Below are 72,089 nucleotides of genomic sequence, written 5' to 3'. Positions count from 1 at the left end.
CAAAGAGTGTGGTGATACTGGTATGGTATACAGGTGAGATGTAAGGATACATTGTCATTGAACGTGACCAACTCCAGAGCATTCTGCTGTCGAGAATATTTCTAATGGGATATAGGTATAAATATCCCTTAGACCTGAGATCGCCTCAGTGACTTGCAAGCAACTCATTGTACTTTAGTACTGGACTAACTGAATTTTTAATTTAGTAACGGAAGGCTTCTGGACACAGTCAAGTACTTGCAAAGTCAGAGTGTGATCAAGATGGGATTGACCACCCCAAGAGTTGGAGAACAATGAGTTGCTGTATTTCAATTTAGCAAAATCTTGACCAGAGTAATCCATCAGATGGATTTGATATTTTGAAATATAATATGGACAACCTAATCAGAGTTGACAGTTAAACTCTGAGGTGCCCTATGAGCATTTTGGTCAAGGAGATGAATTATATGAAAACTATATTCGTATGGGTTCTAAGGATGTTGTTCTACACATTCGACCTATCCGATCGTCGGGTACCATTGCTAGATGGTCACTTCGATTGGTACAAAAATTTATTTTTATACTACCGACTTAGATTCAGACCTATGAGATCATGCACATTAGAATTCACGATCCGATCGGATGATTGATCAACGATTAAGAATTGTTCTAGGTTTAAACAATCAATACGATTGACATTTAACCTAATGCAAGTGTTGCAGGAGGATCGATTAGCAATTTGATTACTAATTGATTTAATTTGATTAAGCCAATGGGCTGAGATTAAGTCTAATTAAATATAATTTAATTAGATTTGGTTTGGACTTGATTGGATCAAGTCCAATTAGTTTATTGGATAAGCCAAGTGCAAGGAAAAACTAATCCTAGTTCAATTAGAACTTGGGCCAACCTAATTTTTAATTTGATTAAAAAATTAAATTAGATTTAAATCTAATTAAATTAGATTTTTAATTGGATTAAGATCTATTTTAATTGGGTTGATTTGATTTTGGTTTGATTTGGTTTGAGAAATCAAATTTGAACAAGTCATAGATTGAACCTTAGTAAGACTAAGATTCTACCTTGCGCCACCTTAGCCCCCCCATGCCCACTCTCTCTTATTTTGTGTGATAAAACCTTCTCTCCCAAGCCTTCATGCATGCTCAAAGCTTTTCACTCTTTCTCTCTTACATGTAATGTGGTTGTGGACAAGTCAAAGTAGAAATTAGTTTGGATTTCAAATTTTATGAGATAGAATTTTAGGAAACCAAAACTCTTTCCTTATGGCACTGATTTTACTCAGATTTTTTTTAAGATTTTTGTGGGTTTTATGGCACATATTGTGCATCCTTTGCTGGTGGTCAATGGCAGAAAAAGAAGGAGAGGGCGCCCAAGAGTTGGGCACCCCTTGTCTTGTCCTGTTTGGATTTTCTTTGACTAGGTATTTGACCTAGACAAGAATTCTTCATATCTCTTTATTTAAGATGAATTTCTTATTAAAATTTTTATAGATTATAGAGCATTGAGAGACCTTTGGGGTGTATGAAAATTAGGGAGAAAGAGTGTTGGGGCATGGAGACAGAATAGACACAAAGCTAAGTGTCTGGGTTAGAGCAAAGAGAAGAAGAAGAGGGTCTTCTTCTAGGGTTGCTGAGTTCACCTCTTTCCTTCCTCTATCTATGAGTTTTCTGAGAGTGTCTCATATCTAAAACTCTTTCTCCTACTTTTTATTTTTGGAAGAGTCCAAATCAAGAAGAAGGAGGCATCTGATCGACCATCGAGAAGGATCAGCACAGTACTAGCATACTGTGCTGATTTTTTGGATCAAGATTTTTGATCGTGATTCGTGGGCTTGTATGGATGACTCCTAGAGGTCGGACGCATGTATGGCTCACAACATCATCATCAAGCCTGGATCAGCAAAGTTAGAATGTCAAACTTGCAAGCTAATAGATCTAATCTATTATATTTTACATATATTAGATGTAGTATAGAAACATATTGATATGATCAATGTGTAGTTCTTGCTCTTTATATTTTAATTTTTGATTTAATATCATGTAATAATTATGTAATAGGATCTTAGATCTAGAGATTCTCTAATTTTATAAGATAAATTTTGATTTATTTTAGTCTTTCGCTACCTGATCTTGCAAAAGTTTCAAGATCTAACCCTGAAACCCTAGATCTGATTCCTTCAGCGGCACCTCTGACTCGATTGGAGAATAGAGAGCTCATCCATATTCAGAAGCGCTCGTAAGTACTACATCTTCATTGAAGATATTTAAAATTTAGTCATTTTAGAGACTAATATTTATCGTTCAAAATCAAATCAATTTTACAGTACATTTACAGAGCCTGATGTATCTCTTATGGTTATCAAGATTATCCGACGATTGATATCGAGGTCAGTAAATGAGTTCTCTAATTGACCATCAGGGGCTCGTGATGTAGCCTGAGAGATTTTCTGATAAGTCAAAGATGTTTAATTTTTAAATTCATGATAGGTTTGCATTTTATTTATTAATACATGGTTGTTTCTACTTTCAGATGTACTATCGATTTGAGACTCCTTAGGATGAAGAGGTTGGCCATCAGACCTTCAAGGAGGTGGCCATGCGGAGGTTTTGGGATGGATTGTACAGTCTTCGGTAGTCTGCCATAAAGCACTCTTGTTTCAAATCACCATCGGACTGAAAATCTTACACAGATCATTGGATGTGGTCGGACATATGGGAGGCCCTCTACGATCATGGAGTACTAAAGAGTACTTTGATAGGCAGCAGAGGTCATGGTGGAATCAATCTACTCAGCAGCATCTGATCTAGCATACTAACGGTCTCGTTGGCACACATGTTGTCGCTGATAGATTGATAAAAATTTTATACTTAAATTAATTTTATATTAAATTGATCATATACATATTTTAATTAATTTAATTTAATTATTTATTTATTATAGACACAATAGCTGGATTGTGCATCAGGACAGCTGCAAATATGGAAGACCACACACAGTCTAAATGGACTAGTAATTACTTAGATCTTAGATCTCTACCGATCGTAGTAACAAACTTAAAATATTATTTATTAAATTTTTATATATACTAATATATATACACTAATAAATTTTTAAACTGTATAGGCAGATTACGCGAAGTATCTCGTATCGCGGTATGATGAGGATCTATCCTCTCAGTCTCTCTTTAATCTCGAGGGATGGCTAAGGGCCATCGAAGGGATGAGTAGGAGCCGGATCATAGGATTTAATCATAGCTTCAACTCTCCAGCAGCTTGATATTCCTCCTCTCAGGCCTTGACGATCCCGACGTGGGGTGATGCACATGTGAAGGAGGTCGTGTGGAAGCTTTGGAGCCAACAATCTCAAAGCTTCTGAGACACCATCTATGATACTATCATTGAGATTCTCTGGGATCCACATTTATGTGATCAGTTGGACTCATTGTCATAACCATCACAGCAGATAAGTTTAGCTATAATTTTTTTATTTATTTTAAATTTTTATATTTAAAAATTTTACATGTTTAGGCTTGAGTCTGAAAAAAAATTTAGGAGATAAAAATTTAATCTAATCATTCAATTGATAGATTGGAGGTATCTATAGCTCCGTATCATCGAGTGAAATATGTAGGAATAATCTATTCGAGAATCAAAATAGTATATCAAAATATACATCTTCATATCTATATATATACTTTTATATCAAAACTTATTAATAATATTTTATTTTTCATCATTATAGGATGTTGGGATATCTGGCTCTCATCCACTAGCTGCTAGAGAGGATGTACGGGAGCAGGAGCAGAAGGAGGATGAGGAGGATGATGAGGAGAATTTTACATAATTTTTTTGGATATATATATATAATTTTGATACTTGTAAAGTAGTATAAATTTATAAAATTATATAATTTATATTTTTAATATAATATAATTAATTTAATATTTATGATTATGATAAATAATTAGTACTTTATTTATAATAGATTTTAAAAAAATATTATTGCTTATACTATGATTAAAATATATTTTAAAATATTTAATTATAAATTATTTTAAAAAAATAAAAAATTATTAGCGATGGCATTAGCGCTGCAAATGCCATCGCTAATAGTTTTTTAAAATTTATAGTACAAAAAAATTAAAAAACTTTAGCAACGACATTAGCGATGATATTACCGTCGCTAATAATTTTTTAAAATTTAATTAATAAAAAATTTAAATTATTAACGATGCCTTTGTTGTTGCTAATACCGTTGCGATTTATGCTTATTAACGATGAAATATTTACCATCGCTAATAATGATAATTAGTGATGATATTATTTTCAATAAAATTTTAGCAACGGGAGTCCATCCTTAATAGTATTAGCGATGGGAGTCTGTCGCTAATAGTATTAGCGATGGCAACTCTGATATTAGTGATGGTAATTAGGTGTCGCTAATAATCTATTTTCTTATAGTGACCATCCATATTTCTAATCTCATCCATCCATTCTCTTATGACCCCAGTCAAATATTAGGTAAAAGATAAAATATAGTCCCTTGATTAGCCTGTTATAAAGAATTATGTGTCATTGGGAAACTCTGGGTAAGTATTTTGAGAGAAATTAAAAGATGATCTTGCTTCACAAGTTGTTTTATCTCCAAAATAGGTACTTGTATAAGGTGCACTATTATTTATGATTGTATTTTTGGGTAAAAAGAAGCTGTATGCATTTTTTCTTTTAAAAGAAAGAGAGAGAGAGACATCTCTCTCTCACACATACACACACATAGAGGAGGAGGAGGCTGTGTTTAGTTAAATGCGACATGTAACTTGCAATAGAACACCATGAGAACAAACTTTAAGTTTGACACTTATTTGATTTCACATGTAACTTTCAAAAGACAAAGAAGCATTGCACATGGCATTAGAAATTCACTAAACTCTAGTAGGAGAAATCAAACATTAGTATTGTTGCGGCTTTGTTTCGATGGGTAGTCAGTAGTCAGTTTGAAGTTGACTAGCAGTTGCGCCCGTTAGTTGGCGATGGGATTGCCGAAAAATGATGTGTCGACGTTAGAGAAAGTGTGCACAGTCAAGGTTAAGATGAAGGATGATGATAGAGTTTAGAGTGAGATGGTGCTGGACTCTGCTCAATGCCAAAAACAGAAGATCTACAAAGCAAATTCTGTCGGAGATGGCTCCAGTGAAGATCCTTCAATGTTCAAGTCAGTAAAATAGCTAAAAAAAAAGAGTGATAGAGTCTCTGAATTTTAAGATAGTGCATCTATCATACCTGGAGGGGTCTCCACTTACCTCTATTTATAGAGGGAGCAAAATGATATGATCATGTCGATCATGTTCTATCATACAATGTTACATGATGCCGTGTGGGTATTTTTAAATACCAACGGTAAGCGTGCCTTCTATTCGGTGTGCTCGTGGCGGCAGATGCTATCGGATGTGAGGCATAATAAATGGTCTTACAGGTGTATTTAATGAGATCGTAGTATCCCATCACGGCGTACAGCTAGTCAATTAGAGTATGGTATCTGAGAGACATGACTTTGATGTGACCTGTCAGAGTTGTATGATGGTCACATTTGGTACTCAGTTAGTTGGTAGAGGTTCATATTGTCGGAGTCGGCAGGATGAGATTGCTGAGGTGTCTTATCTTCATTTGGCATAGTCGGCTGCTAACCGACCATTAAGTCAGTTACAGGTCGAGCGCCGCTGGGGGGAGCTTTGTATATCCGAGCAGGATTGATTGTTAGTTAGTCGGTGCAGTTTTCTTAGTCGGCTCAGAGACGAGAAGGCAGGATAGTTTGCTAAATGATGAGGATCTACCCCAATACTTCCCCCCAACTCTCGAGTCCGACTTAGCAGCTAGTCAAACGAAAGGAGTTCATCTTCGGACTGTCACAAGTTGCTTTAGCCAACTACCACTCGATCGAGGCTTTGTGGGGTGGATCGTCGTCTTGTCTTTTCGTGTGACAGTGCCATCCCATCGCAGATCACACGTCAATAAATATCGTGAAGCTCAAGATGATCTTCCATATAAATAACAGGAGATTGGCTGGCAGGGCAATAATAAGCATACGTGCTCGAATCATCCGCATGTCAGCCATCTGTTGGTCCGATCTGTGATCATGTGGATTGAGCTTACTCGATAAGATTCAAATGGTGGTGCACTAAACGAATGTTGGAAGGATCGATCGAGATCACCGCCATGTGTCATGATCTTCGGGTTAGGCATGGTATTCAGTGTCGATTCTGATCATTGAGAGAATCTATATATAGGGGTTGATCAAGTTTGCTCGAGTCAACCATGACTTAGAGAAACAGGTTCAGACTGCTTGTGCATGGGCCGAGGTTTCCGACGAGCTCCTCCAAGCTGTCGAGGAGCGAAAAAGAAAGAGTAGAGAGAAGATTTCTTTGCTAGAGGCCAAGTTGGCAAGTCTGGCGACCCAGTAGAGAAATAAAAAGGAGTTTGAGAAGCTAAAAGCCGACTATCAGAAGGAGATGGAGTCGACTGAGAGTGCCCTCACCAAGGTGAAGGAACGGGTGCGAAAGGTGGAGAAGGCTGCCAAGGAGGTCGAGAATGCCGCTAAAGAAGCCAAAAATACCGTCGAAAAAGTCAAGAATACTACCGTCGAACTTCAAGAAAAATTGACAGCGGCAGAAACTCGGATCCAGGAAGCTGCTTCTCAAGCACTGATCAAATTTCGTGAGTCAAAAGAGTAGGAAGCTGCTTGCCGATGCCGGTGCGAATGTGTTTCAGCTCAGATTTATGGAGTGCAAGAAGCAGATTCACCGCCTCATGCCCAAGATGGACCTGAGCTCCATTCAGCCCAATAAGGAATCGGATGAGTCGGCAGACGAGGATGCAGAGGCCGAAGAGGACCATCCCCAACCGACCACTTGAATATCTCATGTACTCTTCTTCGTATCTATAATGAACTTCTCCAAAATAAAATAAAATCTTCTTTTCCCTTTTTTTTGGCAATCTTTCCATAAAATTGACGAAATAGTGAAGTCGGTAATAATGCAATGCACTCAATTAGAAATAACAGATCGACTAAATCACAATCAAACTGATAGATTCGATAGGATCTTCTAAATCTTATAATCGATAATAAAATAAAATAGTTTGTAGGAAGCGATGAATCGAATAGGTTGTAGTCGAATTAATTGAACTTGAAAAAATTTTTTAAATCATGTAATCGACTCTCCCAGGTGGACTCGACTAGAGCAAAGCCGTAATCATAAATCATTCATCATAGATTGTCCCGTTAAATAAGAACTTATAAGCGGTTTTTGTTTAGGACCAGTAGATCCTTTTCTGGTTGGTGTTGAGCTGACTTAATATAATTTATTTTCATCGGATCGTATGACAAACTGCAACTCTTATGCTTGTGGCCCTCGAGCTGTTGCGAGTATGGTGGTAGTTATCGGACCATGTGGCTCCAGTAATTGGGTTTTAGCCGATTAACGCAATGATTTCGCCTAAATCTTGCATTCAACCTGGCATTGCAGCTTTTGATGGATGTGCTTATGGTTGAGGGACCCACCCATTGTTAGGAACGGGTCCACTCCCAGCTTCGTTAGTAGGGTATGAGCCGACTAATACTTCGTTGGATACATGTCGATGAGGAAGTAGTTGTATTGTAGTTTGCCGAGAATTTGAATGTAAGGCACATAATTTGCAAGAAGAAAGATCTTTTTGTTTAATGCAGGCATTCTTATTAATAATACATTCATAGATTTTTGATGTACCAGGTTTGAGGAATCTCGATGCCATCTAAGTTTTTAATTTTGTATGCCCTTGGTCATAGGATTGTCGAGACTCTGTACGGACCTTTCCAATTTGGAGATAATTTTTCTTGCTCAATGGGCTTAAAAATTTTTGCTCTTCTTAGGACTAAGTCTCCTACTCGAAAGATTTTTGGCTTGACTCGGGAGTTGTAATATCGCGCTACCCTTTGTTAGTAGGAGGTCATTCTTAGTCGAGCTTGTTCCTGAGTTTCTTTGAACAAATCCAAGTCTGCTTGTCTCTTATCCAAATTGGTTGATTCATTGTAGTATTCCACTCGAGTTAAAGGTAGGTTGATTTCAACTAAAATCATGGTTTCGATTCCAAATGCCAACTTGAATAGAGTTTCTTTGATCAAAATTTGAGGTGTTGTTTGGTAAGACCATAGGATATTGTGAAGCTCGTCAGTCCAGCTTCCTTTAGCTTAATCGATTCTGATCTTTAGATCTTGAAGAATCGTCCTGTTGGTCATCTCAGCTTTTTCATTGGATTGAGGATATCCGACCGAAGTGAGCTTATGGATAATATGATACTTCGCACAGAACTTTTTGAATCTGATGTTGTTGAATTATCGATCATTGTCGGTGATGATTATCCAGGACAGATCGAATCGGCAGATGATGGATTTTCATAGAAAGCTAGTAGTCTTCTATTCCGTTATCTATGCCAATGGTTCAGCTTCGACCTACTTAATAAAATAGTCGATGGTCACTATGAGAAATTTTTTTTATCCGCTGGCAAGCGAAAATGGATCGAGCAAGTCCACACCCTATTGGTCGAATGGCCAAGGTGTTGAGATGGCCGTAAGATGGTTGGATGGGAGTCTCTGAATATTGGCAAACCTTTGATATTGGTCATACTTCTGTACTAAATCATTTGCATCTTTCTACATGGTTGGCTAGTAATACCTAGAGGATTTTGTAGGATAGTGACTTGCCCCCCAAGTGGTTGCCACAAATACCTTTGTGCACCCCCCGGAGGGCGTAGTCAGCCTCGAAAGGTTGGAGACACTTGAGTAAGGATAGAGATGCTGACCTTCAATAAAGTTGGTCATCAATGATTACATACTGAGTTGCCAACCTTTTTACTCAGCGTGCCTCGACAGGATCAGTCGACAAGGCTCTGTTTGTCAAAAAATCGATGAATGGGTCAATCCAACTCGGCTCTTGTCCGACTTTAACCTGATGGATTTTTTCCTCTGAGTCAATGCTCGGGCTCTCGAGATGCTCGATGAAGATTTTTTCAAGATCTCTACAATCAGAGGTGATGAGACGGGACAGAGCGTTAGCTCAGGTATTCTCAGAGTGAGAGATGTGAGAAATTTTGAAGTAATAAAAATATGATTGTAGAGACTTAAGCCTTTGTAGATATCTAAAGAGAACAGAATTTCGGGCCACATATTCTCTGTGGGACTGTCCGACGATGAGTTGCGAATCAATGAATATCCATAGGCACTTGATGATAAGTGTATAAATTTGTTCATAGAAGTATTAAAAACTTGATGTGTCTTAAATTTATCGTAAGTGCATGATGTGCAATGTAGCACGTCCGACGAGTACAGATCAATCCTACGAGAAATTAGATTTTAAACTGTATTCAAATACTTACTCAGACGAGCATTAAAGAAAAAGAGAAGAGATTGTTTGCTGAATTATAAACTACTAAAGCAGTAAACTAATCAAATATAAAAGATAAATTATCTAAAAGATCTAGAACTTTTGAATCTACTAGACCAATGAATTAGAGAGCCTTCATATGGTTTCTCTTATAATGTCCTTTGATTAAGGTGTAAAACATGAACAAGCATGGATCATGAAGAGATTTAACTCAACTATGGTCCATCAAGTATTTTATTTTCATCCTAATTAAGAGACTATTTCTTTCTTCACTTCTCTTGTGTTATCCAAGTATAGGCTATGAAGAGATTCTGACCTAATTATAATTCATCAAGATTTCCATAAGAAAAGAGAAGAAACGATTTAAAAAATTATGAGCCTTCTATCAATCATCTACTCTTGCATCGAACCAAGTATGGACTATGAACGGATTCTGACCCAATGATAGCCCATCAAATCTTTTGGTAGAGAGATGAAGGGAGAAAGACTCTAAAATTACAAACTCGAAAAGAAAAATTTCAAAGGAGAAGACTTCTATTCATGGTCTAGCTTCATCGCAAACCCCAGAGGGATTGCTTAGCCAGACATAGTTGATTTAAAATTTAAAAAAAAATAAAATCAAATTCTACTTGCTGGAATTTAACTTGCAAAAATTAAAAATTATAGAATTAAAAGATACAGAAATTTAAACTACTCTATTATAGAAATTAAAATTAAAAAAATTAAATAAAAAAAATAACTAATTTATTGCTGAATAAAAATTTTGATTACAAAAATTTTTAACTCCTAAGCCATTAACAAGGCTTGAAGTTAGAACAGAATATAAATTTTTTTACAGAATCTAGCTTCTCTCTCTTCTGGCTTGGGACCAACCTCCCCTTGGCTGACTCTCCTTCTCATATGTTGGAAGGATGGAAGAAAGTGAGAACAAGATAGCTAAAATATTTAAAAGGTTGGTATGCCTGCCTGTCACACAGACTCCCTATAAGAATTATGGAGTGGAGAGAGATGTCTATGAATAGAGGCATTAGGCTTTATTTATAGGTGTAGGTAAAGAAAAAATTTTATATTTTTCTGATGTGGGACTAATAAAAAGAATAGGAGTTAAAAGATGGATGGATGAGATTGAAAGATCAAAAAAAGATAAAGCAAAAATTGAGGATCTAAAATAATTTACAAAGATATATATATATATATATATATATATATATATATATATATATATATATATTTCTTTTCTCCATCTGCATGCCAGGCACTTTCTGCATTCAATCCGCATCTTTTCTGTCACATAACAGGCGGCGTTCCCATTTACTCGTGCATTCGCATTCGTGCCCTGTTGAAGCCCCAGCGCGCATCCTGCTTGCATGTGCGTATGGTCCACCATGAACTGCATAGCCAAATTTGTGCTAAGTCTCGGGTTGTTAAAATCCTTCTACTCCTAGCTTTTAAATCGTGAGGATTGCCCTTTTTGATTTGAATCCCATGGAGCCCATCGTCAGACCATTCTCATTTAAACTGTGAAGCCCCTCTAGCGCCTATTTGAACCAACATTTAAATATTACTTGTACTTGGACCAAGTGGTCCATGGTAGACCACTAGTTTATAAATTGATGCATTAGATTTTCAGTTTTGATTTTAATTTCATTTTGACTCTATTTTTTATTTCGTTCGATCTTTTTAAGCCTACAGATTAGGCTCTTCATATTGATGTACCTCTTTTCTATAAAATATATGAAGAAGCATTAATTTTAAAAGAATAAAAATAATTTGATTCATAAATTAATACTTCTATGGATAAATTTATACGCTTATCACACCTCCCAACTTATCTATTGCTAGTCTCTTAGCAATACAATATATATATATATATATATATATATATTATTATTTTTTTAATTTATATTTTATTAAGATCTTTTTTTTATAAAAGTAGACCTAGGATTGAAGGTCAAAGAGTTTAACAAGTATCACTAACTAAATATTGAGCTTTAGAAGTAAATTTCATAGTTAGTACAATCAGAAATTTTCTTAGAATATATCAAAAGATCTACAGCACTTGTGTTTGTGATGATCAATTTAGCATTTGAGTGCTGGCTTGTAAAGGATAAATGTATCTTCTCTTATCACATTATTTTGGTTAATTTTTTATACACCCTTGAATAAAGTTTATGAACTAAGGTAGCTTTCACACTGTCTTTTTTTTTTTTTAGTGTTGAGCATCCTAGCCTTCCCTTCATCGTTTGATGCGAACTTTCACACTTAGGTATAGAGATCCGGTTGCTAAGCTTAGGACAATCCACATATACTCTGTATTTTGCACTTTTATTTTAGACAGGTAGCTCTTTTCTTAAATTCAAATTTTTGATTGGAGTGTATGTCAATCCTCAATTTTAAGTGATAATTGAATCCTCAATTGACCTTTCAATCAGCACCTATTTTGTCTTGTCAGTATGCATGTGCAATTAGAAGTGCTAATACCCTTTAGATGATCTAAGCAAGTTGCTAAAAGTCTGCCTAACTAATCTACTCCTTAACTTGCTACAGTCATTAGCAAATATTTTTTATCTTTTATTATTCTTTTTCTAGTCTATTTTTCTCAAGACATGATTTATTCAAATTTTTTTTTTAACCCCCCAACTTAAATATCATTATTTCAAATGAAGGAAGAAAGATAATGCAATGCAAGAAAGAGAAAGATGTCACCTGATGAATATGTATTCTTTATTGAAGGTGATATGGTGCCATGTTGGCTGAAAGTCTGAAGATGGATATCTCTGTTTATTCAATAGAAAATACATTAGTTTAAAGAAATTGGGTAGCCTCTCAGAAGCACTAAATTTAATATTTTTAGCCAGACAAAATATTTCGAGCAATTTAGTCGTGATAAGTTGGCTCATAGAGAATCATGGCTTCGTCAATAGATTCTTTGGGTAGTTTTAAGAATGATTTTAATCTTTGATTATTAACTTTAAACACAGCATCATTATTTGGATTTTTAATTTCTATAGCTCTATGTGGGAAGACTTCTTTAACTAAGAATGGTCCTATCTATCTAGACCTAAATTTTTTAGAAAAAAGATATAATCTAAAATTATACAAAAAAACTTTTTATCCAGGAGTAAAAGATTTTCTTATAATTGCTTGATCATGAAAAATTTTAGCTCGTTCTTTGTACACCCTAGTATTCTCGTAAGCTTCATTTCTAAGTTCTTCTAATTCATTAATTTGAAGCTTCCTATGATTTTCGGCTTTGTCCAAGTTCATATTTAAATTTTTAATGGCCCACATTACTTTGTGCTCTAGCTCAACAGGCAAGTGACAAGGTTTTCCAAATACAATCCTATAAGGAGACATTTCTAGGTTGGTCTTGAAAGCAGTTCGGTGTACCCATAATGCATCAACTAATTTCAAAGATCAATCTTTTCTATTGGCATTAACAGTTTTCTTTAGGATTTGTTTGATCTGTCTATTAGACACTTCTACTTGTCCACTAGTCTGAGGGTGATAAGGTGTGGCCAACTTATGGGTGACATTATATTTTTTTTTTAATGTGGCAAAAGATCAATTGCAAAAGTGTGTTCTTCGATCACTAATGATTGCTTTAGGAGTATCGAAATGGGAGAGAATATTTTTTTAAAAAAAAATTATGATCACTTTGCTATCAGTAGATCTACCAGAAATAGCTTTTATCCACTTTGAGACATAATCAACAGCTACTAAAATATATTCATTTTCAAATGAGTTTGAAAATGGACCTATGAAATCGATCCCCCATACGTTAAAAATTTCAACCACCAAGATTAGGTTAAGAGGCATCATGTTTCTCTTGATGATTCACCCCATTTGTTAACATCGAGCATGACTTCTACAATACTCGTATGCATCCTTAAATAAATTGGGCTAATAAAATCTATATTGGAGGATTTTGGTTGCTGTTTTCTTAGATGCAAAGTGACCACCACATGTTTGATCATGATAGAAAGATAAAATACTTCTAACCTCATTGTCCGGGATACATCTTCTAATGATTTGATCAGAACACTGTTTAAAGAGGTATGGATCATCCCAAATGAAATACTTCACTTGGGCAAAGAATTTGTATCTGTCCTGAGTGGTCCAGTGAGAAGGGACTTTACCAATAATTGAATAGTTGACAATATCAGCATACCATGGTTCAGTGGATACGGACATGAGCTGTTCATCAGAAAAAAGTTCATTAATAGGTGGTTCACTAGATGGTGCGACTATAATTCGGGATAAATGATCCGCTACTGCATTCTCTGTTCCTTTTTTATCTCTGATTTCTAGGTCAAATTCTTGAAGGAGTAAAATCCATCGTTCAACCATGCCTTGGCATCTTTCTTTGCTAAGAGATGTCTAATGGTTGAGTGATCAGTATAAACAATGGTGTGTGACCCAACCAAATAGGACCTAAATTTTTCTAGGACAAAGACAACAGCCAGAAACTCCTTTTCAATAGTAGTGTAATTAAGCTGCCCATCATTTAAGATTTTGCTTGCATAGTAAATAACTCTAGGTAACTTATTAATTTTTTGATCTAAAATTATGCCCACAGCATGATCGGATGCATCACACATAAGTTCAAAAGGTTCAGACCAGACAGGAGGATGAATGATGGGAGCTGAAATGAGTGTCTTTTTAAGAAATTCAAATGACTCTAGACACTCAGGAGTGACTTCAAACTTTATTTTTTTTGCTAACAAATTTGTTAATGGGCGAGCCACTTTACTGAAATTGATAATGAATCTTCTATAGAATCTAGCATGTTTTAAAAATGAATGAATTTTTTTGACAGACTTGGGTGGTGGAAGACTTGCAATCAAATCTACTTTGGCTCTATCCACTTCAATTCTTTTTTTTCGAAACTACATGGTCAAAAACTATCCCTTCTCTAACCATGAATTGGCATTTTTCTCAGTTAAGAACTAAGTGCTTCTCCTTATATCTTTCTAAGACTAATCTCAAATGATCTAAGCATTCAGAGAAGGTAGGGCCAAAGGCAGAAAAGTCATCCATAAAAATTTTTAGAAATCGTTCAACCATAACTAAAAAAATATTGATTATACATCTCTGAAAGGTTACTAGTGCATTACATAATCTAAAAGGCATACGTCTATAAGCGAAGATTTCAAATGGATAAGTGAATGTAATCTTTTCCTGATCTTCAGAGGCTATGGGGATCTGATTATAGCCAGAGTATCCATCGAAAAAATAGTAGAACTCTTGTTCGATTAATTTTTTTAATATTTGATCAATAAATGATAATGGAAAGTGATCTTTTCTTATCGCAGTATTCAATTTTCTATAGTCTATACAGACTCTCCATCCTGTTTGGGTCCTAGTTGGGATAAGTTCATTTGCTTCATTCTGGACCACTATTATCCCAAATTTTTTGGGTACCACTTGTATAGGGCTTACCCACGAGCTATCACAGATGGGGTAGATGATTCCATTATCAAGTAACTTTAAGATTTTTTTTTTTTGACTACATCTTTTATGACTGGGTTAAGTCTTCTCTGAGCATCTCTAGTTGGTTTGACCTCTTCCTCTAGGTGTATCCTATATTGAACTATGGAAGGATTTATTTTCTTAATATCAGCCATGATCCAGCCTATTGCTTCACGATTTTCTCTCAAAATTGCTAATAACTCCTCCTCTTATTTAAGATTTAGGTCAGATGCAATAATTACAGGCAAGGTTTTTGCTGGACCTAAATTGCATGCTTAAGGTGCTCAAGGAGGGGTTTCAATTCCAATTTTGATGCCTCCTCTATTGATGGCTTGAGTGATGGTTTAATCATTTTCGTGATTGGTTCAGTGGGAGGCTCTTGTCTCTGGCTATTCCTATTGTCTATAGAAGTTTTATTGATGTCCTCAGGTTCATTAATTGGCCAGAAATTTGACTTAAGCTCGACTTCTTCATTGCTAATGTCAATGGATTCATAAATTTTCTTTTGAATTATATTTACATCAATATGCTAGGTAGATTCCTATTCTAAGTTGAATATATTCAGCTCAATTGTCATGCTCCCAAAAGATAATTTCATAAGTCCATTCCAATAGTTAATTTCAGTATTTGCAGTAGCTAAGAATGGTCTTCCTAAAATAACTGGGATATGACCCTTGAAATTCGCAATTGGTTTGATTTCTAAAATGATGAAATCAACAGGAAAGATAAAATTATCAATCTTGATTAAAATATTCTCTACCATTCCTTTAGGGGTCCTAAAAAATCTATCTGCTAATTATAACGTGAACTTTGTTGGTAGTAGTTCTCCTAACCCTAGTTGCTTATAAATTGAAAATGAAAGAATATTTATACTAGCTCCTAAATCTAGCAAGACCTTCTCAATGTGGGTTTCTCCAATATCACATAAAATTATCGGAGATCCTGGATCCTTATATTTTATTGGCATATGACTAGACAAGTGCGAGCTCACACTTACTGCTAAAAATACTCTTTTTGATATATTGGTGGTTCTTTTCTTAGTACAAAAGTCTTTTAAAAATTTAACATAAATAGGAACTTGTTTAATCATATCTAGAAGAGGTATATTTATCTAGACTTGCTTAAATACCTCTAAAATTTTATCCAAATGCTCTGATTTTTTATTGGATCTTAGTCGATTTGAAAAAAGAGCTCTAGAAATTATGGGTTCTGGGCTTGGTGTACCATCACTTTTAGGAGCTTGAGTTTGTAAGGTAGGTTGTTCATAAGGTGACTCAGCAAATGAGTTTTTTTTGTCATTATATGTACCTACCTTGTTGTCCACTTATTTTTCAGATCTTAAGGTGTGAATAATATTCACATGGTTGACTTGATTTTCTTGTTGGGCTCTTGGACCATTTTGGTTTCTTGAGTTTGATTCAGGTTGACTAGGTAGCCTACCTCATTCTCGCTTACTCATGATAGAGGCTAGCTGACCCACCTGCATTTCCAAACAGGCAATGCCCTGGATGTTAGTATTTATGAGTTGGCCTATAGTTTGCATGAAATTGCTCAGTGTGGCATTGGGTTGGCATTGGATTTGGTCAGGACTACTAAGTTTTTCTCTAAAGAACTAAGTTTCTTTTCATTATTATTGAAGCCTGGTGGGTTATTTATTGTAGGGTTAGGCCTTGGATTTTACTGGTTGAGGCTAAGACCACCTACATTTGGGTTTTGTAACCATGAAAAGTTTGGATGATTTCTCCATCCTGGGTTATATGTGGGTGCATAGGGGTTGTTCACTGGTCTCTGGTATGTAGCATTTATTTGTGTACATCTATTCTCTACTGCGTTCATCAAAAAGGGGTATTTACATGCATTGCATATGGGTGCAGAAATCTGATTCACACTGGCTGGTCTCTATAGCTCTAAGGCCTCTAATTTACGTGCTAAAGTTGTAATTTTAGCCTCTGCAGTCAGGGAGGTCTGAATTTGATGTATTCCACCTCTCGAAGGTGTCAGTCTCTCAGGTTTCCTAGTTATTTTTTATTGTAAATTTTTCTCAGCTAGGTCTTCTAGAAATTGTCAGACTTCAGTAAATTCTTTGTATATGAATTGACCCTGGTACATGGATTCTAGCATAGTTTTGAAATTTGAATTTAGCCCTTCATAAATTATCTGGCATAGCCTCCAGATTTCTATTCCATGGTGTAGGCATTGGGTTAAGAGGTTCTTAAAGTGATCAAAGTATTTCCATAATGATTCTTCTGCTAGTTGGTAAAATTGGTTTATCTCATTCCTAATCCTAGCTATTTTGTGATGGGGAAAGAACTTCTTTAGGAACATTTTTATAAAGCCTCCTCAGGTTGTGACATATTGGTTTGGAAGATTATAAAGTCACTTTTTAGCATTATCCTTAGAGCAAAATTGATCAGTCTTAGCTTAACCTCATCCTCTGATAGTTGTTGCAGCCTCATGGTTGGACATACCTCTTCAAATTCTCTAATGAATATGTATGCATCTTCTATTCTCGTGAATTTTGGAAGCGTGTTAATAATTTATGGTTTAATTTCAAAGTTATTTGCAGTGGGTTGGGGCAACTTGATGTAAGAAGGTTGGACAGAACCGACTGGATAACATAAATCCTTAAAGATTTGGAGTTGATTGGGTTCTCTCATTATAGAAGTTTTTGGATTTGAAACAGGAATCCAATTAATTCTTACTAGTTGACCTGATACCCTTTTCTATAAAAAAAGTGAAGAAAGTACTTTTCTTCTATTTTTTTCAATTTTTTATTTTTATTTTTATTTTTTTCAATCAAGTTTTCAATTAAAAGAAGAGAAAAGAAAAGAAAAAGAGTCCTGACTAAGGTTTTTCTAATTCTAGACAGCTCCTAACTGTCAAGGTCACCTTCGAGCACTTCAAGTTTGAAATCGACTAATTGAATCATCTAGATAAGTGTAAGATTAGTGGGAGATTCTCCATACTTTCACAACAGACCTAATTAGATAACCACCTTTCTTCGGAACGTAGTTCCTGAATCACTTTTTTAGATACCGAAAGGCTAACCCACTTGAACCCGGTCCAACTCTTGAGTTTTCTTGTCCTAATGAGCTCGAAAGTCCCTAGGGCTGGCGTCTAGTCAATTTTATTAAGGATTAGGTTATGTAGATGTAAGAAAGTGATTTGTAGGCTAAGAAGGGTGATCAAATCTCCATCTTATCTGATTAATGGGTAATGCCCTTAAGATATATTATGAAAATATAATGCAAAGAAAGCAAGGTGATCAAACAAAGTGAAAGATTTTTAAAGTTTAGGTGTTTCTTTATGTTAGTTAAATATTATGCGATTAGTATTTTCTTTCTTTTTATATTAATCTAATTGCAGAAACTAAAGTAAATATTGAGTTTTAGATTAGTAAGTTATGAAGGAAATGAAAAAAAATCCAACTAACAAAGAATTAAATCAGCTAATAAAAAAATAAAACTTATGCAATCTAAATATAATGATAGAAATCTAATCTATATTACAAGTAAAAAATTAATTGAGCAAATAAAGCAGCAATTAAAAGAGAAATCTAAGAATTAAAAGTAATAATTTTTTTTATTGTAAATCAAAATCTATCATAGGATAACCATACAACGTAACTTTCTATTATGCCAGGGCAATTTTATGTCAGGACAGATTTTGATTTGACTAAAATAACTAAAAAAGCAGAAAGAAATTACTAAAACTAAAACTAAAAGCACGAAGAACAAGAATCTGAAATACAATTTAAACACGCCAAATCTCCGACAATGGCACCAAAAACTTGATGTATCTTAAATTTACCATAAGTGCACGATATGCAATGTAGCACGTCCGACGAGTACGGATCGATCCCACGAGGAATTGAATTTTAAACTGTATTCAAATACTTGCTCAAGCGAGCTTTAAAGAAAAAGAGAAGAGATTGTTTGCTGAATTACAAACTACTAAAGTAGTAAACTAATCAAATATAAAAGGTAAATTATCTAAAAGATATAGAATTTTTGAATCCACTAGACCAATGAATTAGAGAGCCTTCATATAGTTTCTCTTATAATGTCCCTTGTTTAAGGTGTAAAATATGAACAAGCATGGATCATGAAAAGATTTAACTCAATTATGATTCATCAAGCATTTTGTTTTCACCTTAATTAAGAGACTCTTCCTTTTTTTACTTCTCATATGTTATCCAAGTTTAGGCTATGAGGAGATTATGATCCAACTATAACCCATCAAGATTTTCATAAGAGAAGAGAAGAAATGGTTTAGAAAATTATGAGCCTTCTACCAATCATCCACTCTTGCACCAAACCAAGTATGGACTATGAAGAGATTTTGACCCAACGATAGCCTATCAAGTCTCTTGGCAAGAGAGATGAAGGGAGAAGGACTCTAAAATTACAAACTCGAAAATAAAAATTTCAAAGGAGAAAGTTTCTATTCATGGTTTAGCTTCATCGCAAATCCCAAAGAGATTGCTTAGCCAGACATAGTTGATTTGAAATTCAAAAAAAAAAAATCAAATTCTATTTGCTGAAATTTAACTTGCAAAAATTAAAAATTACAGAATTAAAAGATGCAAAAATTTAAACTACTCTATTACAAAAATTAAATAGAAAAAAATAACTAATTTATTGCTGAATAAAAATTTTGATTACTAAAATTTTTAACTCCTAAGCCATTAACAAGGCTTGGAGTTAGAACAGAAAATAAAATTTCTTACAGAATCTAGTTTCTCTCCCTCTTCTGGCTTGGGACCAACCTCCTCTTGGCTGACTCTTCTTCTCGTATGTTAGAAGGGTGGAAGAAAATGAGAACAAGGTGGCTAAAAAGTTTAAAAGATAGGTATGCCTACCTATCACACAGACCCCCTACAAGAATTATGGAGTGGAGAGAGATGTCTATGAATGGAGGTATTAGGCTTTATTTATAGGTGCAGGCAAGGAGAAAATTTTATGTTTTTCTGATGTGGGACTAATAAAAAGAATAGAAGTTAAAAGATGGATGGATGAGATTGAAAGATCAAGAAAAAAATTTGTAAAAATTGAGGCTCTAAAATAATTTCTAAATATATCTATATATATATATATTTCTTTTCTCCATCTGCATGCCAGGCTCTTTCCGCGTTCAATCTGCATCTTTTCTGTCGCATAACAGGCGACGTCCCCATTTACTCATGCATTCGCATTTGTGCCCTGTTGAAGCCCCAGCACGCATCCAGCTTGCATGTCCGTGTGGTCCACCATGAACCGCATAGCCAAATTTGTGCCAAGTCTCGGGTTGTTAAAATCCTTCTGCTCCCAACCTCTAAATCATGAGGACCGCCCTTTTTTGATTTGAATCTCATGGAACCCATCGCCAGACCATTCTCATTTAAACTGTGAAGCCCCTCTAGCACCTATTTGAACCAGCATTTAAATATTACTTGTACTTGGACCAAGTGGTCCATGGTAGACCACTAGTTTATAAATTGATGTGATAGATTTTTGGTTTTGATTTTAATTTTATTTTGACTCCATTTTTTATTCTGCTCGATCTTTTTAAGCCTGCAGATTAGGCTCTTCATATTGATGTACCTCTTTTCTATAAAATATATGAAGAAGCATTAATTTTAAAAGAATAAAAATAATTTAATTCATAAATTAATACTTCTATGGGCAAATTTATACACTTATCACTTGACATCGAGATCCTTAGCAATCTTGAGTCTGGCTATTAGGATTTCATACTCCACTTGGTTGTTTGAAGCTTTAAAGTCGAATCGAAGAGCATATTCGATCACCATCTCATCAATATTGGTCAAGATCAGGCCTGCACCGCATCCTTGAGCATTTGAAGCTCCATCAATGAGAAAATCCAGATGGGCTCTTGAGTGTTCTCCAAGGAGTTGCCTTTGACTTGATCATTGTCCGTCGGGGTACACTCGACGATGAAGTCGACGAGATCTAAAATTTTATTGATATTTTTGGGACAAAAAAAGATCGAACTCGATGAGCTCGACCGCCCATTTTGTTATTCTCTCTGAGGTATCCAGTCTGTGAAGTATAGACCTTAGGAGGAGGTCGGTGAGAATTTTTATTGAATGAGCCTGAAAGTAGGACCGTTATTGTCAAATAGTAGTCACGATTGCAAAGATGACCTTCTCAATCCTAAAATGTCTTATTTCGGCATCGCACAGCACCTGACTTATACAGTAGACGAGCCTTTGCACTTTGTCTTTTTCTCGAACCAACATCGAGCTGATGGCTTCAGAAGTGGTTGCCATATACATTTGTAATTCATCACCAGTGCTGGGCTTCATCAAAAGAAGAGGAGAGCTGAGGTATTGCTTCAACTCATCAAATAATTTTTGACACTCTTTCGTTCAGATGAAGTCTTTCATTCGCTTGAGAGTTTTAAAGAAAGAGAGGCATCGTTCTGCAGACTTGGAGATAAATCGACTTAAGAACGCAATTCATCCCGCCAATCTCCAAATGTCCTTTCGAGAATTAAGAGGTTTCATATCGAGAACCGCCTTAATCTACTCAAGACTGGCCTTGATGTCTCTCTTTGTCATCATAAAATTGAGAAACTTTTCTTACATAACGTCAAAGGCGCACTTAATCGGGTTTAGCTTTATCCGATGCTTCCTCAGGACGTCGAAAGCTTTGGCCACTACAAATAAAGAGAGTTTTTGCGATAAATTTATTTACAATGGAATCACTTTTCATTACAAATAAGACTATTTACGATGAAAAATTATATTCATCACTAATAATAAAATATTTATGATAATTTTTTTATCATAAATAACTCCATATTTATGATGAAAATAAAGTTTCATCATAAATACATATTATTTATGATGATTATTTTCATCATAAATAATAAAATATTTATTTTAATTTTAAATTTTTAAATATTAGCGATGAAAATAGTTTTATCGTAAATAATATAAGTGTGTGCGATGAAAATTTATTTTCTATCATAAATATATATTATTTATGATCAAAAGTTTTCATCACTAATATTTGAAAAAAAATAAAAAAAATTAAAAATTTAAAAATTAAAGATTATTTATGATGAAAATTTTTATAAAAAATAATAAAGTATTACCGATGAAAACTAATTATCCATCATAAATACCTTCTTATTTATGATAAAAATTTTTCATCGCTAATATTTAAAAAATAAAAAATTTAAAAAATTTAAAAATTATAGATTATTTATGATGAAAATATTACATCATAAATACTAGAGTATTGATGATGAAAATAAATTTTTCATTACAAATAGATCTTATTTACGATGAAAATTTTTCATCGCTAATATTTAAAAAAATATTAAAAATTTTAAAAATTTAAAAATTATAGAATATTTATGATGAAAATATTATGTCATAAATAATTGAGTATTTATGATGGAAAGTGAATTTTCATCGTAAATACATAATGATTTATGATAAAAATTTTTCATCGCTAATATATGAAAAAAATAAAAAATTTAAAAATTTTAGATTATTAGCGATAAAAATTTGGTATTGTAAATCATTATGTATTTATGATGAATATGCACTTTCCATCATAAATACTCACTATTTACGATGAAAAGTCTTCATTGCTAATATTTAAAAAAAATAAAAAATTTTAAAAATTTAAAAATTATAGATTAGTTGCGATGAAAATACTACATCATAAATTCTTGAGTATTTATGATGAAAATTATCTTTTCATCATAAATACTCAAGTATTTACGATAAAAATTTTAATCACTAATATATTAAAAAATAAAAAATTTTAAAAATTCAAAAATTATGAATTATTAGTGATAAAATTTTTTTTATCATAAATAGTCAATTATTTGAGATAAAAATATTTTCATCATCAATATTTTTAAAAAAAATTTAAAAAATATAAAAATTATTTACAATAATACTTTTCATCTTTAAGTTTCTTTGAATCTGTTTCATTGCTTAATTTTATATAGATTGTTGGTTCTATGGACTGATTAGAGATCATAAAGTACAAAGGCTTTGTATCTGCCCAAGAACATAGAATGAAGATGATACTAGATCTTTATATGTTAAAACATGATCCACAAAAAGGTTATCCAAAGATTTTCAAATGTATACCAAACTAGTCCTCCTAAACTTTTTTAAATAAAAGCTCTTCTAAACTATTTAGTAATTGTATAAATCATTTGCTTGATGATGTAATTAAGTCATGCATAATAGGTGTAATGTTCATCAAGTTCAAAATTTATAATATTGATGGATCATATCCAAATAGTAAGATATCTTTTATGATAAATCATATTAATTATGGTGTCTCTATCTAATTTATTCTAATAAAAAAAATAGAGCATAATTAATATCATACAAAATAATAATATTTATCATAATTTTTTATAATAAATTAATATTTTTTAAAATATTTAGTTACTCATAAATTATTCTAAGTTTAATTAAAAGATATGAAAAATAATTTTGAGTATTTAATTATCTCAAAAGATCAAAGTCAGTTTCCAACCTGAGGATCTAGATTAAAAAATACTTAGAATGACTTAGACTGATAAGAACTGAAATGAGTTCTACTCAAGTAATCAAATACTTTTAACTCAAACTACAGTTGATGCTACTAAAGTATACTTTTTATAGTATTAAATAAAATAAGTTTCAGTAATAAAAAAATAAAATTAATAGAATATGACTGTATAGGGTGGATATATATTGCATAACTTAGTAAAAAAAAGCTTGAAACTTAGATTTAATATAAAAATAAATATGTAAAAATAAATTAATATATTTTCTAGTTTGTTTTTGCTTGAGAAAAAGAAAAAATTGTACCTCATGAAATCACATATCTTTTTCAAATTACAAAAACAATACCCTCCGTGCATATGCCCAACTACAATAAATATTATTTATCATTATCATTTATTTTAAAAAGTTTCAAGAATAGAGATTGGAGGGAACTTGATTGAGATCCAATATATTTATTAACTAATTTTGAGCCCATGCATTGTGTGCAGGTTCTAAATCATATAATGAATTATTTTTTTAAATATATATATATATATAAATAGTAAAATAATATCCATCCAAATTTTTTTATAAAAAATAATTAGCGATGAAAATTATTTTTCATTGCTAATAAGATAATTAATGATGAAATATCTCATTTTAGTCGCAAATTTTTTGAAAAATTGGGATAATTTTTTTTCATCAGGAATTATTAGCGACAAAAATCTTTTCCATCGCTAATAACCTAATTAACGACACAACATTTTTCATCGCAAATAATTTTTTTTGGTGGGAAAACTTTTTTAGCATGAAAATAGAGAAATTTGTTTTGACAAAAATTATTAGCGACGAAAATTATTTTTCATCGTTAATAGAGTTATTAATGATGAAATATTTTTTCATTGCAAATAAATTTTTTTGGTGAAAAATTTTTTTACCAGAAAAACTTTTTTCTGAATTATTAGTGACAAAAATTTAGTTTCCATCGCTAATAATGTTATTAGCGACGAAAATTTTTGTCGCTAATAGTTCACGTCACATCACGTCTCTTCGTGTGAAACCCTTCTTCTCCCCCCCTGTTTCGTGCGAAATATATTTTCCCCCCCTCCCCCTCTCTGCTCTCCCCCCTCTCCCCTCCTCGCTTCCTGCCACCGCATTCACATCCACTGTCCGTTGCCATCGTCGTGGCTTCCCGTCGTTGTCGCTTTTCCTTCGCCACCATCACTTCCCGCCGTCCGCATCCACCGGAGGTAACGATTTCAAGACTTTTTCTTTTTTTTTTTGGTGTTGATCGGACCACCGGGGGGCCAGAGAGTGGTCGGTCGATGGTGACAGAGACGAGGCCGGCGGTGACTGAGATTGGGTCGGCAAGGATGGGGTTTGGGGCCGAAGATGGGGGTCGGGGAGGGTTTGGGGCGGGCTGTGGCAGGTGGGGGATGGGCCAGGGAGGGGGCGGCCGGCGGCCCTGTCTCCATCACCAGGGAGGGTGTCGGCCGGCAGAGACAGGGCCGGGGAGGGGGCGACCGACGGTCGGGGGAGATGGGGTTGGGGAGGGGGCGGCGGCGGGGAGGGGGCGACAGGGAGGGAGGAAGGGAAGAGAGAAAGGAGGGGGAAAAGAAAAAAAGAAAAGAAAAAAAAAAAAAAAGAAAAAAAAAAGAGAAAAAAAAGGAAAAGAAAGAAAAAAAGAAAAAAGAGAAGACGGGGCTAGGGAGGGGGCGGCCAGCGGTGATGGAGATGGAGCCGGGGAGGGTGTCGGCTGGTGGAGATGGGGCGGCCGGGGGAGACGGGGCCAGGGAGGGGGCGTGCTGGCGGCCAACGGAGACAGGGCCACTGGCGATTGGGATAGATGGGGCCGGGGAAGGTGTCAGCCGATGGAGATGGGGCCGAGGGAGATGGGGTCGGGAAGGATGTCGGTTGACGGAGATGGGGTCGGAGAGGGGGTGGTCGGCGGTCGATGGAGACGGGGCCGGAGAGGGTGTCGGCCGGCGGAGATGGGGTCGGGGAGGGTCGGCCGACTGTCGGGAAGGGTGTCGGTCGATGGAGATGGGGTCGGAGAGGGGGTGAATAGTGGTCGGGGGAGACGGGGCAGGGGAGGGTGTCGGCTGACGGATACGCGGTCAGGGAGGGGGTGGCAGGCGATCGGGGGAGATGGGGTCGAGGAGGGTGTCAGCCAACGAAAATGGGGCCGCGGAGGGGGCTACCGGCAGTCGGTGGAGACGGGGTTGAGAAAAAATTTATTTGATTAATAAAATTATTTAATTATTTAATTAATTATATTTGTTGCATAAATTTTTTAGTGTTACTGCTGAAATTATTTAATTATTTGATTAATTATTTTTTATTCTACTAACACAATGCATATTGCTGTTATTTATTATAATTTAATTATTTTATGTACTGTTTTGTATGCTTTTATTTATTATAATTAAATATAAAAAATATTTTTATTTTTAAAAAAAATTATTAAAATTTTTGATGAAAAAATTTTAATGCAGAGTTACTCTTTTTTGATAAATTAAAAATTCATCTTCGAATGTATGTTCAGAGATGGTAGTTAAATTGTATTGAGCCATAGATTTCTGTTCAAGAGTCGATCTTCATCGAGATCGACTCTTGGATGTCCCATATTCGGATCTTTTAAAAAAATAATAATCTTATTATTGTTAATAGTTGATATTTTACTTCATTATGTGGTATTCAGTAGTTATTTGTCCACTGTTCTCTGAATATATGGTGGATAGGGTGCGTAGGCACCATATTCACATCGTATACTTGAAGAATCATGAAGAGATACTGTCAAAATTTTTACAATAATGAGATGAAATATCCACTAATAACAATAATAAGATTATTATTTTTCTGAAAGGAATAGGGCCACACCTGTTAGTATTAATTTCAAATGAATAGAATTATGCATTTTTACTTTATTAAATTTTGCACGAACATGATACCAGCATCAGCCGTATATATTAGCAACTCAAGCGAAACAAGTAATATATTTGAAGGATCTAAAGTATTGAGGTAATTGGCATATTGTACAAAAAATAACACCTAGAGGTGTATATGACATACCAACCCGATTAGAGATGGATGAAAATTCGGATTTATATGAAGAGGAAGCTTTTCAGCAAGAAGAACAAACATTAGCCGAGCTTTTTATTGATGAAGAACTTATAACGGCACCTTTAAATAGGGTTGATCTGCCATCCAACGAAGTTGAAGCTGATTTTGTATTTAATCTTGATGAGTCCAAGGGCGACGATCTGTTCATAAATGACGATGAGAAAGAAAATGATGCATATATCGATTATTATGATTTGGAGGAGGATCTACACATCAAGAAAGATACGAATATTGATGAGTAGATCTATATTCTTTGTTCAATCTTCTCTTACAATAATGGTATGCGATATAATTGTATTCATTAGAATATAATTTATTTATTATTATTATTATTTAATATTATATTCATTTATATGTCAAAAATTATAGATATGATACCAGAAGACAGACGATAACGTTCACGTTCACAGTCTATCTTAGAGGTTGAGGCACCTTCACCGATCTCCGTTGCCGCACCAGCTCCATTGCCAGAGGATCCTGCACTGGCAGGTCGTAGTGAGGTGGGTCCCAATGAAGTGGGTCTTAGTGAAATGGGTCTGAGTGAGATGGGTCTGAGTGGATTATTATACTCTTTATATAATAAAATTTGATTCTTTTATTTGGATAGTTATCATACTAATAATTTATTTATTGTTGTTTCATGTCAGTCTTCATCAGTAGTGAGGTGAGGGCGAGGTCCATCGAAGAACTTCGCTCTAGAATGTTGGAGACATAAGCATCCAGGACAGCATCTCCATATCGAGATACCACCCGACTACACCAGACCTATTAGGGGATTTGTGATTCATATTGGCAGACTGAGCTGGACATCATATGCCACAGCTATACCTCCGTGATGCTTTTTGACTGACGTCACGTTCTCCCGACTCAGAGAAAGATTTTCTATACCCACTTACAGGTAAAATAAATTATATTATGAATATTTAATTTGCATAGTATTCTTCTAATATTTGTCATTGATAGGGTGTATTCGACATCATTGATTTTGTGAAGGATCATGTGCAGCGAACCATGGATACTCATTTATCATTGCATTTCAAGGATTATCACCATCACATACATTAGCATGGGTACCATGTGGTGCAAGATCATGGGGAGGAGGCTGCATGGCAGTAGCCCTATGACAGCATCACTATGGATGATTGGACTGTCATATACCGGCATCATGAGGATCCAGCATATCAGGTTACACATCCAAAATTTTTTTTTAGAGTTTAATGATTGAATCATTTATTCTTAAATTAAATTTATTATCTACTAATTTGACTGGTAACTGTACAGAGAAGATGTGCCAGAATATCGTGAATCAGATGAGACAGATCGTACCAAATTATGGGGGTTCGAGATCGTTCGCTCATCATATGGAGCACATGATAGATAATTTTTAAATTTTAATTAGCATATAATGCTCTGTTATTTAAAAAAAATTTAATTAATTATTCTCAAATTACAGAGAGATGCTGAGAGTGGTGAGCTTTTTGGTAGGATCGATATCTACCAGCGGACCCACCAACGATGGTCAGGAGAGTAGACGACGGAGAGTCAGAAGCTCTTTGTAAGTTTTTTCAATTATTTTTTCATTCGCAGTCTGATTTTTATTACAAAATTAAAATAGTTATAACTTTAATTTTCAAGACCGTATGACAGACATGAGATCCCAACCTATCCCTGAGGGCTTGACCGCACCCACAGATGATGAGATCTGTGATCAGATATTTGGTACGAGATCATATTATATTAGAAATTTAGAGTATGGGATCACTGCTCCCTCATCCTCATGCTTGTCTAGGGTTGACATTCATTCTGTCTGTGAGACTCGACTGACGGAGGTGCAGAGATAGGCTGTCGAGGATCGACAGCGGACTGAATAGTGAGTTCAGGAGTTGGTTGCATGCATCGATGAGTATCAGCAGCTCCAAATCCAAATGATAGAATAGATGATGCAGATAGAGCAGATGATATAGCTGATGAGGCAGCAGCAGGCCGGTCTGAGCTCTTTCGAGCACTCTCCTTCCCCAGCTCGTTCTCCAAATACCGACATGACTTTTTCATATTATTTTTTATTTTTATTTCCAATATTTTATACTTTTAATTTAATATAATAAAATAATAAAATTTATTTATGAGTTTATTATGTAAATTTTTTATTTTAATTTTTTATTTTTTGATTTATAAAAAATATTATAAATATAAATTTAAAATATATTCATAAATTATTTTTTTAAAAAATTATGTTTAAATTATTAGTGATGAAATTATTTTTAATAAAATATTGATTACCAAAAATATTTTAGTAAGATAATTTAATTTTTTAATAAATATAAAATTAATAGTGATAAAAATTTATTCATTATAAATAATTATTAGTGATAAAAATTTTCATCAAAAATTATCATATTTATGATGTAAGTTTTATGTCGTTAATATTATTTAAATTTATTTTTTTAAAAATTTATTATTAAATTAATAGCAACAAAAAAATTTTGTTGCAAAAAATGTTATTTATGACGTAAATTTTTTATTGCTAAAAGTTTTTAGAAATTTTATTTCAGAAGAATTTTAATTAAATTAATAGCAATGAAAATATTTTCATTACTATTAATTTTTTATTTATTAGCGATGTTCTAATTCATCGCAAATATTTTTATATGATTAAAATTTTTAGTCAAAAATATTTTAACGATGAAAATTATTCATCGTAAATAAATATTATTAGTGATGAAATATTTTTTCATCTTAAAATATTATCAACGATGTGATTATTTATGATAAAATTTTTATAATAAAATTTTTATCGTTAATAATTATTAGCGATAAAAATAGATTATTAGTGATAAAAATTTTTCATCGCTAATAACCTATTTTGTTATAATGGGCCAGGTCACTGATGTGGAGGATAGCTTCAGTGCTTTTCACGAGCATGTCATCGATGTAAACCTCCATATTGCATCCGATTTGACCTTTAAAGATTTTATTGACCAGTCTCTGATATGTTGCTTCGGCATCCTTGCAGCCAAAGGGCAAGACTTTGTAGCAGTACAAATCCTTTTCAGTGCTAAATGTCGTCTTCTCTGTATCCTCGAGTGCCATTTAGATTTGATTGAAGTCAGAAAAGGCATCCATAAAGTTGAGTAGCTGATGTCCAGATGTCGCGTTAACTAGCTGATCTATTCGGGGGAGAGGAAAGCTGTCCTTGAGACAGGCTTTGTTCAAATCAGTGTAGTCATGATGTAGATCCATCATTTATCATTTGCTTTCTTGACCATAACCACATTCATGAGCCAATCTAGATAGGTTGCCTCACGGATGAAGCCGACTGTCAATAGCTTGTCAACCTCTTTATTAATGGCTTTCTATTGCTTTGGAGCAAAGCTTCTCTTTTTTTGTCTCCCTGGCTTGTGGTTGGGATCAATGTTTAGTTGGTGGACAATAACTTCTGGAGGGATGTCTGACATGTCTGATGCAAGCCAGACGAAGACATCAGTATTTTTTCTTAGAAAATCGATCAGCACCTCTTGCAATTGCTTGCTCAGTGAGGATTTGATTTGAATAGTTTTAGTCGGATCTTCTTCATATAGGGGAACTGAGATGAGCTATTATGCGGATTCTCCTCGGCTTTCAATTTCTCTCTGATCCAGTCCATCATCGATGAGAAGATTTTCAGTTAGTTTTTTTATTGATAATGGTTAAGTAGCATTGTCGGACCAACTGTTGATCTCCTCGCATCTCATCGGATCCATTTTTTATCGGAAAGCATATGAGCAAATGATAAGTGGAGACGATCGCTCAGAATGCATTCAATCTGGGCCACCCCAGAATGATGTTGTAAGTGGATGGGACCCAGACTATGAGAAAGTTGAGATGAACGATCGATTGCCGAGGTGGTTGTCCAATCATGATGGAGAGTTCGATCTCACCCTCCATTTTGATCGAGTCACTTGTAAATCCGACTAGAGGAACATTAACGGATTTGAGAAGTTTAGTAAAAAACCGTCACTTTCGAGAGAAATAATAAAAAAAATCACATCAGTGAAACTTCTATTATCGATAAGACATCTTTTTACATCATAATTAACAATTGTCATCGAGATACTACAGCATCATTGTGAGTTTGGACTCCTCGTAGATCTGCTTCAGTAAAAATGATGTCGTTGTCGGTGCACTGGTGCTTGAAAATGCTTCTGCAGTTGTTTGCCCCCCGAGTCATGGTTCCATAGAGATCATGTTGATCACGCTTACCATTGGTGAGACGTGAGCCTGCTTTTTGGGTTCCAGACGAGGTAAATCGGAAGATAGCTATGTAGGGCGCTCCTGCACGTACTTCTTAAGATATCTATGCCCTATCAAGTTCTCAATCTCGTTCTTCAGCGGGTGGGCACCCCTCTGTGCTGTGTCCATGGTCGCGATGGAAGTGGCAGTAGCACTTCCGATCATGAGATTTTGTCCTCATTGGTGGGGGTCGACAAAAGAAGCTTTATCCTTCTATTTTCATCAGAATTTGCGATCAAAAAATAGTCAGAGGAGTATAGAAGTCATACTTACCTACAAAGTTTTTGGGCTTTTGGCTTAGCCAGGGAGATGGAGTCTCATTCTCGACATGAATCTGACTGGTCTCCCCGAAGCCTCCTCCCTTCCTTGACTTCTTCTTCTGGCCCTTTCCCTCAAACTAGTATAGGTTAATCGCAGCTTCCTTGGTGTGGATGTACTTCTGTGCACGCTCGAGGAGTTCAGCGTAGGATCGAGGAAGTATCTTGTCCAGAGAGTAGGTGAACATAAAATTTTGGAGTCTCCGCTTTATCACCGTAATGGCTGTCGCTTCATCGAGGTCCTTGACCTCCAGGGTGGCGGTGTTGAAATGCACCACAAACTCTCGCAAGGATTCTTCATCCTGCTGGTGGATAGAGAAAAGACTGTCAGTAATCCTGCTGGTGAATAGAGAAAAGACAGTCAATAGTTCTAGACACTCTTCGGTTTGTGCTAAAGTGTGCCACGAACAACTGCTCGATCTGTTCAAAAGAATTGATACTTTCCAACTATAGCCCCAAGTACCATGTCCGAGCAGTTTTTCGGACCGTAACCGACAAAGCAATGTAGAGGAGGGCATCAGATGCCCCTTATAGAAGCATGAGGGCTTTGTAGCTCTCAAGATGATCGAATGGATCTGTGGAGCCATCATATGGCTCGATTTGCAGTATTTTAAATCCACTAAAAACTGACTCGTCGAGGATCCATCTTGAGAAAGGCAAATTTGTACTAATGTCGAATTCATTGATCAAGTCTTGATGGTTGGTTTGGAGCCGTTCCAGATAGTGATTTATCTCCTTCAATTTTCGATCGTACTCGTCTAGCCGTTGTTGCGACACATCAAGATACCGCGAGTAGCCTGGAGTAAAGCCTTCCCCAGAAGAAGAAGATCTCCATGACAATTGTGGCCTCTTCTCCTTGTACTGAGTTCATCGAGGGGAACGTGGGGACTGATGATAGGGTCAAGATGCTATCGTTAGGACACCGTAATTATCAATCAAATTCTGACTTCAATAAAAATTAAAAATATATAGAAAGTAGTGAGTCGGGTCGAATACATACAGAAGGCACGATTTTGATTTAAAATCTTTGATTTTACAAAAAAAATAAAATTTTGGAGAAAATAATTTAAGTCAAAAAATAAAAATTAAAAGTATAAAAAATAAATCGGGTACTAAGATCTACTGACTAGATCTTAGCATCTACTTGCAATAAAAATAAATAATAAAAATTTAAAAAATATAAAAATAAATTGGTACTAAGATCTACTAATTAGATTCTAGCATCTATGTACAAAAAAATAAAAGACAGGAATTTAAAGCACAGAAAAATAAATTTTACATTAATTAAAATTAAAATTTAAGTATAAAAAATTTAAAAGAAATAATAAAATAAAATAAAAATAAAATTGTAACAAGAATCTAAAGTTGATCAGTCAAGCCTCATCGAAAAGATGGTTGATGATCTCTCCATCTTTCGTCGTACTCCGTACAGTGAACCGACTTCTCTCCTTCTTTTTCTTGGATCCCTAAAGCTATTTAATTTTTTTTTATTTTTTTCTATACTTTCTACTCAATTTTTCTGCTTACAAAGCTTATTTTCGGATCTCCTATTTATAGATAAATTTTTCATAATTTTTTGGTAGGAAAAGGAGTCTTAAAATCTTTAGAAATCATATTAATCCCCTTAAGAATATTCCTGACCGTCGGATCTGGATTGGACCACTTAGATCTGCCCAGAAATTAGCCTTTTACTCCTTATCAGGGTCGGATTCGATTCTGACCGTCCGATCGTGCTTTAGATGAGATCTGGACCATCGATCAGCACTTCTGATCTCTTATTCAAAGTCGGGAGCATCTTCAGTTGTTGGATCTCTTGATGGATCGCTTCTGAACCATCAGATTGCGCAAAAGAGTCCTTTTATAAACCGACAATGAACAGCAACCGTTGGATCTAAGTCGGATTGAATCTCAATCGTTGGATCGTGCCCAGATCTTTCTCTCATTGTGAACCATGCCTATGGACTGCGTGAAGTTTCCTGTGGATTATGCCCTGGCTCTGTGGACCGAGCGGCCGGTCCACTGTACACCGAAGGCTATTTTCATTATTTTTTAAGATATTTTAGCTCCATTTTTACTCTGATTTTTACCTGAAAAATTGAAAAAAATATGCATTAAATTTTTTAAAAATTTTTCTTCATTTTGGTATTTAAATTACTCAATTAAATTAACATCTATTTTTTTATAAATATATCTAATTTTATATTTTTTTAAAAAATTACTTATTTTTTAAGAAAATTCAATAAATTCATGAAATTAGGATTTTTAAGAAGATGTTAGCATCAAAAATTATCAAAAATACCTACAATAAATATAAAAATATACCACTTATCACACTCTTTAACTTGAACTTTGTTCATCTTCGAGTAAAGAAAGAATTTAGAATTAAGTACCGTTTAACTTAAAGTTTCAAATTTTATCAAATAATTTTCAAAAGGACCACTGATGTTCAATAGAGGATGAATGAGGTATGTCATTGGGGTATTAATACTAGTCAATATGAGAGTTAAACTAAGAACACTAATTTTTTTCTGAACTTTTCTAAATTATCCCTACCTTTATATCCAAATCATTCATCTTCATATGGACAAGTATATTGTTACTTCCGTCCTTCATTTATTGATTGATTTTTTTTTCTCTCTTTTTTTTTTAAACGTTGTACTGCTATTAAGTGTCTTAACCCCTTAAGCTTTCTGTTTGACCCATATAGCGAGTTTTCAGTCAATGACTCTCAAACCAGATGGCTTTAGGGCACTAGGTATAAAATATCCCTCGAACCTACTTGCTCGAATCAAACAGGCTATGAGTTAAAACTAGCTTTACAACAAAGCTTCTTTGCCTTTCATACCTTTTGACACGAAACTCAATACTTGCTTAGGCAAAGAGGCTCGGTTACTCAGCATGAAGTACTTGAAAATTTTTTTTTTTGAATATATGAAGAAACATATAGTTACTTTACACAAGTTCATAAGAAGTAAACTCTTCTTTGATGCTGGTAAAAAAATTTAGAAATGCTCAAAGAAAACTATTTAAGTTCTAAACTTAACTCTTTATTGAGTTTTCTTAATACTTGATCCCTCAATATCTTACAAACTCTCTGATCTGTACATCATTTTTTTTTTAAAAATGCTTGGTTTAACTTGATTCTTAAGTATAATCAGATACTTAAATACTAAATACTAACTTACTTGAGGAATTAAAAAAAAAAATTATTCTTCCCCCAACTTAATCGACATTGTCCTCAATAGAGTAGAAAAAATGAAGGGTGCATGTAAAGAAAAAGAAAAGAAGAGATATCATCTGATCCAGAAGTCTTTTCAAAATTGATTCTTCCCCCAAATTAGCCAATATTATCTTCAGATCCCTACAAAAGACACACAGCAAGACTCGATTATCCTAAACAAAATGCAAAAGAAAGCAAAAGCAAAAGCAAAAATTGAAAACTTGAAAACTGGATTGTCTCCCAGGAAGCACTAAGTTTACCGTCTTCAGCCAGACCATGCTGTTCAGTTTAGTATGGGTTTGTTAATGCTATTTGGTCAATATTTTGATTTAATGATATCCCTTCTATGTATGATTTTAATCTTTGACCATTTATTTTAAAGAAATTTTTATATTTAGGATCATAAAATTTGATTGCACCACGTGGGAATACTTGATTTAAAATATAAGGTCCATCGCATCTAGATCTTAATTTCTCTGAAAATAATTTTAGCCTTGAATTAAATAACCAGACTTGTTGATTTGGCTCAAAGGTTTTCCTCGAAATATATTTGTCATGAAAGGCTTTCATTTTTTCTTTATAAATTTATGAATTTTCATAAGCCTCTTGTCTCAATTCATCCAATTCACTCAATTGCAATATCCGGTTGAAACCAGCTTGTTTTAAATCAAAATTTAATTGCTTAATTGCCCAATATGCTTGGTGTTCAAGTTCTACCGGAAGATGACATACTTTTCTATAAATCAATTTGTAGGGAGACATACCAATAGGATTTTTATAAGCTATCCTATAAGTCCATAATGCATCATCAAATCGATCTGATCAATCTCTACGATCAGGCCTAATAGTCTTTTACAGGATGTTCTTAATCTTCCTATTGGATACTTCAACTTGGCCACTTGTTTGTGGCTGGTATGGTGTAGCTATCTTATGTGTGATCCCATATTTTCGTAGCAAAGTTCAAAAATGATGGTTTGTGAAGTGGGTACCTCAGTCGCTAATGATAGCACGTGGAAATCCGAACCTAGAAAAGATATTTCTTTGGATAAATTTTATGACTACTTTATGATCATTAGTTTGTGTTGCTATTGCCTCAATCTATTTAGAAACATAGTCGACGGCCACCAAAATATATTCAAAACTATTGGAGGGTGGAAAAGGTCCCATAAAATCAATTCTTCAAATATCAAAAATTTTAACTACCAAGATGGGATTCAAAGGCATCATGTTTTTTTTTGAAATATTTCCTAACGCTTGACATTTGAGACATTCCTGGCTAAAATTATAAGTATCCTTAAACAATGTGGGTCAGTAAAATCCGCTTTGCAATACTTTGGCCACAGTTTTTCATCCAGAAAAATATCCTCCACAAGCAAGAATATGACAAAATTTCAAGATACTCAATTGTTCAGTCTCAGGAACACATCTACGAATGATCTGATCAGCACAAATTCAAAAAAGCTCAGGATCTTTCCAAAGATAATATTTGATTTGAGCAAAGAATCGATCATTTTCATTTTTAGACCAACCATCAGGAATTTGTCCAACTGCTAAGTAATTCACAATATCTGCAAACCAAGGGGCCTTTGTATGTGAAACTACCAGAAGTTGTTCATCTGGAAAAAATTCTTCAGTTGATGCAGGTTCACAATCTTTAACTAAGATCCTTGATAGGTGGTCTGCTACAACATTTTTAGATCCTTTCTTATCTCGAATTTCAATATCAAACTCTTGTAGCAGTAAAATTCATCTAATCAATCATGGTTTGGCATCTTTCTTTGAGAGCAGATATCTCAAAGCCGTGTGATCTGAATAAATCATGATTTTTGATCCTAACAGGTATGATCGAAACTTCTCCAAGGTAAATACTACAGCTAGTAACTCTTTCTCGATTGTGGTATAATTCATCTGAGCTTCATTCAGAGTTCTACTAGCATAGTAAATCACTACAGGATATTTGTTTACCCTTTGGCCCAAGACAGCTCCTATGACAAAATCAGAAGCATCGCACATGATCTCAAAAGGTAGTGACTAGTCTGGTGGTTGGATGATTGGAGCTTTGATCACAGCTTCTTTCAGAAATTCATAAGCTTTAAGATATTCTTCATCAAAGTTAAAGGGGACATCCTTAGCAAGCAAATTACATAGAGGGTGGGATGTTTTAGAAAAGTCTTTGATGAAACGATGGTAAAATCCTACATGACCAAGGAAAGATCGAATTTATTTGATAGAAGTGGGTGGAAGAAGTTTAGAAATCAGTTCAACCTTTGCTCTATCAATCTCAATCCCTCTCTTGGAAACAATATGCCCTAATATGATTTCCTCTTTAACCATGAAATGGCTCTTCTCCCAACTTAAAATTAAATTGGCCTCAATGCATCGTTTTAACATTTTCTCCAAATTATTGAGGCAACTTTCGAAAGATTTTTCAAAGACTGCAAATCATCCATGAATATCTCTAGAAAATCTCCTCCATGTCTGAAAATATTGACATCATGCACCTTTGAAAAGTTGCGGGTGCATTACATAATCTAAAAGGCATTCTACGAAAAACAAAGGTTCCATAGGGACATGTGAAGGTGGTCTTTTTCTGATCTCCTGGATAGATTGCTATCTGATTGTATCCTGAGTATTCATCTAAAAAGCAGAAATATTGTTGGCCGGCTAATCTCTCTAAGATTTGGTCAATAAAGGGTAAGAAAAAATGATCCTTACAGATGGCTGCATTAAGTTTTCTATAATCTATGCAGACACGCCACCCAGTAGAAAGTCGCATTGGTATAAGTTCTTCATGGTCAGTGCGGACAACCGTGAGTCCAAATTTTTTTGGAACGACTTGAGTGGGACTCACCCAGTAGCTGTCAGAAATAGGATAAATGATACCATCATCTAACCATTTAATTACCTCCTTCTTGACTACATCTTGCATATTCGGGTTGAGTCGTCTTTGCATTTCTCGGATGGGTTTGGCATTATCCTCTGTGTAAATATGGTGCATGCATATTGATGGACTAATACCTTTTAAATCAGCAATGGTCCAACCTATGGTCTCTCTATGTGCTTTTAATACATTTAACAATTGGTCTTCCTGTTCATGGGTTAGGTTAGAGGCAATGATTATTGGCAGAGTTTTCTCAGGTCCTAAAAATACATACTTGAGTGATTCAGACAAAAGTTTCAGTTCAAGTTGTGGTGGGGCTTGGATTGAAGGACGTAGTGGTTCAAATTTTAACTTAGGTAAAGGCTCAATTTTCATTGACCAAGATAGTGATTGTGCTAAATGAGGTGAATCAAGCAAGGCATTCACCTCCTGATCTTGGATTTCATCATTGAATTCATCTTGAATATCATCTTCTTTCAAATCTAAGAAGAAATCAGTTTCAACTATCTCATCTATTAGATCAATTAATGAACAGCTTTCCTCTTTTTTAGCATACTTCGAGGCATTAATATTGGCATTGGCAGTGGCTAGGAATGGATGACCTAAAATTATGGGATTTTGATTCAGCTCTCGGGATGGTTCCATATCAACTATGAGAAAGTCTACTGAAAAATAGCATGTATTGACTTTAACTATAACATCCTCAATCAGACCACGTGGAGTCTTGACAGATCTATCAACTAGTTATAAAATAACCGACGTGGGTTTCAGTTCCCCTATCCCAAATTTTTTATAGATCGAGGTTGGAAGTAGGTCGACACTAGCTCCAAGTCTAATAAGGCTTGGTCAAAGATGATGCCTCCTATAACACATGAAATCAAAAGAGCACCAGGATCTTTCATTTTCTGAAGTAATGGATTTAACAAGACTGCACTAACATCCTCAGATAACATGATTCTCTTTATTGTTCGTGGCTCATGCTTTTGGGTGCAAAGTTCCTTAAGAAATTTAGCGTAGGCTGGGATATATTGAATTGCATCGAGGAGGGGTAGATTAATGTGAACTTGTTTAAACAACTCTATTAGTTCCTCATTGCTTGCTCCTTGCTTTTTACGGGAAGAACCAGCTTCTAAGGCTGAAGGAAATGGGACTTTTGGTCTATATATCTCGGGTAACTCATTCGCTTTCTTCTTTTCTTTGTCTTTTCTGTTTAGATCAGTAGCAATTTCTGACTCTGGTTCTTCTATCGGGTTAGTCTCAGTTCTAATCTCTTCTTACAAATTTTTATTTGGGCTATCATCAATACTGTTGGGTGGATGTCTGGCCAGGACACCACCTCCCAAGATCTTTTCAGTACCATGCGATGCAGCAGGAAGAAAGAAGAAACAAAATAAAAAAAAATAATCAAAATACGTGGATCAGCCACAAAAGGGCTCGCCTCCACGGGGCATGCAAACTTCACTATAAAAAAAAATTTTACAAGAGGAGACCTCACCCTCAACCCTTGTACACCCAATTCTCTCTCACTAGAAGTTCTCCTCACAAAAGCTCTCTCTCTCTTGGAAGACCCTCTGAACCCCTTAAGTGCCTGGCGACCGCTGTCCAGGAGCCTCCTGCTCCTTCTCTCTCAGCGCTTCCGCCTCTCTCTCTCTTCTCGGGTTCGTACAGTGCGAGAAAACCAACCACTCCCTTTTACTCTGTGTACAGGGCCTTTTATAGACCTTAATCATGACTTAGATCATGATTAGAACTCCTTAATTAACCCAAATCATGTCCCAGACCGTTGGATCAAGATCGGGAGCCATCTGGGCCCTTCGATCGTGCTCCGATCCACGAAATAGTGCCGTGGACCGCGAGAAATGTATGGAAAACGTCCAAGCGGTCCACAGGCCCAGCCGTGGACTGGGGCAAAGGGCCAGCAGGTCGCTGGCCTGGGCCGGCTCGCTCCCGCACGCGCCAGGCTGGGCCGCGCGCCAGGCTGGGCCGCGCGCCCGCCTGGGCCACCCGCCCGCGTGGATCGCGCGTCCCGCGTGGGCCTGGGTCGTGCGTCCCGCGTGCCGCCGCCTGCGGTCGCACCGCTGCCGCCCGCCGTCGGTCGTCGATGGTCCTCTGCTGCCTCGAATCTCATGCCGACTTCAAAAAACTCGTATCTCCTCCATCCGAGCTCTGTTTCAGGTGATCTTGGTCTCGTTGGACTTCATTTTTCACCGCGAATCTCGCTGTGAGCTCAATGTGGACTGAATCTCGAGATGTCAAATCCTAACAAATACTAGCTTCTCTCACCTAATCTTGGTATGGGTCCTTAAGAATCCTACCACTTCTAAGTTCAGTAATTGCTTTGGCATTTTTAAATTGAGGATTCTTAGATGAGACATTGGATTGATGACTAGGTCCAGGTGGTTGATGAGTGGATGGGTTGTTTCTAGGATTTGGTACTGATTGGCTTGGGAGTTGACCTAGTTCTCTCCTCATGGTAGACTCAATAATTATCCTATTTGTGCTTCTAGCCTAGCGATAGATTGTTGTTGAGTTATGATCAATTGTTGTAGTTGGTTAAATCTATCATCAGCTAGATTAGTCTGTTGAGGAGGTGGGTATGGTGACTGATTTTGATATGATGGCTGGATAGATTGACTGGGCTAATCTCTATTGTAGGCATAATTCTGGTATGGAGGCCTACTCTGAAAGTTTTGCAAAGGAAGAATTTGGGTCTGAGCCTGAGTCTGTTGGGATCTCCAAGAAAAATTAGGATGGTTCCTTCAGCCTGAATTATATGTGTTAGAGAATGGATCATTGACAGGTTTGGAGTAACCTTGGACAGCTTGAACTTGTTTTTGAATGAAAGGTGGAAACTATGCAGCCATGGGACATTCACTCACATGATGGACTCGGCTAGTACAGATAGAACAAATCTTCTGATAATTAGATGGTGGTATGTATTATGCAAGAGATTGTTGACCTAATGCTAGAAACTGATCAAATTTCTGGGTAAGAAGGTCGATTTTATCTAATCTTTGGGCTATTAGGTTCAGATTGGCCTTAGGATTGGAGTCTGTTTGCTTGATCTCAAAAATTTCTGTCCATTTTTTGTGAGGGATTGATCTTTTGTAGGAGGATAATGAAGCATGATTGATTGAATTTTTATTCAAAATTTCAAATAAAGTGTAGGCTTCATCCTCACTTTTACTCATGAATGCACCCCCACAAGATGCATCTACCATCTGTCTGTATTGGTCACCTAAACCCTCATAAAAAGCTGGAATAATTTGCCACTTAGATAGACCATAGTGTGGGTATTTTCTAAGAAGTTCCTTAAGTCTCTCCTATGATTCATGAATTTGTTCTCCTGGAAGCTGAGCAAATCCAGTGATGGCTCGCCTCATGGTGTTGGTTCGACCTATGGGATAGAATTTCTTAAGAAACTCGTGCTGCATTTCAGCCTAAGTTTGGATTGATCTCCCTATTGTGCCAAGCCAATAGTTGGCTTTGTCTTTAAGTGAGAAGAGGAATAAGGTCAATCTAAGTGCATCATCAGTAAAATTTTAAATTTTCACCGTAAAATAAATTTTTAAGAACTCATCCAGATGCTTGTAAGGATCTTCATTAGTATTCCCATAGAAAGACGGGAGCATCTGGATTGTGGTCGACTTGATCTCATAGTGGCTTGCAGGGATATCAGATAAGTGGATACAAGTCGATGGGTTATAGGTGGAAGGAATAAAATATTCCTTCATCTGCCTAGGTGGTTCTTTAGGATCTCCAACCATCTGATTTTCAGGTTTAATATGAATCAATCGTTCAATCTCAGGATTGGGTTCAACTAGGTCAGGATAGAGAGATCTTCTACCTTGCATATACCAGTGCAAACCCTAATGTATGATTCAAGTTTTATTTTTATTTCATTTTTTTTTAAAGAGAAAAAAGAGAGAGAAGAAAGAAAGAGCCCTAGACCTAGATACGTAAGATGGGAAGAATTAGTTGTGATTTAGTGTTAATTATAATCAAGTTAGCAAACAATTAAACTTAGACACCTATGAATTTCTTAGACCTAACAGTTCGATGTAGAGTGTTTTACCTTAAATGCAAATTGGATTTGTTCTCACTTCCTTCAACTAGCCAGGTAAGAGGTGGGATCGTGGGGGTCCCTCCGTTGCTTGCCTTAGACACCAATTGAATTGGTCAGGTAAGCTAACGAAACTAATTAAATAACCACAAATCTACTTAGGCTGAGCCTTTATAACCTCTAGCCTTAGACACCAGTTTCAGGAGTGAGTCCGGACTTACTTTGCACTTGACTTGACCACAATACTCAGAACTAAACTTGATTAATACTAGGGGCCAATGTCTACTTGATTTTAGTTAGGCTAGAGTTAATGTGGGATGCTGGTTGGTTGTTTTTGGGCCAAGAGAGGGTGATGAAATCTCCACCTTATCTTGTTATGGGTGTTGCCCTTAAATTGATTTGAGATGAATATGCACAATCAATTTCAAACAAAGAGTTCTATGCAACTAAATTAGATGCATGAAACTAATAAAACTTGAAAGCTTACCTTGTCTCCAGCGATCATCAAAAATAAATCTACAATGATGAATGCTCCTAAAAATTAAGTTTCTACTCTTGTCATGTAATTTTTATTAGATTTATGTAGATGAATTTTAGGTTAATTAAAAAAATAGTAATTAATACTAAAAAAAATAGTTAAGGCTAGGGTTAGGATTGATCTCACCAACTTGGAAGTTTTCTATCTCCCTTTTTTTTTAAATTTTTGAATTTTTTTCTGCAAAAAGATAAAAAAAGTTAGTAAGCAATAATCATAAAAAAATCAAAGAAATCAAACATTAAAATTGGTACCTTTCTCGGCAGCGGTGCCAAAAATTTGACAGGGTCAAGATGCTGTCGTTAGGACACCGTGATTATCAATCAAATTCTGACTTCAATAAAAGTTAAAAACATGTAGAAAGTAGTGAGTCGGATCGAATCCACAGAGAAAGCAGGATTTTGATTTGAAATCTTTGATTTTATAAAAATAAAATAAAATTTTAGAGAAAGTAATGTAAGTCGAAAAATAAAAATTAAAAGTACAAAAAATAAATCGAATACTAAGATCTACTAACTAGATCCTAGCATCTACTTGCAATAAAAATAAATAACAAAAATTTAAAAAGCATAAAAATAAATTGATACTAAGATCTACTAATTAGATCCTAGCATCTACGTACAAAAAAATAAAAGATAAGAATTTAAAGTACAGAAAAATAAATTTTGTATTAATTGAAACTAAAATTCAAGTATAAAAAATTTAAAAGAAACTATAAAATAAAATAAAAATAAAACTGTAACAAAGATCTGAAGTTGATTAGCCAAGCCTCATCGAGAAGATGGTTGATGACCTCTTCATCTTCCATCGTACTCTGTAGAGCGAACCGACTTCTCTCTTTCTTTTTCTTGGGTCTCTAAAGCTATTTAATTTTTTTTTATTTTTTTCTATACTTTCTACTCAATTTTTCTACTCACAAAGCTTATTCCCAGACCGCCTATTTATAGATGAATTTTTTATAATTTTTTGGTAGGAAAAGGAGTCCTAAAACTCTTAGAAATCATATTAATCTCCTTAGGAATATTCTTGACCGTCAGATCTGGATTGGACCGCTCAGATCTGCCCAAAAATCAGTCTTTTACTCCTTATCAGGGTCGGATTCGATTCTGACCATCTGATCGTGCTTCAGATGAGATCTGAGCCATCGATCAGTGCTTCTAATCTCCTATTCAAAGTTAGGAGCATCCTCAGTCATTGGATCTCTTGATGGATCACTTCTGGACCGTCGAATCGTGCAAAAGAGTCCTCTTATAAACCGACAATGAACAGCAACCGTTGGATTTAAGTCGGATTGAATCTCAACTGTTGGATCACACCCAGGATCTTTCTCTCACTGTGAACTGCACCTGTGGACCGCGTAAAGTTTCCTGTGGACCGCGCCCTGGCTCTGTGGACCGAGCGACCGGTCCACCGTACACCGAAGGCTATTTTCTTTATTTTTAGGGTATTTTAGCTCCGTTTTCACTCTGATATTCACTTGAAAAATTTAAAAAAAATGCATTAAATTTCTCAAAAAAAAAATTTCATTTTGATGTTTAAATTGCTCAATTAAATTAACATCTATTTTTTTATAAATATATCTAATTCTATTTTTTTTTCAAAATCACTTATTTTTAAAAAAAATTCAATAAATTCATGAAATTAGGATTTTTAAAAAGATGTTAGCACCATAAATTATCAAAAATACCTACAATAAATGTAAAAATATACCACTTATCTACTAACGATCATCGAAATCAGCACGCGAAGCACGCCGAGACTCCGAACATGGTGGCTGTTGGGCAAGCAAAGAACTCGCTCGACAGAAATACTACATAGAGTGGTGGATTAGAGATCGCGTTCAGTGGCTGCGCTTGGAAGGCGCATCACACGCTGCGACCTCTCCCAGCTGCTGCTGTTGTTGTTGTTGTCGGAGACTTTGAACAGCCTCCATTAGACTTTTTACCTATTGCACGAGGGTAGCAAACTCAAGATCTACCATCACCGATGGTCGTGAAGCACTTGACTCTCCATGGATTGTTGAAGGTGCGTCACATTGTGATGAGCATCGAACTGAACCAGCAAAGACATTCTATGTCCTTGTCTTGGCCATGGAGGTCCTTGAGAGAGCCTCCCCCTTCCTAGTGTGCCAAACTATTGCGGCCTTGTTCCGATGGATAGTCAGTAGTCGGTTTGAAGTCGACTAGAAATTGTGCCTGTCAGTTGGCGGTGGGATAGCCAAAGAATGATGTGTCGACGTCAGAGAAGGTGCACACAGTCAAGATCAAGATGAAGAACGATGATAGAGTTTAAAGTGAGATGGTACTGGGCTCTGCTCGATGTCAAAAAAAGAAGATCTGTAAAATAAGTCCCATCGGAGGTGGCTCTAACGAAGACCCTCCGATGCTCAAGTCAGTAAAATAGCTCAAGAAAAAAGACTGAGAATCTCTAAATTTTGAGATAGTGCATCTATTATACCTAGAGGGGTCTCCGCTTATCTCTATTTATAGAGGGAGCAAAATAAATGATAAGAGGACAGGCGATTATGTCGATCATGTCTTATCATATGGCATCGCATGATACCGTGTGGGCATCTTTAAATGCCGACGGTGAGCGTATTTTCTATTCAACACGCTCGTAGCGGCGGACGCTACCAGATTTGGGGCATAATAAATGACTCTGCAAGCGCATTTAATGAGATCGTAGTATCCCATCACAGCACGCAGCTAGCCGATCAGGATATGATGTCTGAGTGACATATCCTTGATATGACCTGTCGGAGTTGTATGATGGCCACATTCGGTGCTCATTTAGTTGGCAGAGGTCCATGTTGTCGGAGTCGGTAGGATGGGATTATCGAGGTGCCTTATCTTCATTTGACGTAATCGGCTGCTAACTGACCATTAAGTCGATTACAGATCGAGTGCCGCTGGGGGAGAAGTTTGTATATCCAAGCCGATTTGATTGTCAGTTAGTTGGTGCAGTTTTCTTAGTCGGCTCAGAGACGAGAAGACAGGGTAGTCCACTAAGTGATGGAGATCTATCCTAACAAGTATGAAAAAAATATCTCTAATAGATTGTCTGTCTTCCCTTAAATCATTTTGATTAGCAAGCGCTTGTGGATTTCACCCCTATTATTTGCTTCTTTGTCAATATCCATTATTATCACAATTAAAATTAATCTAATTAGATTATCTATTATGTTGAAGAATGAAAACTATAAAATATAGAATCTGATTGAACAATATCATCTCTAATTTTTTTTATTTTTTTAAAAATCTAATCAGACCCAAGTTCTGAGAATTATGAATTCTATGTATTGTATCATAAGTACATTCTGAAAAAGAAAAGGAAGAGAGAGAGAGAGGAAACAAAATTTCAACTTTTGTGGTTACATCGAACCTTTTAAAAGTCCTCAGAAATTCTTGACCTTAAACTTCTTTTAACTGACCTACCTATTTTATTCTATCCTATCAGTGGGAGCTTAAAACCAATCTTATAATTAACAATCAATAATCCAATACTTCCTTATTTTATTAATAATGTTTCCAGAATATTCATCTATTCATCACTAGTTAATTAAAAATAATAAATAAAATAAAAAATTTAAATAAAATTCTAATTATTTAATCATAATTATAAAAATTATGTATTAAAATTAAAATAATTAAAAATAAAATTTAATAGTATATGATTAATAGTATATATATATATATATATATATATATATATATATATATATATATATATATATATATATATAATATAGATGAAAAAATGAAGAAATATTATAGTTTTATCAAAAAATTAATGAAGAATAATTTTGTTAATACAAAAATTCATCTATCAATGCTTCATCTATCCTTGCATCCTCTCAATTTGGAAGGATGCAAATTGGTAAGCCAGAGTGGATGGACAACTTTTTTTTTCATCCATCTTCTCTGTAATCTTTTGAATCAAATGATGAATGGAGACCATCCATCTTTTCAATCTCATCCATCTATCCTCTTATGACCTTAGCCAAATGCTAGGTAAAGGACAAAATGTAGTCCCTTGATTAGCCTATTATAAGGAATTATGTGTCATTGGGACATCACTCTAGACAAGTATTTTGAGAGAAATGAAGAGATGATCTAACTTTGCAAGTTGTTTTTATCTCCAAAATAGGAACTTGTATAAGATGCATTATTATATATGATTGTATTTTTGGGTAAAAAGAAGCTGTATATATATATATATATATATATATACAGCTTCTTTTTACCCAAAAATACAATCATAAATATATATATATATACAATCATAAATATATATATATAAAGCTCTCTCTCTCTCTCTCTCACACACACAGGAGGAGGAGGCTGTGTTTAGTTAAATGCGACATGTGTCTTGCAATAGAACACCATGAGAATAAACTTTAAGTTTGACGCTCATTTGATTTCACACGTAACTTTCAAAAGACAGAGAAGCATTGCACATCGCATTGGAAATTCGCTGAACTCTAGTAGGAGAAATCAAACATAAGTATGAAAGAAATATCTCTAATAGATTGTCTGTCTTCCCTTAGATCATTTTGATCAGCAAGCGCTGGTGGATTTCACCCCTATTACTTGTTTCTTTGTCAATATCCATTATTGTCACAATTAAAATCTAATTAGATTATCTATTATATTGAAGAATGAAAACTATAAAATACAGAATCTAATCGAGCAATATCATCTCTAATTTTTTCTTTTTTTTTTTGAAAGTCTAATCAGACCCAAGTTCTGAGGATTATGAATTCCATGTACATGTCATAAGTACACTGTGAAAAAGAAAAGAGAGAGAAGGAAACAAAATTTCAGCTTTTGTGCTTACATCGAACCTTTTAATAGTCCTTGGAAATTCTTGACCCGAAACTTCTTTTACCTGACCTAACTATTTTATTCTGTCCTGTCAGTGGGACCTTAAACCCAATCCTATAATTAACAATCAATAATCCAATACTTCCTTATTTTATTAATAACGTTTCCAGAATATTCATCTTTTAGCCTTTATGAAGTGCTGGAATCTGAATGACCAACACATGCACACGCACAATCTGAATGACCAACACATGCACACGCACAAATGCTGGCACGCATGATAAACCTACATGCATTACAAACTATAGATCTTTTACGGTATTTAAGACTGATTGCATCTCTTCTTGGATGTTGCTCGCGGAAGCACAAAATTTATCTGCTCTCACTACAAGGAAAAAAAGGTATTTGCATCAAAAAAAATTGATGCAAAAAATCATAATATTGTTACAAAAAGAATTTGTAACAACAATTTAGTTGTTGTACTTTTGTTGCGAAAATCTCAGTTGCAAAAGATATGTGCAACAAATTTTGAAATTGTTGCAAAATCTCAACATCTTTGCAACAAAGATTACTGTTTCAGTAGACAAAAATTGTTGCAGATGCAACCCAACAAAATTCAAATACCATGATCTTCTTAATTTTTTGCAACAAATTTTTACGTAATTTGCAACAATTTTTTTGTTGGTAAGCTTTTGCAACAATATTTTGTCATGCTAAATATAGTATTTTAATTATATTATTTCAAAAATTTAAATTTAAATGCATCATTTGCCACAATATTTGCTATAATTTACAACAATGTTTTTTGTTAGTAATTTTTTGCAACAATATTTGATGATGCAAAAAATAATATTTAAGTTATAATATTTTAGAATTAAAATTCAAATATAAGATTTGCAACAAAAAGAAATTGATGCAAATTATATGCACACACGTGCATGCAAACCTGTAGACATAATGAATAGAATACATTCTTTAATAAATATTTTGCATTTACATATATTTCTATTAGCAAAAATCCAAAATAAGTAATAGAGCTTATTGCTTATGCTTTTCTTTACAAACAAAGCCAAAATATTCCTGTTCCAATGACTAATTACAAAATAAGATAACTTCCAACAAAAACTATGTCCTCTTTCACCAATAGTCCCTGTAATCATTTGTCTTAGTTTTCTTTACAAAACAACTAAGAAAGAACAAGTGGCAGATCGGAAGACAAACTTCCAGCAAAAAACTGTCTTTCTCAAGCATTAGATCAATGTGAATCATTTGCCTTGTTCTGCAAATTCAAAGGAATAAAAGTTATTAAAATATATATAACATACAAATTTGAGGTTCAAGGTATGGTAGAGTCTTAGTTTTTAACTTTCTAACCTTTTGGGAAAGTGCAGAAGTTCTTCACAAATTTGTTGGGTCTAAGTCAAGCTACAAAAAAAAATAAATGTATTAAAAAAAGATTCAAAACTATGCATAGTAAGAATGAAGGCTACAAATCTAAGTATAGTAAGAATGAAGGTGAAATCATGAATGGCAAAAATCATGTTAACTGTATTATTAAGATGAATTAGCAAAACATCAGCTGACTGACAGTGACAAATGGATAAACTTTTCTAAACAAAAGAACATGTTGGAATGGACAGGGACCGATATTAGCAAATCTGCTCAACTTAATTATCAAGAGAATTCATGATTTTATACTACCAAAGCAAATCAATTAGTTTTATCTGAAACAAAGATAGCGACAAGGTATTGACTGAGTATAAAGGGTGTCCAGCTTTGAGCCAAAAATGTATACCTATCATGCTTTCTTGTTATATGTTACAGACCAAACATGTTTTACCGTCCCATTTGGTAATATCAAACTTAGGACTATACTCAGATCAGTATGGATCTTAGTTCGAGCTGCTAGGCATAAGAATGGGGTTTTCATTAAAATTTGGCACTCTTCAATACCTGCACGTATGTCATTTATGGCATGGAGATGTCCTTAGAATAAGTTACCAACACAGTGACATTCCATACCTATGAATTTATTCCTCTTTAAACCCAGAATGAACTGAGTACTATAAATCTAAGTCAATTTGAGGATGGCCGTGAAATAACTTATGCTTAGTAGAGACTCTAGCATTCAGAACTTACCCCAAGTAATTTAATTCAGTAAATCAGTATAGACTCTGTAAATAAATACAAAAGTTGCTTCAAGCTGATTTATTGGAAACTACTTGATTTTAAGTCTAATTGATCCTCAAAATGCATACAAAGCAAACTATGATTAAAAAAAAATGAGCTTGATTAAAAAAAAAAGTAAACTTATATTTCAATATTTTTATAATAAAAAAATGAACAAGCATTTCACGTGTAAATACTATTAAATTAACTTACATTTATAGTTTGACCGTTTGAGATTTTAGTTAAGAAGACTTGCAGCATAGCTTTCACGTCAGCTTGCAACTTAGCTTGCATCTCTATACTTTGAGCCTCCATATCAGATCTCTCATACGTCTTATCTCTTCTTCTTGTTGAATACGTTGCTCTTCAAGTCACCCCTCTAGCTCCTTAACTTCCTTGGCCCCTTCATCAAGCTGTTGATTAGCTTGTTCTAATTGAGCTTGTAACCTCATTTTATGTTTGGCAGGTTTGGAACCATAGCTTTGGCAACATTTTTCACCAACCACTTGCTCAAAGGCTTCATCAGTAATCAAGTTTAAAGAATTTTCTTCATTTGTAGATTGTTCCAACAAATATAACACATCTTCCTATATTTGGCATACAATCCATATGTATAATAATCAGTTTGTTTAGATTGACTATTATATGCAGTTCCTCTAATATATTAGAAATCAAATATTTAATTGCAGGGGTTGTAATTCAAATGTTCATAATTATTGCTAAATATAAATTGCAAACATCAACTTTCTTTGCTTTATCATTGACCCAATCTCCATTACTCTTCATATGAGTAATCTTTCACATTTGATGCATACCGGGCATTTCTCCAGTGATAGGATTCCTTTGCACAAGAAACTTCATTATTAAATTATCGTATAAATAATATATCATAATATAACACTATACATATCTCATGTTGTCATGCCTAACATTCTTAAAACTTTTGCAGCCAGCAATATGAGGAATAAGTTGCTTCTCTCTATTTGCCGTGTTTCTTAAACTAGCTACTTATATAAGAATCATTAAAAAAAAATTAGATTCAGCTAACCAAAAGAATTTTACTATTTCCTTAAGCATATATAGTTTGCAGAAAAACAAACCTGAAAGTCGGGTGTCTTGAAGTAATTCACAAGATGCTCCCAATTAGCAGGAGAGATAATTTTTGGTGGGTTTTGCAAATGCTCCTCATCAGTCTTATAACGTTTGTAGTGATTATGTAAGCATGCGCGGCGAACACGATAGCTATTATTGGCTATTGATTTGATAACATCCCGTAGGAGATCAGTCTTAGGTATGTCAAATTTATCCTAAAAAAAAATCACATGATAGACAATGATTTTCAACATGAAATTTTTATAAATTTACAGCCTTCATTCATAATTCTATAAATAAAAATGAGTCTTTAATGAGAAAACTTTTACCATTGTGAGCTCACATATCTTGTCTTTGGTTCCAGCATCCACATCCTTCCATTTTTTTGCTTCAAAATTAGTATTCAATCTGGTGACTACCCCTATTTCAAAGGCAAATATTTCGGCATTGACACCAACAGCAGCCAACTCAGACAAAGGAATTGATACCGGCAATTTTTCTGTCTCACTTTGTTTTATTGCCTTAACTGTAGCAATACCTCGAGACGGGCCTCTTGTATTTTTATTAGTGCTTGTAGCAGAGGAAAAGCAAAATTAACCAGTCATCTGTGCATTGTTCAGTTACTCCATATATATCTAAATGCTGCGAAACCAAACTTATAGCTAATAGTCAACAGAGAAAGGTATCTCTTTGTCATTCCAAGCTAAGGTTTTATCAAAGTGCTTCAATCAAAGCTTCTACTATCTATCTAATATCCATTTGGTTTATTTTCTATTTACTATATTTCTCAGCCAACAAATGCATAATATCTATTTACTATTATAATTGATAATAAGATGCTATAGGCTCTTTCCTTTAAAGCATGAACTCTACAATTCAAACATTTCAAGTAAATATTTTTATGCTATTTATTTACCAGATGGTGCCACTTGTGCATTTGATGCAGTTGCTTCTACTTGAGCATTTGAAGTAGATGTTGCTTCCTTTAAATCACCATGATTTTGAATATTTGTAACTGAAAAAATTACTGCAATAAGTTTAAATACACTTAATACTAATATCAAACTTGAGATGAAACTGTCACTTAAAATGAAAAACATAATAGACATATAAGTATGGAAACTCTATACCTCCGTTCGAATTTGGCAAAATATAAGGACAAGGTCTTGCCTTCTCATCATTTTTCATATAAACATAGATATCTCTCATGCCTTGAAACTCATGTAGCATTTGCATTACAGAGTTATCATCACTCAATATCTTTCGATTCCCATAGTAAAGTTTAAAACCAACAGAATAAATGTCGCAAAGCTTCTTACATACAGCCAAAACATCAAGATAGATAGAATCATCACCAAAATTCGATTCTTGACACACTTTTTCACCATAGTGAACAAAAAGAATGTGAGAATTGTCACCTATAAAAAATAACTCATAATAAGTATCATGTATAAATATAAATTAGTTGATATACATGTATATATCACTGAATTATGCATACTTATCATATTAGTCACATGTGAAGGAGCCCTAAGCTCTGCCGATGCTTGAGTTAGTATCGATCTATGATCACGATCCCTACTTAGTGTGCCGGTGCTATAAACTTGCTAGACTTAGCCTTTGAATTCTAGCCTTTTAGCAACATATCAAAACCTATAAAGTAGTAAGATATTATTTAAGCAGAATAAAAGATAAATTGTATCTCAAAATATACAACTTATAAGCAAACACCAATATACAACTTATGGATTATGGTGTCTCAAAATATATACCAGACTACAAGAAAGAGAAAAAATACATGAATATGTATATTTGAGGAAAAGAGTTTGCAATTGACTTGTTTTAGTTGAAATAGTAGATAGGTAACAACTGTGTATTGTCGTACCTTGGATCATTCAAAAGATGAACAAAATTGGGGTTAATTACCTTAGCTTCCTGAAGTAGACATCAATGTGGCAGAGTGAAGTGTAGAGGATCTTCCCGCAGACCTCCACAGCTGCTATTAAATAGTTCAAGTTCTTAAGTGCCATTAAATGTCACAAATAGTCATCATCAATTAATTCCATAAAACCACCACTGTCACTTGAAGAATCAATGTTGCTGTCAGTTTCTTCCTCATCTTCATCATCACTATTTGCAGTAGTATCAGTGACACTAGTCACATCAACACTTTCTCTTAATATCATCTCTATGTAAAACAAAGTCAGCATCAGTAGAGAAGCAATCATGTGAAAAATTGCCCACACATCCTAATTCATTTTGCTGATATGCTTCACCTAAATCTATAGAATTTTCTACTTCCTCAGCTTTATAAACTTCTGGTATATCATAAACATTTCGGGGTTGCACCTTCACTACTGTTTGCCAATTAGAATTGTTAACATCTTTGACATAATATACTTGTTCTGCTTGACTTGCTAAAACAAAGGGTTCATCTGTATACTGAGTTCTCATAGTATCCAAAGTAATAAACCCATGCTTGTCTTTCTTATATCCCCTTGTTTGATGTCTACCTTGTCGTGGAACCTCATACCAATCATATTTAAAAAGAACGACTCTATTCTTACCCAAGTAATCTAATTCGATCATTTCAACTATTTTGCCATAGTAATCCACATTCCCTATGTGCTCATCACCTTTCACAATCACTCCACTATTCTGTGTTTTTAAATAAGCTTCATGAGTTTGAGTATGGAACCTGAACCCATTAGTGATGTAACCTTTGTAGTAGGTTGCACGAAGATCAGGACCTTTAGCCAATGATAGTAGTTGCTTATTCACATGATTATCTCCTTCTTTGTACAACTATATAACCTATAAACACACATAAACAAATAATTAAAAAAATCTGTGGGTATATATATAGAATAGCAATGCAGTTATAAAATTATCTAATATTTATACCCTAAATTTTAATTGAATAGAAACTTACTCGATTTTCAAACCATTTTATAAATTGCTCCTCATGTCTTCTTTCCACATTGTAAGAACTTTTTCTTGAGAGCTCTTCAAAGTGTTCTTCAACCCATGCATTGACCTCTTCATAATTCTTTAATACATAAAAATGAACTTGCTTATGCTCCTCAAAGTCAAGCAACTTATAGTCTCCTGCTGATATAAATCTGCCATCCACTTTAAAAATAGACAGCCGTTCACAAGATCCCCTTCAACTCCATCAAAATTTCTTTCTCTTGATAATGTATCAAAATCATTTAAGTATCTTGAGCAGAGATGCATACTTTCTTTTGACAAATAGGCTTCAGCAATTGAGCCTTTTGGATGTGCTTTATTTTGCACATAACCTTTCAACTTCCGTAACTCTCTACAAAGATATCACCATGTAAATTATATATCTATATAAAAAAAGTAAAGAAATACGGTGCCAATGATATTGGAAGAGAAAAGAAAAAAAACTTTTTTTTGCATATTCACAACTAACCTTTCAACTGAATACATCCAACGAAATTGGCATGGTCCATCTTCTTTAGCTTCAGTCATCGAATGAACAGTCAAGTATACCATAATATCAAAAATTGAAGGAGGAAAAATCATTTCCAACTTACATAGTATTAAAGCAATTTGAGCTTCAAGATTCTCCAAAACATCAATCTTTAAAGTCTTAGAACAAAGTTGCCCAAAAAAAAGGCTTAGATCAATAAGTGCATTACAAACTTCTTGAGAAAGGAGGCCTCGAATCTCAAGTGGCAGCAAGCGTTCCAATAGAGCATGACAATCATGATTTTTTAGTCCATATATCTTGTCTTCTTTGATTTGAACACATTGAGCAATATTAGATGCATAAGAATCTGGCGTCTTCACATCCTTCAAAAATTGACAAAAAGTTCTCCTTTCATTTGGTGACATAGTATATTTTGCAGTAGGTAGTTCAAACTTGTCCTCTATTATTTTATGTGGATGCAGTCCCTTTTTGATACCCATCTCTTTAAGATCAAGACGAGTATTCAAGCTATCTTTGTTTTTCCTATCAAGACTTAGTATTGTACCCAAAATACTATCACACATTTTTTTCCACATGCATCACATCCAAATTATGTCACAGCAATAATGTTTTCTAATAAGGAAGCTAAAAAAAATACTTTTCTTTTCCCAATTATGCACCTTATCTTCATCTCTCTTTCTCTTCGTTGGAGTGAGCTTCCCAAATATGACTTGTTCAAAAGTTTGATATTGTTCTAGCACATCATATCCAGAGAGAGATTTAGGTGCATTTCGAGTCTCCTTATGGTTATCAAATAAAGTTTTGTTTTTTCTCTAAGCATGATCTTCGGGTAGAAAGCGACGATGACCCATGTAACAATATTTATGATCATGCTTTAATCTCTTTGAAACTATTTCCTTATTACAGCAAGGGCAATGCTAACTCTCCTTTGGTGCTCCAAACGGACAACATGGCATAGGCAGAGAAATTGTTTATAGTCCATAAAATAGCAGCTCGAAGATGAAAATTTTGCTTCTTATGAGCATCAAAATTTTCAACTCCAACTTCCCATAATAATTTCAACTCATCATTAAGGGCTGCAAGTACACATCAATATTGTTTCCTGGTGACTTAGGTCCAGGAATAATCAATGATAATATCCAATAAGGACTCTTTAAACACATCCATGCTGGTAAGTTCTAAGGAATAAGTAAAACTAGCCATGTGCTATGTGAGATGTTCATGGTTCCAAAAGGATTGAAACCATCACTTGCAAGTCCAAGTCTAACATTTCTAGGGTCTTGGGAAAATGATTGATGTTGTTGATCAAATGATTTCCATGCCATGGAATCAGTTGGATGCCTTAAAATGCCATCATCAATCCTCTTCTCTTTATGCCATCTCATATCAATTGCTGTTTGCTTAGACATAAACAGACGCTGAAACCTCGATTTTAATGGAAAATAACGCAAAGTCTTTGTTGAAACATTATTCTCCTTCTTAGAACCTTAGAGACTAGGTCCATCACCACCACAATCTTGATTTTTTATCTACCTTGACTCTTGACATTTTGGGCACTCATTCAAATCTATATATTCATTGTAAAAAAGGACACAATCATTTCTAGAAGCATCTATCTTCTTGTAATCTAACCCTAAATCCCGAATTATCTTCCAGGCATCATAAAATGATGCAAGGCATATATTTTCTGGTGGCAGCACACTTTTTAGTAAACTTCGTAAAGCATCTAAAGATCTATTGCTCCATCCATATTGGCATTTCATTTGGAATAATTTTACTGTGAATGTCAACTTAGAGAATCCTTGACAATTTGGGTACAACTTTTGCTCTGCATCTTTTATTAACTGATAGAATTTTCGAGCTTCTTCATTGGGCTCTTGAGGTTCTTGACTACCTAAATTTCTAGACACACCTTCAATATTTTCTCCAAGGTTCTCACCCCTAAACATATCATATAACATTTCAAAAGTGGTAGCATCATTGCCTCCATTAAAATTGGCATTATCATCTAATTCAAGCTAAATCAAGGGAAGCAACATGTAATCTTTCTCCATGATACGTCCATCTTTTGTAGGTCTTTTCCATCCCCCATAAATATAAGTCCATCTTAACTTCATCTAGTTTTGTGGTAGCCATTCTTGCACTTGGTACAAGGACAATGTATTATATGCACTACCCCAGGGCGAGAAAATGCAATGTCTAGAAATGCATCCAAACCCTTTTCATATTCAGGTGTATGCTTATCATATTCAATCCAGTTCTTATCATACTCACCCATCCTATTTTCCATTAGCCTAATTTTTTGCAAAATTGAACACTTGTAACCCACTTGCAATATATATTCTAGTCAATCATTAATATTTCCTAATAGCATTTATGATAATTAAGATATACTCAAAGTGTCAAGTTACGCACCATATTTCTATATTTATTTGAATATTCACAACCATATCATCAAACACTTCTACTAAATCACTTTATAAAGCTACAAGAACATAGCATTTCAACATATTTCCGAAGATATTTGCAACTAAAGGAAACAAAATTTTGATTCTAGGAAACCTTATAATTAAGCTTTTAAAGAGATTCACAAAAGATTCAATTTGACTCTTCCTTTGTACATTGATCTATCTTACTTTTAGCATTTTATTTAGTATGATCTAAATCTTCTTAGAAAGAGAAATTTATTCTCAAATATTTTCATCTTTCAATAAATTTACTTGATATTGCTTTTTCTTAACAAGTTGAACTTGACCAAGATTTATCCATGCATATTATTGACATATAATATTGTTCATGACAAATAGATATAACTGCTGGCATGATCCTAAAGTCACTATAGTACTGTCTCACACCTGGCATGATCACACATGAATTATAACTGTTGTGATGTGATAAAAAATAAAAGTCAACTCGACTCAACTCAACTAAGCTTTATTTCCAAACAAGTGGTCAGCTGCATGAGTTCTTCTACATTCCTCTCTGTTTTGAATAAAGTAACTTATTCAAATAAATTTAAAGTATAAAATGTGAAGCTTATTTCCATCATCCTGTAGAAGAGCGTGAGTTCAAAACTGAAATCTTTCGGATGATGACAGAACACCATAAGAAAAGATATTTAGTGCTACTGAAAACCAGAATGATATTAAAGTAAGCCTAATAAATCTATGACTTAAGTGAGTATAAAAAGTCAACTGAAAGCAAAAGTCTAAACTTCAATTTGAGAAATAAAGCATAGTTTGCAAGATTAACCAATTCCAATCCAGTTCAAGTGATTCAGATCAGTTTGGAGGATTAGTTCTGATTCTGATTCCGATTCCAAATTTTTGAGGAACCACTACTGTGTCCAATCCTGCTCTTGCACTATGAAATTATAGATAGGAACAATATATAATGTAATTTTCCTAAATTTCCAGGTTGAATCTTGATGGAGGTAAACTTGCCAAGATGCTTATTCGCAAATTCAGTATTCCTCTTAAAAGCATAGGGCTCTATAACAAAATTTACCAAATTTAGTTATGTCGTCAAGCCAAACTAGTCTAAGTGAAAGTCTAGATTATTTTCAAAATTGAGCATCCCTCTCAGAGAGGAAGGTAAGTTCTGTTCATCTACTTTGCCCTAATTCTGCAATGCTCAGTGTTTGACATACCACTGGCAAATCTTACTTTGGTCACTTAAATCACAAGAAAACAAATTCAAGCTTAGAAGAAAAAGAACAATACCAAAGCAGCAGCACAAACAAATTCAACATTGAAGAAAAAGAACAAGGCCAAAGTAGCACCACAAACTAATTCAAGTTTAGAAGAAAAGAACAACACGAAAGCAGCAACACAAACAAATTCAAGCTTAGAATAAATAACAAGACCAAGGCTGCAAGACAAACATCTAGAGAACCTAATCAAGCACTTAAAAAAAGCAAGTAAATATTAACTAATGTTCACAAAGAGTAAAATGCTAACTACTTAGGATAATTGAAAGTAATCAATTGTACGATGTTAGACAATTATATACATTAAGCAATATTTATAATTCATCAAATGTCTCATTTGTCCATATTCCAATAATAAAATTACAACCTAAAGAAAAAGAAAAATGAACAAAGACAAAATATAAGCATGAATGAAAAAAGTTCATGTTGTTCGTTCTAATATGAACAAACTGCGAAAACCATAGACCATATTTTAAAGGTGGTTATCTGAAGCAAAATGAACAAAAACTTAACAGCAAGTTCTCCTTCCGATCCCAAAAACCTCATTTTCCTATTTCCAAGTCCAGATTGGTCAAGTCATTTTGGGTTACATGAAAGAGACTTTAAAAAACAAAGCAAGTCTATTCAACTAAAAGATTATCTAACTATTTATGACTGGATTAAGTGTTTTGCATAACCAAATCCATTTAGCTCGGATCTATGCACACAGGTCTTAGACATACTCGCGCTAAGCCTCGAACACTGTAGAGTATCAGTAGGACTATTGAGGCCTCGCCATAGCTATCAAAGTACAAAACGCACAAGCACTTAAATCCCTGAGAATGCTCACGGTTAAGTGTATGACTAACAATCAGAAAATGAAACAATTTAAATATTTAGATGACTTTGAAACATATGGCCTAGAGGTTGGGGATTTTTTGTTTAAGCTATACGAGGGACTCTGTTCACCTAGTTTCGTACTATATTCTACTTCATTGTTTGCTAATTTCAGACCAACATCTGGGCAAGTATATTGGTCTGACCACATTGATCATATTAGAACTGCTTTCTCTGCTCTTTAGTTAATTTTTAGTATAAGCCTGATTTTTTTTAGTTGCATCTCAAACATTTGGAGAAGGCTCAAAAGTATGCTCCAAACATGAATTAGCGAAGTTCAAAAGAGAAATACAAGTCACCTACTAAATTATGCTTATCTAGTGATAAAATCTCTGTTAAGTGAATATAAAGATATACAAAGATATCTAAATGATGGTTCTTCAACCAGATTTCTCTCCTTGATATATTAACAGACTAACTGCAACATAGCAAATCTATAGACTATAGATAGAATTCTCAGTATAATCCCACATAAGAATGGCACATCCATCATTATGATCCATGATATGCCACGATACGAGAGAATTAGGATTTCTAGGGACTGCACACAAACCGTGTGTTTCTCATCTTTTAGAAATACCTATTCAAGATCTTAAACAAAGAACTTGTTCTCAAGAAAGTGTCATCTCTTACCTAGACAGAGGGGCGAGCTCGAGATGCGGCGGCGCGGGCGAGCGGTGACGAGGGCGAGATCTCTCTCTCACAACTCACAGAAGGCGAGATCTCGGGCGAACGTCGGCTTCGATCTCAGCTAAGGGGAGGGCGAACGTCGGCGGCGGCGGCGGTGGCGAGGGGGAGTGAAGGCGAGGGCGAACGGCGGTGGCGGCGAGGGGGAGCGGTTGCGAGGGCGGCGGCGAGGGGTTGAACGTCTTTCTCCCAATCTCGTCCGAGGGGGAGCGCGAGAGCGGAGTACTTCGATAGGGATTGGGAAGGAACGAGAGGGAGAGAGAATATTAGCCCGGGAAGCGTACTTAGGGCGCGGGAAGCAAATATTAGCCCGCGCCTAAGGCGGGGCCAATTATTTTAATTACTTTTTTTTTACAACAAATTTAATTATGTAATAATTTTTTTATTTATTTACCTTAAATTTAAATTTTATTATAAAAAAATATAAATTTTGTAACAAAAATAAAATTTTGTTACAAAAAAAATTCAACATCTTGCAACAACAATAACTAATTGTTGCAAATAGTATGTTCCTTTATAAATTTACAAAAAAAAAAATTTGTTACAAAAAATATAAAATTTATAATAAAAATAAATTTTATTATAAATTATTATTGCAAATATCCCTTTTCCTTATCATGTCTACAAATATCAATTATCTCTTCAATCTATATACAGATCCAACAAGTATCTTTCTCATTGATGTCCACTCTGAAATCAAAAGCATCAGACAAAGACTAGAAACATCATCTATTCATGCAACGTTAGGGGTGACAATTAATGGGTCAAGTTGAAATGAATTCAGACTAAAAAAATTTTCATCTCAAACCCGACCCATTTATCATCAGGTTGGAAAATATAAATAATATTACAATTCTCGATCCCTTTCTTTCTACATAAATTGAGACTCACCTGCCAATCCATGAGGATGGCAAGAGGTCAGTCAGATCGTGCTCAGTTTTGAATCAAAGCAGATTTAGATGAAAAAACTCTCAATGCAAATCCAAAATTGAATGAGAAATACTAATCCATCCTTGCATACAAATGAAGGAATGGATCACAATATAAGCCTTAGGCAAAAATTTTTAGTAGGTATAAGAACCCGAAGACTAAAACTAAAGAAAATTAACAAGATGTTTAACTGACTGACCATATATGATCTGTTTCATGAAAAAAAAGGAAAAAAGGCTGACCATATATCAGAACTGAATCAATCGAGTGACCCACCGGGATGCGGACCTCAACCCAAACCCAGCCATTTGGCTTGGTTTCAGGTCAACCGTTTCTGACTTAATTTACAAATTAACCAATTCCAACATGTTCTTTTTTTTTTTTTTTTTGGATAAAAGACCAATTCCTACATGTTCATCTCGGGTGGGTTCTTGTGGATTGACGGGTCCCGATCAGGTTTCTCCATCCCTATGTAACGCCTTGCACCGAGCAATAAGAATGTGTCCACCATGCATGGACAGATGCAATGGATTTGAATTTGAGGCATAGAAATCCTTCGAGAAAGTGCCCTAAGAGAGAATCTTGGTGGATGCAAATAAAATAGAAATATATAAAGTAAAAGGGACAAGGGTCTAAGTGGGCGAGGACAATCATCAACCCAGAAGATGGCTTCCAGTAATACTTAATCGTGCATAGCTCTTGGCTGTCCAGTCCGGCCTCCGTTGCCTTTTCCCAAATGGAATCTCATCCCAAGCCTAAAGCCTCTTTTCTGGGGCAAATATATCAACTAGCGAGTACCAATCATCCGTTAAGGTCATGGGAAGCGAAAAGCCGTAGTGTTATTTGTGGTTTAGAGAAGAGTGAATGGCTTATGAAATGAAAGCACTCAAGCCGTGCCCAAGCGCCAAAATGGTTCTTGTTCATGTCCTCTCAACAAAGGAACTCCATGTACCCTCTCATCAAATTTCTGAAGAGCAACTAATTGGCCACTGTTACTCAGTAGCTCTCGTCATTTTGTTGGGTAGATATTTGATCAGGACACTACTTTTTAAAATCTGTTTGATACTGCACGATACAACAGAAAAAAATAAAATAAAATAAAAAATAATCAAAATATATGAATCAGCTACCAAAAAACTCATCTCCACAAGATATGCAAACTTCACTATGAAAAAGAAATTTTACAAGAGAAGATCTCACCCTCAACTCTCGTACACCCAATTTCTCCTTCACAGAAATTTTTTTCTCATAAAAGCTCTCTCTCTTGGAAGATCCCTCCTGAACCTCTGAAGCGACCGCTGTCCGCTGTCTAGGAGCCGTGCTCCTTCTCTCCCAACGTACGGCTCTCTCTCTCTTCTCTTTCGGGGTCTCTATTCGCGAACAAAAAGCCACCAAGAGACCACAGGTTACTGTTCCCATGAACAGTAACCAAATCACGGCTTTCCGTGAGAGAACCAAGCCACCACCACCCTGTTTCGCACGATCAGGCCCTTTTAAAGGGTTTAATCCCGTGTTAGATTAGGTGTAGAACTCCTAAACCAACCTATTGGTGCAAAAATCCGCCGGCGTCGGAGAATCTGGAGTCGAGGGAGTTGCGGTCGCCGCCGGGACCTGCAGAGAAAGTCTAAACAGGAGGTGGAGGTGCTCCGGCAAGACCCTCCGACGCTCAAGTCAGTTCTCTGCCTCAATAAGAATAGAATGCTCGAACGGAAATTTTAGCAGAGTTTTTGGATAGAGATTAGAGCTTAGAGAATAACATATCTGGGGGTCCCTTTTTATAGGCGGAGGGCGTAACAGATTGACAGCGACGTCTGTAACCGCCCGGTAGTGGGCCGTTCGGGGCCATGAGGAGTTTGTTACAGAGAGTAGTGGAGTGGAGTCATGGCCATCGCCGTGGCCTGCCACGTGGAGCCTGCTGTGGAGAGTGGAGTGATGTCCATTGTCGTGACTTGTCAGAGCATGATGGAGCCGTGCGGGATCCGTTATAGGAAGTGGAGCAGAGTCGCGACCATTACTATGGCCTGCCAGGGAGTCCAGGCCTGTCGGCCAAAGCTCGATTTGGGTGTTTGGTGGAGAGAGGTAGCTCTCCGCCTGAGAGGAGCTCGGATGTTGCTGGCGAGCTTTCTACCATTGGGTGCCTAGGGCGCTAGTACTGCAGGCGAAGGTTATCCGCTGTAGAAGCTCGGTCAGGGGCTTTCTGCTAGAGGGGTTCAGCTGCTGGGGCCCGTGCGTTGTAGGAGTTCATCCGGAATCTGCCCGCTATAGAAGTTCGGTTGGAGTCTGGTTCCCGCAGAAGTCCGGATGGGGATCATTTGTTGAAAAAGCTCAGCCGAAGCCTGCCTGCAATAGAAGTCCGGAAGGAATTCATTCACAAGAGAAGCTCGGGTGGAGGCTTACAGTAGAAACCCGACGCGGACCGCTCGTAGTAGAAATTTGAAGTAGACCGCTTGTAGTAGTAGCTCGGAGTAGATCGCTTGTAGCAGAAGCTCGGTGTAGATCGCTTGTGGTGGGGGCTTGAAGTAGATCGCTTGTAGCAGAAGCTCGGTGTAGATCACTTGTGGTGGGGGCTCGGAGTCCGATCCTTGTAAGAATTTGGATGAGGTCTACCTGCAATGAGAGTTCAGGGTTGAAGTCCGACTCTCGTAGAAGCTCGGACGAAGTCTACCTGCAGTAGGAGTTCGGGGAAGAAGTCCGGCTCCCGTAGGAGCCCGGATGAAACCCAGAAGGCGGTCGATCGTCGTAGAGACTCGGATGGAGCCCGTCCGTCGTGGAGATCTGCTGTTGGGAAAGTTCGGCCACTGGCGAACTGACGTAGTTCTGGAAGAAATTCGGATTGGAGTTGATCGAGTCCTGTCGGAAAAGATTTGGAAGGGGTCCGGAGAACGGTTGACCCTTGTAGGAGGTCGGCCGATAGTAGAATCCAGAGAGCACTTGGGGCAGCCTGATAGACGACCGAAGAAGCTTATCGCTGGAGAAGTCCGGGAGATGCGGCAGGAGTTCGTCCGTCGACAGAACTTGGGAATGTTGCAGAAGCTCGACCGTCGGAGAGGTTTGGAAACATGTCGTCCAAGGTTGGACGTCGGCAGAATCCCGAGAGGGTCACTCCTGGTACGAACTTCGACTGGGAGGGTATTTTATATCCAACACCAGTCCTCCTACTTTCGAGTTCGAGTTTCGAATGAAGAAAGTATAGAGAAATTTTCACAACCGAAGTTGCCCCCTTGAATTCTGCGTGCGACCACCCTCAGATATCCTGGCATTTAATGCACGCATGCCGGAGTCTTTTCAAATTGGGGCGACCCAAAGAGACTTTTCGGAATTTTCGCTGGAGCGTGGCTCCAGGTACGGTGTAATGATGGCTCTGCCAGCTGTCAGCCATTTTTAGCCACCTGCTGTGGCGAGTGGGACACGTGGCAAACATGGGTCGGCCTGGAGAGATCCGCGATCATTATAGCGCCGGATCTCAGGGTCAATTTAAACCCGCCCTTCTTCCTCCGAAAGTTTTATTCTGCCTGAAAGTCTTGTTGGTGCCCGTCTTCTTTCTGAGAGCTCTGACCTTCCTCGACGCCCATTTTGGCCCTAGGTGTTCTTCGAGTCATCTCTGTCCCTGCATCTTTGTATTCTTCAGAGCAGCTTAGGTTAGTTCCAGAACTTTCATTCCTTCTCTCTTTGTTTAGGTGTTCCTTCTTCTTCATTTTTCTTCTGCCGCATTCCACCTGTCTGATTCCCCACAGACCTTTCATCTCTTATTTCTCTCGATTTTTCTGAGATTTTTAGGATTTTTGCCTGAAATGTCTTCTGGCACCTCCGTCTCTAGCGGTTCCAAGAGTTCGTCTGCCTCAGTCCCCCAGGACCCTCATACTATAGATGAACCCATATCTGGGGCTGGGCCTCGTCCGATTTTTGCGTCGGACGCCATTTCCTATTCTCTAATTCCGGACGAACTTCTACTGATAAGGGTTCAGTATGGAGTTCCTTCGGAGTACGATCTGGAGCTTTCTGATCCCACCGACCGGGCTAGCACCCCCCCACCTGGCCGTTTCTGTCTGTACCAAGAGGCCTTCCGTGCTGGGCTCCGGCTCCCGCTTCCATCCTTCGTCGTCGCTCTTTTTCATTTTCTAGACATTTCTTTAGCTTCAGTCGCGTCGAACTCCTTTAGATTTTTAATAGGGTTCCTCTCCCTTTGCCACGTAGTCGAAGTTCAGCCATCTCTTCCTTCTTTCACTCCGTTGCTGATCTCTTTTTTCTCTTTTTTTTTTTTTTTAGGAATGGACGTCGAAGCAGCACGGATGCTTGCCAGGGGCCTCAAGGTTCACAAAAGAAAAGGCGCTGCGGCCTTCGGGTTGGCAAAGAAGGTCAGAACAGAGGAGACGAGCTCGGCCACGCCTGCCCAAGTGGCCCTCTCTGTCGATGTTCCTTCAGATGCCGAGCCCCCAGTTCCCCGAGCCTCTTTGAGGAGTTCTCCCGTCGAGGTTCCCGCTTCAGGGGCCCGCTTCGAGGAGGTGCCAGGGGTTGAGAGGGGGAGGAGAAAGAAGACGGTGGCCCACAGGGTCAGCGGCCGTCGAGCTGCCATCGAAGAATCCCACGGCTTCGAGGAAGAGCCGGTGGAGAATCCTTTTAATGATAGGGACCTGATAAAGTGACTGGTCGATGGGTGCGTCCTGTCCGAAGTCATCCAGAGGATTGTTCGCGCCGATCCCGAACAGTGGGTTTGGGACTCTCTAGGGTCCTTCTTCAAGGTAAGCGGATTCACTTTCCTCCTTCCCCTCGCTCATTCATTCAATTAACGTCTCAGCTTTCATTCTGACTTTCTGGCCATCCTTGCAGATCAGGCACCAGCTCCTCACCAACATCGAGGCGATGAACAAAGTGAGGAGGGATGCTATCCAGGCGGAGGAAGGTCGCCGGACCGAGGCTGCCCGCCTCAAGGAAAAGGCTGTCGAGGTAGCCAACCTCCAAGAGGTGCTCAAGAAAGAAAAGCAAGCCTCGGAGGAGATGGTGAGGAAGGCAGAGGCCGAGGTCGCAAATTTAACGGAGCAGATTCCGATTCTGATCTCAGAGACCAGGGGCCAAGCGGTGGAGGAGTTCAAGGCCTCCGCTGAAATGAGGGACCTGAACGTCAAGTTCGGCCAAGATGCATTCATCAAAGGATTCGAGCTCTACCAAGAGAAGATGGTCAAAAAAATTTTCGAGCTCGACTTCAGCTTTTTGGATGAGGCATCTGAAGATGAAGCTGGGCCTTCTTCTACTGCCGCTGCCACCGCAGCCCCCCTTCCAAGAACACCGGGCTCCCCAACTCCTGCTTCGGAGGTCTGAAACCTCTGACTTTGTATTTTTTTTTTACTGTGATTTTTTTTTCTTTTGTCTTTAAGAGACATTCAATCAATAAAATTGGGCTCCTCCTTATGGAGAACTTCTCTTCTCTTTTCTTTTTTCCTTTTTACAATGAGCCGCGCCTTGACGCTTTTGTCTCCCGATGGTAGTGCCCTGTCGAAGCGCTTCCCTTGCCACAGAGAGTTCCGCTGAGGTCCACGATCCGACATCTGAGGAAAAAAGTCCATCATTTAACAGAAAAGTCGAGGGAGATGGAGGACGAGCTTCACAGGCTGAGGGAGAGCCACTTAGAGGCCACTGCGGAGGCCACCTACTTCCAGAACCTCCACGTGAAAGGAATCATGGATTACAACCGAAGGAAGGCGAACTTCGAGAAGGAGCTCGAGGAACATAAGAAGTGCGCCAGCGACCGATCTTGGGCTCAGGCTTCCAAGATCAGCTCTCTTGGAGCGGAGCTGTTGGCTGCACGGGAGAAGATCGGCCAGCTGGAAGAAAGCTCGTTCTGGCTTTCGACTCAGGCCGACCACGACCGAGAATGGTCAAAAAAGTTTTCCGACCTTCAGCAACAGCTCCAAGATGCCGAGGCAAACTACAATGCATATCGGGCCGACTGGTGCAAGCAGATGGATGACTACAGGAGGAAGCTCAGGATAGCGACCGACGAGATTGCCCGCCTTCAAAGGCAGTTATCTGAAGGAGCCCAGTTCGTCCCTGTTCGGGACCCCGACGAACTCCAATCCCTGAGAGGAACCATAGAAGAGCTATCCATCGTCCTTGGGGAAGAGAAGGTCGAGCTGCAGCAGTTGAAGATCCAGCTGGTATACGAGTAGCAGGCGGTCAAAGATGCGGAGGCAGAATCCGAGGTCCTGAGAAAAAAGCTCCGAGAGGCAGAGAATGAAAGCCAACGATTTCATCGGAGGTATATGGAGATGCTAATGAGGGAGAAAGAATTGGAAGAAGAAGTCGAAAGCTTAAGGCACTCCTTGATGAGGATCGAAGCCGAAAGTTCGAAGTCAGAAGAAGTCGGGCCCCCTTAGGGCTCTTTTTGCCTTCTGTCCTTCTATGTGTCCTCTTTTTCTGTTCTTGTCATTTTTTTTTTTCCGAGCCTTCCAGGCCCTGTAACATATACCTTGTTAATGAAATGAAAAGGAGATTTTTTGTTACCTTATCCACGCGTTGTGTTGAATTATCGTCCGCCAGATTTCTTTTATTTATTTTTTTTTGTCTCGTTCGATGTTGATGTTGTCTGAAGGTTCCTGGTCGTCGCCACGTTGACTTACTTTTCTTGTCATCTTTCTTTTTCGACCTTAAGGGCTTTGTAATGTATACTTAGTTAATGAAATGAAAAAAAAAATTTCATTACCTCTTCTACTCATGTGTTGAGTTGTCATTTGCCGAACTTCTTTCGATTTTTACTTTGCTCGATATCGATGTCATTCGAAGGTATCCAATCATCGTCGCATTAATCTGTTCCTTTTGTTTATGGCCGCAGATTTGTCCGGGGCCACTCGAGTTTGATGCTTCCTTTCGGAGTTCGAGCTCGAGGGTCCGAACTTCTTGTCGCCTTGAGAAAGCTGTCTTATCCCAGGCCTGTGTTGAGAGCCCTCTTGGAGAATGGAGATTTTTGATAAGAATCTCCATCCTCGCTGAGGGGAGGTCCCCTATATCTTTGATGTAATTTATTTTTCATTTGTCGCTGGTGTAGTTCGTCGCTTTCCTTTTTAACTTTCCCCCTTTTTTCTTTTTCTTTTCTCGAGTGAGGGTTTTCCCTCTGCTCTTAGCGAGGTTGCGGGAGCGCGGAGGGGCCGTCGAGAAGATTCTCTTTTTTTTTATCAGATCTTGAATGATCGGATCTTAGTTGGCGTCAGGACGAGGTTCTCCTCCTATCCCTGGTGTAGTCGATTTCAGCTCAAGTTAGGATGAGGTTCTCCTCCTGTTCCTAACAGGGCTGTGGGGGCACATATGGGCGTTGCAGGGCCTCTCCCTCCATTCGGTTTAAAAGTAACCGAGCCTTCGACTTTGCTCATGTTAGGGTGAGGTTCTCCTCCTATCCCTAACATGGCTGTGGGGGCACATATAGGTATTGCAGGGCCTCTCCCCCCATCCGATCTAAGAAGAATCGGGCCTTCGACTTTGCTCATGTTAGGACGAGGTTCTCCTCCTGTCCCTAACAGGGCTGTGGGAGCACATAAGGGCATTGTAGGGCCTCTCCTCCCATCCGATCTAAGGAGAACCGGACCTTCGACTTTGCTCATGTTACGGCGAGGTTCTCCTCCTGTCCCTAACAGGGCTGTGGGGGCACATAAGGACATTGTAGGGCCTCTCCCCCCATCCGATCTAAGGAGAATTGGGCCTTCGACTTTGCTCTGTTGGGAATAGTGTCCCAAAGCCAATCGTCAGCCTGTTGACGGTTGTGCTCCTTTTGTATTAGTACATGAATTATAAATAAATAAAAGTTATTTTGGTATTTTTTCATCACAAATGTTTCATCTTCTAATGAACTCCTGTGTTATGGTGAAGTCCTTAGGACTATTTAGACTCAACAAAGGAGGATTTATCGCTTAGTCCTTAAACATGTTCGCGACCAAATGATACGTTGTTACCAAGGACGACAACGTTTATCGAGCATAGGTCGTTGTATGCCATATGGGTTGGTTGTCCTCATAACCAAAGAGTGTGGAGACACTCCTATGGCATACAGGTGAGATGTAATGGTACATCTGCACTGAACGTGACCAACTCCGGAGCTATTTCTGCTGTCAAGATTTGCTCCGATGGGATATGGGTATAAATGTCCCTCCGACCTGAGACCGCCACGGTGACTTGCAAGCAACTCACTGCACTTAGGCACTGGACTACCTGAATTTCTAATTCAGTAACGGAAGGCTGCTGGGTGTAGTCAAGTACTTGACTTGTCGGTGCGTGTGTCAAGATGGGATTGACCACTCCAGTTTAGGAGCTGTGTACAGTCGTGTTTCAATTTAGCAAAATCTTGGCCAGGGTAGTCCTAGTGAGGAGTCACAGGACTAATTGAGTTGAGCACGATTCGGATGATCTCATCAGGGTTGACAGTTTCACCCTGAGTCGTCCTAAACACAGGGGTCAAAAGGGATGAATTATACGGTAACCATATTCACGTAGGTTCTGAATGTTGCGATTGCGATTATTCGATCTATCCGATCGTCGGGTACCATTGCTAGATGGTCACTTCGATTAGTACAGAAATTGGTTCCTGTGCTACCGGCTTAGGTTCGAACCTGCGGGGTCACATACATTAGAGGTTCTTTTCTGATCTGATGGCTGATTATGAGTCTTATCTGTTTGGAACTCTATGATTGAGAATTAGGATTCTCTGATCATGAGTTCCACACATTTTGGGTACGGGGATCAAAATTTTGAATTTCAAATTTTGAATTTGAAATTTGAATTCTTTGATCAGGATTTCATATTGATGGTCTCTGATGCCTGATTGCCCATCGAATTTGGACTCAATATTTATGAGAGGTTTAATTAGTGATTTGATCACTAATTAACTCAATTTGATTGAGTAATTATTTTTGGATCAAGTCCAATTGAATTGGATTCAATTTGGATTGACCCGATTAGGTTAAATATTGACCTAATCGCTAAGGTGGTTTAGTCCCTGATTTGATTAGGGGTTAGGCTTAGTTAATTCTTGATTTAATTAGAATTTTATTAAGCCTAATTAAGCCTAATTATGTTGGGTTTAATCTATTCTAATTGTGCTTAACCTATTTAGATTAGGTTGGCTCAATTTGAATCAAACCATCTTGTTTTAAATTCCCTGCGACACTCAACTTCCTTGCACCCATTTGAATTCACGAGAAGAAACTTCTTGTGAAATTTTTCTCACGCAAAACCCTTCTCCACGCCCTCATTTGTGCACCATATAGATGGATAAAATAATTAGTTAGCCATTCAAATTCAAAGCATGTTTGAATTTGAATGGATAACTTATCACTTGCCCCTTCATCCTTATCCATTTTGTGCGCCACATTACTTACACGAGAAAAGGTTTCTCGTGAAATATTTTTCATGCACAAAGAGCCACACCCCTTCTCTTCTCATGCCCAAAAGGATAGGGATAAGTTGGTTTTCGTTTGAATTCAAATTTGATTTGAATTCAAATGTGTAACCACTTGTCTTTATCCTCTCACGCGGATAAGACACGTTCGATGTTGTTTTAAAAATGAAAGAAAGGTGGGGCGTGCGTAGAAAAATTAAGAGAAAGAAAGTGGGGCGTGAGGAAGGCTTGTGTGTGAGGTGAAGGTTCAAAACCTTCCGAGAGAAAAAGAAAGAAAAGATAGAAAATTGGGCACAGGGTTTTTGGTGTGTACCCTAGGGTTTCTACCTAGGGATCGGGAAGTGAGATTGGTGTGCCACGAGTGTCGTCAGTCCACCAAATTTTAGGGAGAGATCCATCAGCCTCTCAAGCAACTGTGCAGACGATCCAGAGCATCTGAGAAGTCGGTACACATCGATCGAAGGAGTTCGATCAACATCTGCCATCAAAAGGGTGAAATCACGAACTAGCATTCGTGAGGAGCTGATCAGACGGGAGCTTCGTGTGGACGATCCACAGAGGCCAGATATTTGTGTGGCTGTGACGTGATGATCAGAGCTCCTCGACGGTGATCAGATTACGGTGATCGACTACCCGCAAAAGGTGATGTGTTCTGAACATAGTACTGTAAAAGGTTTACTGATTCAAATTTGAATTTCAAATTTAAATGCATGCTGTTGTATCATATTTAGATCCTAGTGTAGGGTTAATTAGTATTAATTAATGAGATTAATTAATAATTCTGCTGTAAAATAATAATTTTGAAAAAATTTTAAAATTACCATTTTGCCCCTGCACAAAATTTTCGCTACATGCTCATGTTAGGGCGAGGTTCTCCTCTTGTCCCTAACAGGGCTATGGGGGCACATAAGGGCCGTTATATGGGCCTCTCCCCCCGTCCGATCTTAAAATAATCGGACTTTCAACTTTGTCCATGTTAGGACAAGGTTCTCCTCCTGTTCCTAACATGGCTTTATTTTCGTTGTCTGAAGGGGTTATCCCCTGTCGTTACGAGTCCATGCCAAAAGAAAAAGATATGCAAATCTAAAAGCAATCTTGATTTAAAGCAAAGTCGTTAGCAATACATTTACAGGTTTTTCAAATCCCATGGTCGTAGAAGGTCTGCTCCCCGTCGAGATCCTCTAGAGATGAAGTTGATGATCCCAATTGGAGGCCGATCTCTGGGATGCTCTTCCTTCCTCGGTGGCTCAGGTTGTGGTAGGGCCCTTGGCCGATCCTCTCTACCCTCAGATCGGTGTCGAATGAACCTGTCGAGCCGATCTCGTCTGATGAGCTCCTCGATCTCATCTCGGAGTTGAATGCATTCCTTTGTGTCGTGACCGTGGTCACGATGGTAGAGACAGAACTTGTTAGGATTGTGCTTCTCGGGGTGTGTGCGCATCCTTTCTGGCCTTGGGAGCTGCTCTCTGACCTCCATCAGCACCTGGGTTTTCGATGCGTTGAGGGGGGCATAGCTGTGGAATCTTCCTGGGGGAGAGCCCTGCCGAACCCTGTGGTCCGGGCTTCTCTGCCTGCGTGCTTGGGGAGGAGTCTGGGCGCGCTTGTGTCCAGGAGGAGTTCGAGAACGTGGTCGGGCTTCACTCGGCCCTCTTTCAACTGTGGGCTTGCCGGAGTCGCCCGCCTGCCGCTCCTTCGCGGCTTCCTCGTCCTTCAGTTTGAATGCTTCCTCCGCTCGGACATATCCTTCGGCCCGAGCCAACAGATCGGCAAAGTCTCTGGGATACTTCTTTTTCAGGGAGAAAAGGAGGTCATTCTTTTGAAGGCCGCTCTTTAAGGCGGCCATCGCAATCGATTGGTCCAGGTTTCAGACCTCCAGGGCGGCGGCGTTGAAGTGGTTGACGTAAGCTCGGATGGATTCTCCCTCCTTTTGCTTGATGTTGATGAGGGACTCCGAACCTCGTCGGAGATGCTGGCTGCTTACGAAATGAGCCACGAACTGGTGACTCATTTGGTCAAAGGAGAAGATTGTACCCGACTTCAATGTCGAGTACCAATTCCTGACTGCTCCCTTCAAGGTAGACGGAAAAGCTCGACACAAGATAGCATCTGGCGTGCCATGGAGCAGCATCATGGTCCGAAAGGCCTCCAGATGGTCGATCGGGTCCGAGGTCCCATCGTAGCTCTCGAATTGGGGGAGCTTGAAGTTCGGCGGGATTGGTTCCTGCATGATCATTTGAGAGAAAGGAGGGTCAGTGCAGATGTCCTCACCGTAAGCAGTGGGAGCGCGGTGGAGCTCTTCGATCCGCCGGTTCATCTCCTGGAATCTCTGATCCAGGAGGTCCTCTTGATTGCGGGCCTCGAGGATCTTCTGGTGTTGCGGAGGCAGGGACTCTCCGGGGGTTGAATCATGATCGGATGGAGGACTCTCCGCTTTCTGTTTTCTTTTCTGGGAAAGACAGGGCGGCTGGCCCATGTGGCCCGTCCGATCGTCGGATTCTGGAACTCCGACGATGCTCTTTCCAGCCGCACCGATGCCTGCGGCTGCTGCTGCATGGCCTGCACTGCTTCGGTGAGGCCTCTGACCTGTTGAACCAGTAGGTCAAACTGTTTCATGCCGACTGCCGTCGCCGGAGGAGGAGGAGCCAGAGAAACTGGAGATGAAGCCGGGGCTTGCAGAGCTCGCTGAGATCTGGCCACGGAGACCGTTGACCGCCTGGTGGATGCCCTTCGGGGAGGCATCAGGTGGAGATCAAGCAGGCAACCGGAGGAGGAGATGCCGGAGAAGATGACCGAAGATGATCCCGTTGAGCGCTCCTTTAAGAATAAGGGTACTGCGAAGACACAGCCCTTCTTCTAGCGTCAATCCTGTTGGTGCAAAAATCCACCGACGTCGGAGAAGCTGGAGTCGAGGGAGTCACGGTCGCCATCGGGACCTGCAAAGAAAGTCTAAATCGGAGGTGGGGGTACTCCGACAAGACCCTCCGACGCTCAAGTCAGTTCTCTGCCTCAACAAGAATGGAGTGCTCGAACGAAAATTTTAGCAGAATTTTTGGATAGGAATTAGAGCTTAGAAAATAACATATCTGGGGGTCCCTTTTTATAGGCGGAGGGCGTAACAGATTGACAGCGACGTCTGTAACCGCCCGATAGTGGGTCGTTCGGGGCC

At 37.1% G+C, this 72,089-nt stretch overlaps 1 long non-coding RNA gene across 26 annotated transcripts; it reads right to left on the bottom strand.

The window, feature by feature from the left end:
- Window positions 1-47,572: 47,572 nt before the first annotated feature.
- On the bottom strand, window positions 47,573-58,899 carry LOC105041311 (uncharacterized). Of its 26 annotated transcripts, none has more exons than XR_012139863.1 (11): window positions 58,561-58,899; window positions 53,322-53,370; window positions 52,815-53,204; window positions 51,809-52,696; window positions 51,384-51,535; window positions 51,013-51,300; window positions 50,799-50,909; window positions 49,891-50,452; window positions 49,004-49,377; window positions 47,996-48,046; window positions 47,640-47,900 (listed from the first exon to the last, which is right to left on the bottom strand). It is a non-coding gene; the product is annotated as an uncharacterized lncRNA (long non-coding RNA). The 26 variants fall into 26 exon arrangements; XR_012139864.1 differs by having other exon boundaries at window positions 49,004-50,097; window positions 50,212-50,452; XR_012139874.1 differs by having other exon boundaries at window positions 49,004-50,524; window positions 52,815-53,014; window positions 53,122-53,204.
- Window positions 58,900-72,089: the final 13,190 nt, after the last annotated feature.

Source organism: Elaeis guineensis, chromosome 3, assembly GCF_000442705.2.
Source record: "Elaeis guineensis isolate ETL-2024a chromosome 3, EG11, whole genome shotgun sequence".
Classification (NCBI taxonomy): domain Eukaryota; kingdom Viridiplantae; phylum Streptophyta; class Magnoliopsida; order Arecales; family Arecaceae; genus Elaeis; species Elaeis guineensis.
Note: the sequence above shows the minus strand (reverse complement) of the source record. Positions and strands in the feature narration are given on the sequence as shown.